This window comes from Abrus precatorius, unplaced genomic scaffold, assembly GCF_003935025.1.
Source record: "Abrus precatorius isolate BTA unplaced genomic scaffold, Abrus_2018 Scaffold3, whole genome shotgun sequence".
Taxonomy (NCBI): Eukaryota; Viridiplantae; Streptophyta; class Magnoliopsida; order Fabales; family Fabaceae; genus Abrus; species Abrus precatorius.
This window is the reverse complement of record NW_020874373.1, coordinates 24,035,468-24,107,556: the sequence shown is the minus strand read 5'-3', so window position 1 is coordinate 24,107,556 and position 72,089 is coordinate 24,035,468. Positions and strand designations below refer to the sequence as shown.

At 32.7% G+C, this 72,089-nt stretch overlaps 4 protein-coding genes across 6 annotated transcripts; 2 read left to right on the top strand and 2 right to left on the bottom strand.

The window, feature by feature from the left end:
• The first annotated feature begins 33,336 nt into the window (after positions 1 to 33,336).
• Positions 33,337 to 33,994, top strand: LOC113862361 (P24 oleosin-like). The gene has a single exon (XM_027495452.1). It carries the CDS (start codon positions 33,395 to 33,397, stop codon positions 33,992 to 33,994), a length of 600 nt encoding a protein of 199 aa, XP_027351253.1. The 5' UTR covers positions 33,337 to 33,394.
• Positions 33,995 to 34,691: 697 nt separating this feature from the next.
• On the bottom strand, positions 34,692 to 47,066 carry LOC113861798 (protein ANTHESIS POMOTING FACTOR 1). Its single transcript, XM_027494827.1, has 10 exons — positions 46,857 to 47,066; positions 46,172 to 46,272; positions 45,362 to 45,471; positions 45,195 to 45,261; positions 44,554 to 44,653; positions 43,936 to 44,052; positions 43,718 to 43,855; positions 43,538 to 43,619; positions 35,715 to 35,764; positions 34,692 to 35,192 (listed from the first exon to the last, which is right to left on the bottom strand). Exons 1-10 carry the CDS (start codon positions 46,929 to 46,931, stop codon positions 35,034 to 35,036), a joined length of 999 nt encoding a protein of 332 aa, XP_027350628.1. The 5' UTR covers positions 46,932 to 47,066; the 3' UTR covers positions 34,692 to 35,033.
• Positions 45,409 to 54,428, bottom strand: LOC113861797 (shewanella-like protein phosphatase 2). Of its 3 annotated transcripts, none has more exons than XR_003504341.1 (2): positions 52,962 to 54,254; positions 45,409 to 45,471 (listed from the first exon to the last, which is right to left on the bottom strand). XR_003504341.1 is itself a non-coding variant. In XM_027494826.1 (1 exon), the coding sequence occupies exon 1, from the start codon at positions 54,314 to 54,316 to the stop codon at positions 53,021 to 53,023; it is 1,296 nt and encodes a 431-aa protein (XP_027350627.1). In that variant the 5' UTR covers positions 54,317 to 54,428; the 3' UTR covers positions 52,044 to 53,020. The 3 variants fall into 3 exon arrangements, 1 of the variants encoding a protein (XP_027350627.1); XR_003504342.1 differs by lacking the exon at positions 45,409 to 45,471 and adding an exon at positions 52,039 to 52,608 and having other exon boundaries at positions 52,962 to 54,292; XM_027494826.1 differs by lacking the exon at positions 45,409 to 45,471 and having other exon boundaries at positions 52,044 to 54,428.
• Positions 54,429 to 62,095: 7,667 nt separating this feature from the next.
• Positions 62,096 to 70,943, top strand: LOC113861137 (DExH-box ATP-dependent RNA helicase DExH17). The gene is given in 26 exon segments (XM_027493753.1): positions 62,096 to 62,192; positions 63,002 to 63,079; positions 63,411 to 63,594; positions 63,846 to 64,007; positions 64,367 to 64,604; positions 64,708 to 64,744; positions 64,847 to 64,893; positions 65,391 to 65,603; positions 65,740 to 65,896; positions 65,992 to 66,043; positions 66,474 to 66,545; positions 66,723 to 66,772; positions 66,888 to 67,147; positions 67,281 to 67,364; positions 67,450 to 67,575; positions 67,657 to 67,853; positions 67,930 to 68,118; positions 68,227 to 68,478; positions 68,558 to 68,607; positions 68,779 to 68,796; positions 69,309 to 69,388; positions 69,472 to 69,673; positions 69,781 to 69,818; positions 69,899 to 70,258; positions 70,338 to 70,661; positions 70,664 to 70,943. Coding segments are annotated over 25 exon segments (3,675 nt in total). The 5' UTR covers positions 62,096 to 62,192; positions 63,002 to 63,011; the 3' UTR covers positions 70,879 to 70,943.
• Positions 70,944 to 72,089: the final 1,146 nt, after the last annotated feature.

Sequence of the window (72,089 nt, the reverse complement as noted above, 5' to 3'; positions counted from 1 at the left end):
TAGAGAGCGGTGTCTCCCTTAGACATCTACGTGATCACTTTTATCAAGAAAAGTGATTGTTTTAGAGAGGTACACCAAACTGCAACTTCTGCGTGGCTCTTTTCCTGATAAATAGTGATTCCTCTCATCAATCAAAGCCTTTTAAGAACTTAGATAGCTCACTTACTCAACTCTAATCATTTCAATACACACACACAAAATGAAACCTCAATTCATTCAACAGATTAATTCCAAAATGCAGATGCAACAAAATCACAGAAGTTGAAGTTGCAGAAAATGAATAACAAAATTCAAATATAATGCAAATAGAGTAAAATGGTTCAGAAATGTGAGTTGCCTCTCACAAAGCGCTCTTTTAACATCACTAGCTTGACGTTAAATGTTCCTCACTGCTGAGGAACCAAGTTAATGCAAAAAATATTTTGGTTACTTCTCCTCCATGGTATATCTTTAACCTTTGGCCATTTACTTTAAATTCTCTCCCTTCTTTCTGATCTTTAAGTAATAAAGCACCAAAAGGAGAAACTTCCTTCACTATAATGGGTCATGACCATCTTAACTTGAGCTTTCCTGGAAATAACTTCAATCTTGCTTGAATTGAATAGCAAAACTAGCTGCCCTGGTCTGAATTCTCTCTACACAATAAATTTATCATGTATTCTTTTAGTCCTCTCCTTATACAGCTTTGCATTTTCATACGCAAACTGTCTGAACTCTTCCAGGTCATGTAGTTGAAACACTTTTTTCTCCAGCATTGGTTAAATCAAAATTTAACCATTTAGTAGTCCAGTATGCTTTATGTTCAAGTTCCACAAGGAGATGACAAGCTTTTCCAAACACTAATTGATATGGTGACATACCAATTGGTGTTTTGAATGCTGTTCTGTATGCCCATACTATGTCATCCAGCTTCCTTGACCAATCTTTCCTTGAATTGTTCACCACTTTCTCTAAGATTTTCTTGATTTCTCTGTTGGAGATTTCAACTTGCCCACTGATGGATGAATAATTTTCACATTTTGCATAAAGATTTATCGTCAACCTTCATCAAAATATGCAAAAAAATTTATGTAGTCGAGGATGCAAGCCTAGGTTGTCTCCAATGACTTTGGTTTGTAACATACATTGAACATGTTGTAAACATTTACTATGAAAGCAATTAAAACAAGGGGGTTTTGTGTGATTCCAATTTTAATGTAAAGGCAAGTGATGAAATTAATGAATTCAATCAATGAAATGTGCAATCCTTAGTTTGTTCATGTAATTCTATCCCTATCTCTCTCAAGATTCAATACTTTTCCTCTTCCTCTAAATTAGGATAACTCAAAAAGCAAGAATTAACCTCAAAGTCCCATATGAATTAAGCAATTTACACGGGCTCCAACCCTTTTCCCTAAGATTACGCAACCTTAGAAACTAACTTAGGATTAAGCAAACCAAGTTAAGAATTTCATTAAAACGAATTAGGGTTAATTAAGCAATGTTCCCTTTTTCAAACATTAATTGAATTCAAAGAGTTGGGAAATATAAATTCATAAAGGAAAAGGAATTATATTGACATTCATACCCAAGAATTCAAGAATCCATGAACTCACTAAGGATTACAAGAAAGTTTAGCCCTCCATGAGGATGGGTCTTACAAATTTAAGATGAAAGCAAAAGGAATTCAATGACATTAATGCAAGAATTAAAGGAAAGTGAAGAGAATTGTAAATCAAACCCTAAGATTGGCCTTGGCTGTCACCCAAGGATCCTAAGCTCTACAAAATGCTCCCAAAGTGGCAAAAGAATCTAAAATTATGCAAAGATCCGTACCCTAATTTCTAAAAATCTATATATACTAAATCTGACATGGCCCCATAGTGATTACTCTGTAAACAAGAGTGTTTATGCGCAGCAACTTCAGATTTTTTCCTTTCTGGAGTGATCACTCTCACTTCTGAGAGTGTTTACACGCAGGGCTCTTCATCCTGAAGCTCTCTGGAGTGATCACTCTCACTTTTGAGAGTGTTTACGCGCAAGTACTTTTAATCTGGAGCTTTTTGGAGTGATCACTCTCACTTCTAAGAGTGTTTACGCGCAGGTACTTTGAATCTAGAGCTTTCTGGAGTGATCACTCTCACTTCTGAGAGTGATTACGCGCAGGCCTGGTGGTTCTCTCTAGCTCTGGAGTAATCACTGCTGCTTCTGAAAGTGGTTACTCTGGCCTACCTCTTGGAATCATCTCCCTGGAGTGATCACTATGGTACTTGAAGTGATTACTCTCAGTTCATATTTTCCCTAGAGCCAAAAATTCATGAAATTTGTGTAGAATTTCCTGCACAATTATTCAAATGATCAAAATTGCAAAATATATTCACAAAAATTAGTGGAAATAAGACAAAAATTAAGAAAGCTATAATATTTGACCTAAATGAGGTTTTTATGTTATTTACAATCTCTAAGTCTATTTTCCATATTAAAGTTCTATAAAAATCTAGACAAAATATCTATAAATTGTGGATTCATCACAACTCCAAACTTAAACTTTTGCTTGTCCTCAAGCAAATCAAAACTCAAGAAATTTGAAGGTAAAAGGTTGGATTTATCCAAAAAAATTTCTCAAAATTTTCATTCCAATATTAGACCCTAATTGGCACTTCCAATATTTCCAAAATCATGGATTCATTCAACAAAGCAATCACACTTATATCAATTATTTTCATGCAAAGTCCCACTAAACTGAAACAAAAATCCAGCAAGGTTTCATGCAATTCACACAATGCAAAGAAATCATCCAACTCACAGTATAGTGTTTCACTCTTCACTCATTAATGTTTCAGGCTAAGTGTTTTCTCTCAATTCATGCATTTTGCCTCATCCTACCATATGCTTGCCCATATTCTAAATCTCCTTCGCTTAGATACAATGAACCACCTATCATAAGGGCTTTGTTAGTCATAAATGGGGTTAAGTTAGGTTCAATTTTGATCAAGGAAGGACAAAAGCTTAAGTGGGTTTATAAGAGGAGGGAATTCCTTTAAGTGAATGAGTACAACAACTAGAATGGAATGCATTAAATGATGTAGCAAGTGAGATTCAAGCACTCTTTCACCATGTTTTTCATTATTTTGCCTTATGTGGAAATTTCTTTTTATATCAAAATGCCTTGCTGTATTTCTATTTGTTTTTCTTTTTCTTCCATTCATTCATTTTTGTAATTTATTGGACTTTGGCAATCATTCTTTTCTTCAAATTCAAGCATTTTTTTTACATGTATAATGCTCACCACCCCAAACTTAAGATCTTGCTTGTCCTCAAGCAACTACAGTCATAATTAGCACCCCCCAAACTTAGTTTCATGCAATCACTCTTGATGCAACTCAAAAGAAATACCTCTTTTAAGGGAAGAAAATTATGTTTGCAGACTAAGTTGGGCAAAAAAAGAGAATGTAGAACAAGGGAAATTAGGTGCAAGGGTGTTCTAGAGTGGGTGGGTATGTGCAAAGAAGGCCTCAATCATCTAGATGAAAAATTGCACAATGCATATTCAATTAAGAAACAGGTCAAGTTCTAGAAGATAGATACAAAAATACATGTAATGTGCACACAAAAAAGAAATTTAAGGCTCAATTCTCTACCATGGTAAAAGATGATAATTACTTAGCAACATATGAGTATAGTTCACCTTACAAGAAAATATGCTCAGTATGGTAGGAATGGTGATTATTTACAAAACAAAGAATGATTGAGAGTTGAATGGGAAGTAAAATCAGAATATAAAATCAGAATTACAAAACTAAACTTCATTAAAAATAAAGAAATAATGACAATGTTTTTTGTATTTTATCTATGAACTATGCAGGAAAAATAGACTAAGACAATGTGAAACAGAGGCAAAGAGATCACCCTCTTTTAGAGTCACACTCAGAGATCAAATTAATGCTCCTCTTGATAGGATTGAGGGCATTCTCTGAAGCCTTGGAAATAGTTGCTACCCTGATGCATCTAAATTTCCTTGACTTTGCGCAGTACTTAGCCCCCATAATTACAATCTCACCTTGCAAAAATGGGAATTATACAGAAAAAACACTATCAATTTTTGAGGCAAAATGTAGAGAGAAATGCTTAAACATCAAGATAATGAAATACAAGAAAAGAGAAACTCAAATGCAAGACCATCATTTATTACAGAAAAATAACTAAAATTCTTAAGAACATTGTGAGTTGCCTCTCACACAGCGCTTCTTTAACGTCACTAGCTTGACGTATAAAGTGAGTTATATAGGCCAAAGGTTGTGGTTGAGGGTTGTGCATGGGATGTGCAGATCAATCTCCTTAACTTCCTCCAAGGGGACTAAATATTGTAGGAAATGCTTCAAACGGTGTCCATTCACCACAAAGCTTTTGCTAATGGAGTCACTCTTGATGTCCACTGCACTATTAGGAAATACTTGTGTAATTGTGAATGGACCAATCCACCTGGAATGCAACTTTTCAGGTATGAACTTGAGGCGTGAGTTGAATAGAATCATCTTTTGATCTACAAAGAACTCTCTTCTATCTACCAATTTATCATGACACTGCTTGGTTCTCTCATTGTAGATTCTTGAGTTTTCATATGCTCCTAAATGCAGCTCTTCCAGTTCTTGGAGTTGTGGCTTCCTCTTCCTCTTTCCCTTTCTCTGAAGCTGCCTCACTAGTTTAGACCCCTCTTAGAATAGAATTTTGTGCATGCATAGGGAAGGGCTAATACTAAGAATGTCAGCTAAAGTCCATCTAATAACTCTCTTGTGCCTTTTAATTACTTCCAACAATATCTCCTCTTGTTCGCCTTCAAGGTTGGTAAAGATAATGACCGGGAGCTTCTCATTGGCTTCTAAGTGAAGTGATCACTATGGTACCTGAGAGTGATTACTCTCACTTCATATTTTCCCCAGAGCCAAAAATTCATGAAATTTGTCTAGAATTTCCTACACAATTATTCAAATAATCAAAATTGCAAAATATATTCACAAAAATTAGTGGAAATAAGACAAAAATTAAGAAAGCTATAATATTTGACCTAAATGAGGTTTTTATGTTATTTACAATCTCTAAGTCTATTTTCCATATTAAAGTTCTATAAAAAGCTAGACAAAATATCTATAAATTGTGAATTCATCACCCACTTGTCTGAGGATGGTATGGTATTGCTATTCTGTGTTTTACTCCATACTTTTCCAGAATAGATTCAATGTATTTGTTGCAGAAGTGTCTCCATAACTTATCAGAATTCTTGGTACTCCAAATCTTGCAAAAATGCTCTTCTTTATGATTGAAATCACCATTTAGCTTTATTTGTTCTGATTGGTATAGCTTCCACCCATTTAGATACATAATCCACTGCCACCAATATATATTCATGAGCAAAAGAGGTTGGAAAAGGTCCCATAAAGTCTATTCCCCACACATCAAACAGTTTCACCTCCAAGATGTTGTTCAAAGGCATTTCATGTCTTTTAGAAATGTTGCCCACTCTTTGGCATTTGTCACAATTCTCTACATAGACTTTTGCATCTTTGAATAATGTAGGCCAGAAAAAACTAGCTTGTAGAACTTTGGCAGTTGTCCTAGATCCTCTATGATGGCCTGCATAATCTTAATTATGGCAATGCCATAGGATATCGGTTTGCTCTTTTTGTGGAATGCATCTTCTCAATATACCATCTACTCCAATTTTGAATAGATGAGGATATTCCCAAATGTAGAACTTACTGTCATGAATGAACTTCTTTCTCTGCTGCCAACTCAATCTCTTTGAAATATGCTGAGTAGCTTTAAAGTTTGCTATATCTGCAAACCAAGGTAGGTCTTCTACAACCAACAACTTTTCATCAGGAAATTCATCATTAATGTCATAGTAATCTAATTGCAATTCTTCCAAGGGTATTCGAGATAGATTATCTGCTATTCAATTCAAGATTGAAGTTATTTCCTGGAAAACTCAAGTCAAGATGGTCAGGACCCTTTATGGTGAAAGAAGTTTCTCCCTTTAGTGCTGTATTACTTGAAGATCAGAAAGAAGGGAGAGAATTTAAAGTAAATGGCCAAAGGTTAAAAATCTACCATAGAGGAGAAGTCATCAGGAATACTTTCTGCATTAACTTGGTTCCTCAGAAGTGAGGAACATTTAACATCAAGCTAGTGACATTAAAAGAGCGCTTTGTGAGAGGCAACTCACATTTCTGAACCATTTTACTCTATTTGCATTATATTTGAATTTTTGTTATTCATTTTCTGCAATTTCACTTTCTGTTATGTTGTTTCATCTATATTTTGGAGATAATTTGTTGAATGAATTGAGGTTTCATGTTATGAGTGTGTAGTGAAAGGATTAAAGTTGAATGAGTAAGGTATTTGAGTTCCTGAAGAGTTTTGATTGATGAAAGGAGTTACTATTTTTTAGGAAAGGAGTCACACAGAAGCTGTAGTTTAATGCTCCACATTGGAACAATCACTTTTCCTGATAAAAGTGATCACACAAAGGCACGAAGGTTAACACACCCCTCTAGAACAATCACTTTTACTGACAAAAGTGATCATGCAGATGTCTAAGGAAGACACCTTGATGAAACGAGTTTTTACTACTCGTTATGCACAAAGATTGTCGTTAATCCTCACCAAATATGCAAAGAAATGAATGCAATACTAGTGTGTTGTCCTAGGTCGTCTCCAAGGAATTTTTAGTTAGGAACATACATCGAACAAGTGTAAACATAGAATTTAAAACAAGTAAATTGGGGGGAGGTTTGTCAATTTCTAGATTTTAATCAAGAGCAAAATGTAAACTAGTGAAATTCAATCAATTAAGAAGAGTAATCCCTAGTCAATCAATAAGTTCTATCCCTATTCTTTCAAATGATTCAATAATCCCCTTTTCTTCCCTTGAATTAAGTTAATCTAATAAGCGAAAATTAACCTTAGCATCCCAATTAAAATTAAGCATCTTAATGGGCTCCAATCTCTATCCCTAAGATTAAGCAATCTCAAAGATTAATCAAAATTAAGCAATTTTGGATTAGAATTTCGTTTGGGTAATTTAGGGTTCATTAAGCAATGTTCCCCTCATGTAAATTTCATTTCATTCAGAGATTGAGGTTAATAAATCCAAGGAAAGAAAGAGTAATATTGCCATTAAACCCAAGAATTCAAGAACCATGTGAGTTGACTAGGAAATACAAGAAAATTTAGCCCTCCATATGGATGGGCTTCACAAATGAAAGAAGGGAATGCAGAAATGTAAACAACATTAATGTAAAATCAATGAGAATCAAAGGGAAATTGAAAATTAAAACCTATAATGGACCCCTGGCTGTCACCCAAGGCTCCAAAGCTCTGGAAAGAAAAATGTCCTAATTTGGTAAAGAGAATGAAAGGAAAATAAAATTTCAAGCTCTCGTACCCTAATTCCTAAAATCTATTTATAGTGGAGGACATGTCAGCAAAGTGCCCACTTTTGCCTTTGAAAGTGTCTACTTTGGCTCTTGAGAGTGTCCACGCGTATCTACGTTGGCTTGCAAATTCTCTGGAGTTGCCACTTTTCATGCTGAAAGTAGCTACTTTGGATGCGCGTAGCCACTATGAAAGGCAATAGTGTCCACGCGCATATTGCTTCCCAAGTGGCGTCCCTGAAGCTTTCTGGAGTTGCTACTATGAAGGGTGAAAGTAGCTACTTTGGACGCGTGTAGCCACTATGAAAGGCAATAGTGTCCACGCGCATATTGCTTCCCAAGTGGCGTCCCTGGAGCTTTCTGGAGTTGCTACTATGAAGGTTGAAAGTAGCTACTTTGGACGCGCGTAGCCACTATGAAAGGCAATAGTGTCCACGCGCATATTGCTTCCCAAGTGGTGTCCCTAGAGCTTTCTGGTGTTGCTACTATGAAGGTTGAAAGTAGCTACTTTAGACCCTTTAATGCCCAGACTTGCTGTAGTTGCTACTTTTGCTCTTGAAAGTGGCTACTTTGGGGTCAACTTTCATCCAAGGGCCAAGATTTCTCAAAATTAGCTTGGGGACTCTGCAAAATTATCAAGATAATTAAAATTGTAATCTATATCTATGTAATTAAAATCAAATTAACTAAAAATTAATAAACCTATGATATTTACTCAAAATGTGATTTCTGTATTATTTACACTATCTAAGTCCATTTTTTCTATCAAAGAGCACCAAAAAGGCTAGTAAAAATATAATAAAAAGTGGATTCATCACACCTCTCTCTAGAATGACCACTTTTCTTAAGAAAAGTGACCACGCACAGGTAAGTATGAGATATTAGTTTGTGCGTTACTCCTATTCTTGAAAATAGTAATCACCCTCAGAGAGTAAGCTTGCACGTTATCACTTTTCCCAGAAATAGTGATAACGCCCAATTCATTCCAAAAATTTGAAAAGTACATAGCTCTCTGAAATGCTTTCTTTCACCAAGAAAAGTAACCACATACAAAAAGTAAGCTTGCACGTTATCACTTTTCTCAGAAATAGTGATAACGCGCATTTCATTCATAAAAATTAAACTCTCTGGAACGTTCCCTTTCACCAGAAATAGTGAACACGCTCACCATATAAAGTCTGAAATGTTCACTTTTTCCAAAAATAGTGAACACGCTCGCTGCTTTCATCCTTGTAACGTTCACTTTTCCTTTTAAAAGAAGTCACGTGCATCTACGTGACTATATATTCAAAAAAGAGTGAACACGCAAACACACTCCCAAAACCTAAAATCACATTTCTCCCCAAAAAAAAGTTTCTGAGGTTCTTACTTTCTAAGAGTTGTTTGTAAAGCAATCTGTCCTTTCTAGAACATTTGAGTCTACACTTCTGTACTTCTATTCCAGGTAAGTTCCTTTTCGTTTCTGTAACTGAGGTTAGGGTTCTTCATAGTTAAAATTCTGGGAAAAATTTTGAAAATGAAAACTGAGAAATTTTTTGATATTGATTGTTTTGAACATGGAATTAAAGGATAATCTAGCTCTGTTCTTACTTCATTTGACAACTTCATTAGATGAAACATAGCTACATTGTAATATTTGAGTGAGTTGACTTAAAGGACCTTATTGAAAAATGTTTAAATTAGAACTTTTGAATGTGTTTGTCTGTATTAATTTGATGTTATATATTAAGACTGAATGCTTAAAATGTTCCAAGAAAAATCTTTCTGCTGAGAATGAATGAACTGAAGAACTTTGTTGAAAATTTTATTCATTTTCTAGATGTATTGTTTGCATTATTCTGTTATTCTATGATAGAACTGAAAGTTAGGGAACAGTCAATATACATTATGGATTTGCCATTGGGCATAAAAGTTATAATCTCTCTGATTTTGATTGCTAATGTTGTGCATTTTCATTTTGCAATTCATTATGAGTATGAATAATAGCATTTTTCATTACAGCAAATTGTACTTTAACTTGTTTAAAACTGATTTCTGAGCAGATATCTGAGAAATGGCAAGAACATTTGACAACATTCTAGTTGAATCTTCAAAGGGAACCCCAAGAACAAAGAGGGGTAGACTAGCAGGATCTTCTTCCTCAAGACCAATTCCTTAACATGACCTAAGATTCAGAAGCATAGCTCATGAAAACTACATTAGAGCTAATATTCTAAGGAGGAAAATAGTCCAAGACAGAGCATTCAAAATTGCTGAAAACCATTACCTAGAATACAAAGAAGAGATTCAGAAAAGAGAGTGAGAATCCTTCTGCTTAATAGCTGGCATAGGTTGGAGGGAAATTACACAAGAATTTTATGTCAATGCAATGAGATTCAAGGGCGAACAGATACCAAAATACCACACCATGGTCAAAGTACATAGCTCATGCATAAGCATTTTTTTATGTGTGAAATTTAATCTTATTTGTTGCTTCACCTCTAAAACTTGCTTTGTTTCTTAATTGAATATGTAATTTGCATATCTCACATATATGATGGAGGCCTTCTTTGATCATGCTTAGTTAGCCTAAATAAACCTCCCTTTATGTTGAGAATCCTAGTTCACCGCTCTTGTGCCTTTACCCTTTTTCTTCAAAAAAACCTCAATTTACGCCTTGCTAAAAAATCATGAATCCTATCCAAATTAGAAACAGGCAATTTGAGTTTAATCAAAGATAAATTTTTTAAACTAAGTTTGGGGTGGCTTCTTATTTTGCATTGCTTGAGGACAAGCAAAGTTCTAAGTTTGGGGTGGGTAGCAGCAAAGCTCTGAGTTATTTGAAAAGAAAAATGAAAAGCAAAATATTGAAAAGAAGAAATAATAAGTGTGAAAAACAGAAAATAATTGAAAAAGAAATTCTCTACATAATTGATGCAATGATAGTTGTTAAATGCCGCAAAAATTCTGTAAATTCTGTGTAGATTTGGATGAAAGAGACAGATGAGGTAACCTTAAATTAAGTTTTGAACATTCATCTACTTGAATTCCACCTTTTCTGTTTAGAAATAACCACATTGTTTCCCTAATTGATTGAACACCTACCTGTCCTATCCTTTAACCTCAATTTCACCTGAAAAAGTCCTCTTGATATGTAACTTGTTGTATATTTGCAAAGGAGATTAAGAATATTTGCAAGCCTATGGTAGAGTGTAGTAAAAATGACAATTTTGAGAGCAAACATTAAGCCTAAAAACTGCTGAATGATGAGGGAAATACTACTTGTGAGCTGTGAATCATGTTTTTCAATTTTGCTCACATGAAACTTTGCTGAATTACTTGAACTCAGATAACAAGTTTTTATTGGTTATGTGGTTAATTCAGTGTGATTGTCATGATGATTGAATGGATTAATAACTTGATTGAGAATGAGAAATCAAAAAACATAGAACTAGAAAATAGATATTTTTTGAAAAAAGTTAGTTTTGTTACTTGATTTCAATTAGTGGATGAATTTTTCCCCTTTATGTGATTTGATTTGCTTGAGGACAAGCAAAATTTTAAGTTTGGGATGGTTATAAATCCATATTTTACTATATTTTTAGCCTAGTTTTTGTTAGTAAATAAGGAGTTAAATAGTAAATAAACTTGAAAATACCATAAAAATTGTATTAATATTCATAATTGTGTAAATAGTTTAGAATTTTAGATTTTATTCCAATTCTGGACAATTTTGCTTAAAAAAACTTAACTTTGTGCAAAAGCTTGAGTTGAAGATGTTTGAGTTAAAGATTAAACTGAAGGAAGTAGAGGAAGTGAGCTTAAAAGATGTTTGGCCGTAGCCATTTTGGGAGCATAGAGTTAACACTTTGAAGAGGAAAATCCATGAAGATCAAAGAGAGTGTCCACTCCACTCTAAGTGCTGAGAGTAGCCACGTGCAGAATTGAGTGTCCACTCTAAGTGCTGAGAGTAGCCATGCGCAGAAAGCGTCTACTCTAAGTGCTGAGAGTAGCCACGCGCAAAGAGCGTCTACTCTCTAAGTGTTGGGAGTAGCCATGCGCAGAAAAGAGTGTCCACTCTAAGTGCTGAAAGTAGCCACTCAAAGCTGCACGTGAACACTCTGGTCACTTAAAGTAGCCATGCATAAGGATTATTTCCATAGAACACATGAGCATGGACACTCTAAGTCCTGAGAGTGTCTACGCAAAATAACAAAATTTTGAAAATCACTTCTAATTGTCAACTTTAGATGATTTGACTTCCTATTTCAGTTGTAGAAGCTTCTAGAAGACCTTTCATGCTATAATCTTCAGAGATTAAAGTGTGGAAGTGGAAAAGGCGAAAAAAAACATTATAAATAGAAGTTAAAAGTTCAGAGTTAGGAGTCTTTTGGCCATTTTTTTTATTTTCTTTTCATTTCTACATCTTAGAAGAGTTAGAGAGGGAGATTGGGGGCGACTTCCAAGCTCTGGACCTTGAGGAATCAGGCCGATTAGATTTATGAAGAAATTCTGCAACTCCTCTTCTTATACTCTTTCTCTCTCTTTTTCTTTTAGGAACATGTTCTGATTTCTTTTATTAGGGATCCAAGGATCCAGATTTGATATTGTGATGTAATTTTGGATCTAGACCTTGAGGTTTTAATTGAATTGAGTATGTGATTATGTTCTTAATGCAGTTGTGAACTAATCCTTCATTCAATTGAATTTAGAGGAATCTTCATCAATGGAAATTTGGTTTATTTATCATATCTGAATCATATGCCTAGGTTATTGAGATCTTAGGAATAAGTATCATAATCTAGTAATCCTATAATTTCCTGAACTTAATGTAATATTTGGTTGAATTTCACCTAAGGAATTACGAAGGTTTAATTAGATATTAGGATCAATGAGGCAAGGAATTATCCTTTGGTTAAAGAAGTAAAATTGATTATCAATTAATTAGAATTCTTAAGAGTCTAGAACCTTATTGCATTGCAATAGAAAACCTGGTGAAGTGATTCCTAACTATTTTCCATATAGTATTTTAATACAAAATTCATATTCTATTTTGCTGTATTTTTTAGATTTTTACACTTTATTGTTTTCGTTTATTAAATGATTCAAAATCTCCACAAATTCGTTTAGCTCAACTACTTATTGATTTGTGAAGTGGTAATTGATAGACCTAATCCCTGAGGACGATACTTGTGACTCACATTTGATTTCTAAAATTTTATTACTTGTTACAACTACCTAGTACACTTGCTAGTTAGTATTCTAATTTTGTGTGACAGTGATCTCTTTGCCTCTATTTCATGAGTGTTTAGTCTAAATTCCTTGCACAGTAATAGACAAAAACATACAAAAATATATTTTCCCTTCGATCTCTCATTTTAAGATTAGTCCAGTTTTATAGTTTCAATTTTATATTCTGATTGCACTTTCCATTCAACTCACACTCTCTGTTTTGTACATATTTACCATTCCTACCATACTGAATTTATTTTCTTGTAAGGTGAACTGTACTCACATGTTTCTAAGTAATTATCACTTTTTGCCTTGGTAGAGAATTGGACCTTAAATTTTTTTTCTATGTGCACTTTACATGTATTTTTGTACTCATCTTCTAGAACTTGCCATGTTTCTTACTTGAATATGCATTGTGCAATTTTTCATCTAGATGATTGAGGCCTTCTTTGCACACACTCACACACACCCTTGCACCTAATTTTCCTTGTTCCACATTTCTCTTTTTGCCAAACTTAGTCTGCAAAAATATTTCCTTACCTTAAGAGAGGTATTTCTTTTGAGTTGCATCAAGAGTGAATGCAAGAAACTACTTTTGAGGTGCTGTTCATAATTGCAATTGCTTGAGGATAAGCAAGCTCTTAAGTTTGAGGTGGTGAGCATCACACATGTCAATATTACATGTCAAAAAAAAAAAAAGGAATGCTTGAATTTGAAGAAAAGAATGATTGCCAAAGTCCAATAAGTCAAAAAAATGATGATGAATGAAAGAAAAAGAAAAAGAAAAATAAAGCAAGCTATTTTTGGTAGAAAAAGAATTTTCACACAAGGCATAGTAATGAAAAATATGGTGAAAGAATGCTTGAATCTCTTGAGCTGCATCATTTAATGTATTCCATTCTAGTTGTTGCGTTCATTCACTCAAAGGAAATCCCTTTTCTTGAAATACCCACTTGAGCCTTTATCCCTCCTTGATCAAAATTTAACCTAACTCCATTTGTGGCCAATAAAGTCCTCTTGATAGGTGAGTCATTATATCTAGGCAAAGGAAATTGAGAATATGGGCAAGCATATGGTAGGATGAGGCAAAATGCATGAATTGAGGGAAAACACTTAACCTGAAACACTAATGAGTGAAGAATGAAACACCATCTTGTGAGTTAGATAATTTCTTTGCATTATATGAATTGCATGAAACCTTGCTGGATTTTTATTTCAGTTTAGTGGGACTTTGTATGAAATAATTGATCTGAGTGTGATTTCTTTGTTGAATGAATCCATGACATTGGAAATATTGGAAGTGCCAATTAGGGTCTAATATTGGAATGAAAATTTTTGTAAAAAAATTTTGGATAAATTCAATCCTTTACATGTAATTTTCTTGAGTTATGATTTGTTTGAGGACAAGCAAAAGTTAAAGTTTAGGGTTGTGATGAATCCACATTTTATTAGATTTTTACTTGTCTTTTTAGTGTTCCTTAATAGAAAAAATAGACTTAGGAAGTGTAAATAACATAGAAACATCATTTTGGTCAAATATCATAGGTTTCTTAATTTTTGGTTAATTTACATTGATTTACATAGATATAATTTGCAATTTTGATCATTTAAATAATTGTGCAGGAATTTCTAGGCTTGTTTCATGGATTTCTAGCCTTTGAAAAAGTTTGAGTTGAAAGTGACCCAATTGGATTCCATAGTGGACACTACAGTAAGCTAGATCCAGAGGGCAGACCAAAGTGGTCACTTTGGTTTCATAGTAGACACTACAGAGACCTAGTCTGATGAGGCGCTGCGCGTAGCCACTTTGAGTCCATAGTGGACACTCTAGAGAAGGCCAAGAATGACCCAGTCTCCCATTTCATAGTAGCTACACGCATTGCGCATAACCACTTTGGTTTCATAGTAGACACTCCAGATAGGGCTAACAGGATGGGATTCTACGCATAGCTACTATGACTTTCAAAGTAACTACTATAGGCGACAACTATTTTAGAAATTAAGGTTAGGAGCTTTTTCACACTTTTAGATTTTTGCCATTTTGGGAACACTTGCAGAGCTTAAGTCAGCCTTGGGTGACAGCCAAGGCCTCAACGTAGGGTTTGATTCATATTTCTCTTTATTTTCCTTTTATTTTACATCCATGTCATTGAATTCTCTCTATCTCCATCTTGTATTTGTGAGACCCATCCTCATGGAGGGCTAGATCTTTTGTAATCCTTAGTGAATTCACTGAGATTCTTGAATTCCTGGGTTATTAATATTAATACAACTCATTTTCCTTTATGAATTTCTATTTTCCAATCCTTTGAATTGAATTAATGGTTGAATGAGGGGAACATTGCTTAATTAACCCTAATTCATTTTAATGAGATTCTTAACTTGGTTTCCTTAATTCTAAGTTAATTTCTAAGGTTACATAATCTTGGGAAAAGGGGTTGGAGTCCATTGAATTTGATTAAATTCATATGGAAATATAAGGTTGATTTTCGCTTGTTAAATTAACCTAATTCAAGGGGAGAGGAAGAGTGTTAAATGTTGACAGAAATAGAAATAGAATCATGTGAATGAACTAAGGATTACTACATCTTATTGATTGAATTTGACAATTTCATTGAATTCTTTATTTTTTTTAAATATGGAAATCAAACAAACCCCCCTTTTTTAATTGTTGTCATAGTGAATGTTAGTGACATGTTTAATGCATATTCCCAACTAAATTCATTGAAGACAACCTAGGCTTTCATCCTAGACTACATAAAATTTCTATATACTTTGATGAGGATTGGCGACAAATCTTTATGCAAACCTTTGCGATCATCACACCCACCCACCCTAGAACACCCTTACACCTAATTTTCCTTATTTGTATTTCATTCTTTTGCCTAACTTGGTCTACAAAAATAATTTCCTTACTTTAAGAAAGGTATTTCTTTTGAGTTGTATCAAGAGTAAATGCAAGGAACTAAGTTTGGGGTGCTAATTGTGACTGTAGTTGCTTGAGGACAAGCAAGATCTTAAGTTTAGGGTGGGGGATATTATATATGTTAATAATACATGTCAAAAATTTTGCTTGAATTTGAAGAAGAGAATGATTGTCGAAGTCCATAAAAAAAATGATGATGAATGAATGAAAAAGAAAGAAAAGAAAAAAATACAGCAAGGGCCATAAGTTAAAAAAAATTGCCACATAAGGCAAATAAAAAATAGTTTTTGGTGAAAGAATGCTTGAACCTCTTAAGCTGTGTAACACCTTAATTTAATTTCCAAATAATAATTTCGCAAATGGAAGTAATAAAATTTTCATTTAAATAGAAAGATTCCATCATAGAATTTCATAAAACTGTTAAAAACAATAAAGGATTACAAATTTATATCAAAGACTGCTACAAGACTAATTCAATTACATCATGATTTCAAAAATACAATCTAAGTCCTATAGCAGTTCATCCTTCCTTCACTAAGCCCGGTGTTAATCGTCTTGGTCACCTGAAAAATAAATGTAAGGATGAGTACTCTACACTATCCAACACACACAAGCATAGAGACTCACCTCAAATGCTACACATTTACTAACATATTTATATCATGCATTCACAAGACAAGCATCTCAATCTCCATCACAATCATCATTCATCATCTATTCAAATTTACAACACAACCGGTACATTCATTACATCAACATTTCACACACGTGCCCTTACCGCACCCAGCCACACTCACTATGGCACTGTGATCACAGCTTCACACCATGAATGATTGTCTGTTACCCCCACCTCACGAATATCGCATGGGCAGTCACGGGTCACTCAGCAAAGGTAGTGGTCAGAGGTCTAGTCAGAAGGAGAGTGTGTGACCTATGGTGCACCCACGCTCACTATTGGTGTCACCACCACTCTCTCTTCCCCAAGGTATTTCTACCGTCCCCATCTTCCACACCTCCAGTGTATCAGTGTATCGCTGAACCATTCATACCATCATTACAACGGCATTTTCATGCTTATTCCCACATTCCAATTTTAGACAATATCCATAGTCATTAACATTACACGGCACATAGGCCCATAGTCGTTCGCACACACGGCACAAGTGCCCCCATTCATTCACAGTATACGGCCCACTGGCCCACATTCCTTTACCACACATGCCCATTCCATGCACACAACATTCTGACACGTCATCCATATTCGGTTATCAATTCTTCATAAAAAAAACTCACTCAAAATCAACTTTTAAATCATCACTATCATACCTATCACACATTATCTATCAAAATACATTAGCCTACATATCCTATCTCAATCACATTACAAAGCATAGTAAATAAATAGGTTTTCAAGCAAAATGAGATAGGGTAGAGTCCCCCTTACCTCAAATGAACACCCACACTCTAAATTAACAAAATAGGCGCTTCTCTACACGATCTTCGTCCTAAATACATGGAAGAATCTCATAAAAACCTAAGAAAACTGAGAAATCAGAGGATAGGGATGAGAAACTGAAACCCTAACCATTAAAACTCACCTCCAAGCGTTCCCTACACAAATCCAACCTTCAATCTTGCTCCCAAGGGGCTTGGAGGCAATCTAATCGGTGAAATAGGGTTTGGAGTGAGAAAATTGAAGAAATCTCGAAGGAAAAGTGAGAAATAATCCTTCCCCAAACCCTAACACCTATAAATCCTCTTCTGATCACGACACTCTGGCTACAGCGAGATACTCTCGCTGCAACGAGGGGACTTCCCTCCAGTGACACCCTCTATCGCTACAGCGAAAATATCAGAGAAAACTGTATAGTAGTTTCTACTGAATCTCGCTACAGTGAGACCCTCTCGCTACAACGAGACTACAACCAGAAATGCACCCCAAATTGTTGCTTTGTCGCTACAGCGAGACACTCTCACTACAGCGACAAGGCGACAAGTTCACGCCTTTCTCTCAGGGCCCTCTCGCTATAGCGAGACATCTCTCGTTACAGCGAGAACACCCTACACTAGAACACTTAGCCAAATTTCAGTCTGATTCCAGCATACACATGTATTCTCATCACCCTATATATATATATATATATATATATATATATATATATAATAATTAATAATAACATATGAAAGTCCACGTAAACACTTATATTAATAATTAGACTATATTACAAAATTCGGGGCGTTACAAGTTGCATCATTTAATGCATTCAATTCTAAGTTGTTGTACTCACTCACTCAAAAGAACTCCCTTCTCTTGAAAACCCACTTGAGCTTTTGTCCCTCCTTGATCTATGTTGAACCTAACCTAACCTCATTTGTGACCAACAAAGCCTTCATGATAAATGGTTCATTGTATCTAGGCAAAAGAGATTGAGAATATATGCAAGCATATGGTGGGGTGAGGCAAAATGCATGAATTAAGGGGAAACATTGAGCTTGAAACATTGATGAATGAAGTGAAACACTATCCTGTGAGCTAGATAACTTCTCTGCATTATGTAAATTGCATGAAACCTTGTTGGATCTCTGTTTCAATTTAGTGGGACTTTGCATGAAAATAATTGATGTGAGTGTGATTTCTTTGTTCAATGAATCCATGATTTTGGAAATATTGTAAGTACCAATTAGAGTCTAATATTGGAATGAAAATTTTGAGAAAAATTTTTGAAAAAATCCAACCCTTTACATACAAATTTTCTTGAGTTTTGATTTGCTTAAGGACAACCAAAAGTTTAAGTTTGAGATTATGATGAATCCATATTTTATTGAATTTTTACTTGCCTTTTTAGTGTTCTTTAATAGAAAAAGTAGACTTAGAAAGTGTAAATAAGATGAAAATCCCATTTAGGTTAAATATCATAGCTTTCTCAATTTTTAGCTAACTTACATTGATTTACATAGATATAATTTGCAATTTTGATCATTTCAATAATTGTACAGGAATTTCTAGACTTATTCCATGGATTTTTAGCCTTTGAGAAAATTTGAGGTGAAAGTGGCCATTTTCAGAAGTGATAGTGGACACTATAACAAGCTAGATCTAGAGGGCAGACCAAAGTGATCACTTTTAGAGGTGATAGTGGACACTGTCTCAAAATTTGAGAACTAACTAGCAAGTGTACTAAGTAGTTGTAGCAAGTAATAAAATTTAGAAATCAATGTGAGTCCCAAGTATCGTCCTTAGGGATTAGGTCTATCAATTACCACTTCACAAATCAATAACTAGTTGAGCCAAACGAATTTGGAATGTTTTGAATCATTTAACAAACAAAAGCAATAAAGTGCAGAAATCTGAAAAATACAGCAAAAATAGAAATACGAATTTTGTATTAAAATGCTATATGAAAAATTGTTAGGAATCACTTCACCAGATTTTCTATTGCAATGTAATAATGTTCTGGACTCTTAAGAATTCTAATTGATTGATAATCAATTTCACTTCTTTAACCAAAGGATAATTCCTTGCCTCATTGATCCTAATACCTAATTAAACCTCCCTAATTCCTTAGGTGAAATTCAATCAAATATTGCATTAAGTTCTGGAAATTATAGGATTAGTAGATTATGATACTTATTCCTAAGATCTCAATAACCTAGGCATACGATTCAGATCTGAGAAATAAACTCAATTTCAATTGATGAAGATTCCTCTAGGTTCAATTGAATGAAGGATTAGTTCACAACTGCATTAAGAACAGAATCACATACTCAATTCAATCAAAACCTCAAAGTACAGATCCAAAATTACATCACAATATCAAATCTGGATCCATGAATCCCTAACAAAAAGAAATCAGAACATGTTCCTAAAAGAAAAAGAGAGAGAAAGAGAGAAGAAGAGGAGCTGCAAAATTTCTTTATAAATCCAATCCCCAGCCTAATTCCTCAAGGTCCAGAGCTTGAAAGTCACCCCCAATCTCCCTCTCTAACTCCCCTAAGGTGTAGAAGTGAAAAGAAAACAAAAAATGGCAAAAGACTCCCAATTTTGAACTCTTAACTTCTATTTATAATGTTTTCCCGCCTTTTCCACTTCCACACTTTAATCCTTAAGGATTATAGCATGAAAGGTCTTCTAGAAGCTTCTATAACTGAATTAGGAACTCAAATCATCCAAAGTTGACACCTAGAATGATATTTAAAATTTTGTTACTTTTGCATAGACACTCTCAGCACTTAGAGTGTCTACACGCAGCTTTGCGTAGTTACTCTCAGCGCCTGGAGTGGCTACGCGCTTACTGCGTAGCTACTCTGAGCACTTGAAGTGGCTACGCGCTCAATTGCGTAGCTACTCTGAGCACTTGAAGTAGCTACGTGCACTGTGCAATTCTAAATTGGCCTTGGGCGTAGCTACTCTCAGCACCTGGAGTGGCTACGTGCTTATTGCGTAGCTACTCTCTTGGTCTTCATGTATTTTCTTCTTCAAAGTGTTAACTCTATGCACTCAAAGTGGCTACGCCTAACACATAACACTTGATTCTTCATCTTTTAAGCTCAATTCCTCTACTTTCTTCACTTCAATCTTCAACTCAAACATCTTCAGCTCAAGCTTCTACACAAAATTAAGTCTTTTTAAGCAAAATTGTCCGGAATTGGAATAAAATCTAAATTTCTAAACTATTTATACAAATATGAATATCCTAATGACAGCAAACTATCTTTTGACTATATGAACAATGTGGCAAGATATGAAGTATAGAAATTCAAGCAGCTATAGAATCAAAGACTAAGATTCTTGAAGTATACAGTGACTCAGCCTCCCTCATAAAAGTTTGATAAGGGATTAGCTTGGCATCTCTAGTCTCTCATTCACCTTGTAATTCGAGAAAATCACCTTTCATCGTATCCCAGGAAAAAATAATCAGTTGACAAATGCACTAGCTACCCTAGCGTCCATGTTTGAATTTAGCAATGAAAGAGATGTGCCACTTACAAAAATTCAACGCCGTGATCAACTAGCCTATTACAAACTAATAGAAGAAGAGTCAGATGGATGACCATGGTACCACGACATCAAGCAATATATCCAAAATAAAGAGTATCCACTAGGAGCTTCAGCCAATTTGACATAAAATATAATAGTGCGGTTTATCAAAAAGGAATTAATATGTGGTTACAGCCTACCAAATAAGTTGACCACAGATAATGCCACCAATCTAAATAATAAAATAATGACAGTTATGTACTAACTTTAAGATTCAGCATCATAACACTTCTCCATACCGGCCAAAAATGAATGGAGCAGTCGAAGCGGCTAACAAGAATATTAAAAAGATTATTTAGAAAATTGTGGTGACATATAATGATTGGCACAAAATGCTTCCCTTTGTCCTACATGGATATTGTACATTTGTCTGCACATCAACTAAGGCAACTCCATTCTCCTTGGTATATGGGATAGAAGCAGTTCTTCTAATTGAAGTTGAAATCCCTTCATTAAGGGTGTTGATGGAGACTGAATTAGAAGAAGCAAAATGGGTCCAAACTCCTTTTGACCAATTAAACCTCATTGAAGGAAAAAGATTAAATGCAATGTGTCATGGTCAATTGTACTAGAAGAGATTAAAGAGAACGTTCAAGAGGAAAGTACACCCTCATGAGTTTCAAGAAGGGGATTTGGTAGTCATAACGATACTCCCTATTCAAAAGAGTCGTATTGGTAAGTAGGCTCCGAATTATGAAGGACTTTATGTCGTAAAAAAGACATTCTTAGGAAAAGCCTTGATTCTCTTGAACATGGATGACAAAGACTTATCATATCCTGTGAATTCTGATGCAGACAAAAAATATTACCCTTGACAAAAATAACACAAAAAAACAAAAAGCTAAGAAAAAAACAAAAGAAAAAGTGAAAGCTCGCTAGGTTGAAAACTTGAAAGGGAGATCTAGGTAAAAATTAGAGCAACTCATTGTATTGAAAACTTGAAAGATTGATCCAAGCAAAATTAGTGCCAAATAACTTACCATTAGGCTAAAACCCAAAAGGCGGCCTAAATGGGCATTTGAGGCATCATCCAAATCTTTGAAACTCTAAGTTGGAGAAATTCATACCTTAAAATTAGGGCATCAAAATCGGTTGAAGTTGCAAATTAAGACAATCAAGTGCTTGCAGCTTCAGAAGAAGCATATATCTAAAGTTGTAAACTGGGTCAATTTGTGGTTTGCTAAAGGGTGGTCAAAGCAATTTGTGGTTTGTTCAAAAGACAGTCGAGGTTATTCTTGTATGGTATTAGCATTGTTCATCTAGAAAGTGCTTATCAAGCAGGTATATACTCCTACCCTCTCCAAAATTTTCACTTATCCAACAAAGTTTATTCATGTAAATACATTCTCCTTCTTGAATAAATAAAGTTATCTTTTTTAACCTAACCATGGTTAATTCATTATGCATTTTGTTAAATACATATCAAAAGGCAACCAAAAAGAAAGAGAGAAAGGAGCATCACAAGTGTCTAAATGGATTTAACGATTGTAGTAAGCTCATTGAAATCCCGTAGCTTTAATCTGAAAATCCAAGCAAACTATTATATCAAATCGATAATAGCAATCAAATTGGAATACACCTTGATAAGAATTCCAATCGCAAGCTAAATAGAAGAATGAAAAGAGTTAAAAGGTCTAATCCCGTTTCGAACCAAAGGACACACAATTCTATAAGGGTGACAGATCCCAAATTCCAAATGAAGATATTACTTTAATTTTGAAAAGACTCGCATCATCATTGCTCTGGAAAGTCTTGCATCAAGCATCATCATTGTTGTATAAAATTTTGCATTATGCGCCATTATTACACCATTTCCACATTATGCATCATTATGTGCTTATAGGCTTTTACGTTACATAGACTCTATACTTGTGAAAAGTATCATGCCTCATCAATGTCAAAATTGACCCTCGTGATAAAGTCCAGAACTTGACTGGCACTCTTTTGCTAAAGTCCAAAACCTGACTAGCACTCTTACCCTTTTGCTAAAGTCCAGAACCTAGCTGGTACATCTACCTTCTGCTAAAGTCTTTAGGAGAAGTGGATGAGACAATTGAGGAAAAACTGATGGGTGGCCATCGAGGAATGAGGGTTCATGAGAAGTTGAAACCTTTTATTGAAATAAAATAAATAATTGTATATTGAATAGGATCTAGAGTTTAGGGAAGTAGCTATAAATAGGAAGCTTATGTCCTCAGTAAAAGAAACTTTTTGAAGACGGTGAAACAAAAGAAGAGAGAATTGAACTCTTTTAGAGAACATAGGAAACAAAAGATAGGAGAAAAAGATAGAAAGAGAACTGAACTCTTTTGAAGAACACAAAAAGAGAGAAAATTCAAGCGAGAAAGTCCATAGAACAAAGAGAGAGAGGAAGACAATGAATTAGAAGAAGCCAAAGTTCTAAGATTACTTGATACCGAGAGAAAGGAGAGATTCAGAAAGAAATCAACATTCTGAGAGCCTAAAGCACCTTCCTAAAGGTTAATTAGAAAGAATAGATCTAGAGAATTGACAGAGAAATCTAATCAAGAACTCTGAATCATCACAAAAGAGTCAACAAAAAATAGAATCAATTTATCTTGATCATTCGATAAGAGCTATTATATTTTTTGTTGTTCCTTTATACTTTTGGTCCTCTTTATTTATTCTTTATGTGTTTTTCTCTTTTTTGCAAACCCAACTTTTTTCTAACCTAAACATACTTTCTTTTCTTGTAAAATTTAGAACCCTAATATTCTTTTTAACTCTAATATCTCACTGTAGCAAAATATTTCTTGTTGTAGTGAGACAAGTCATCCAAAATCAGGCTCTCTGAAGCTCTTAGTGAGAGAGTCTCGCTGTAACGAGAAGTTGATAAGGATGACCCAATAGCATTCTCGCTGTAGCTAGAATTTCTCGTTGTAGCGAGGATTCTCTTGTTGCAGCTAGAATGACAGACAACAAAGAAAAAATATTGTCTGGTCTTTTTGCTGTAACGGGAAAGTCGCAAGTTTGAAGGGTATTTAAAGAACTTTCATCCTAGAATCTTTATTTTTAACCAAATTGTAATGCCCCAAATATCGGTAATATTAATTATTGTTATTTATATAAATCTAAATGCATATCAGATAGCTTTGCCTCCAAATCTTGCAAATCTTCATCTGGTGTTTCATATGTCACAGTTTAGGCAATATGTGTCAGATCCTTCCCATGTGATTGATCATGACCCGGTTCAAGTGAAAGAGGACTTGTCGTATGACGTATATCCGGTGAGGATCGCGGATTATCGTGTTAAACAGCTAAGGAGTAAAGAGATATCATTGGTGAAGGTAATATGGAGCTCAAGTGATGAGGGAGATGCCACATAGGAAACGAAGAGTAGAATGAGAGAATTGTATCCGGGATTGTTCTTGTAACTGTATATGTTTGGGTGAATTTCGGGGACGAAATTCCTTAAAGGTGGGGAGAGTTGTAACGCCCCAAATTTTGGTAATATTAATTATTGTTATTTATATAAATCTAAATGCATATATATGTGTATAAGCGTAGAAGGGATGTTGAAAATTTGCATTGGATGTGTGATGATGGTGTTTTGTGTGTAATGAGTATGAATATATGTACATATATGTATGTTGTGGATGAGTGTATATATATAAATATATATATATATATATATATGTGTGTGTGTGTGTGTGTATGCATGACTGGATATGGCTAAAATGGGCTAAGTGCCTAAATGTAGGGCATGATACTAGGTTGTTCTCGCTGCAGCGAGAGGATTCTTGCTGTAACGAGAGGGCCCTAGGAGGAAGGACCAAAACTATCGCCTTTTCACTGTAGCGAGAGACATCTCGTTATAGCGACAGTTTGGAGTGCATTTTTGGGTACAGTCTCGCTATAGCGAGAGGGCCTCGCTGTAGCAAAATTCTGCATAAACCAGAGTGCAATTTTCTCTAGTTTTTTCGCTGTAGCGAGAAGCGAGTGTCGCGACCAGAAAAAGATTTAAAAGGGGTTAGGGTTCGGGGAGAGTTATTTCTCCCTCTCTCTTCGATCCTCTCATTCCCCAAAGCCCTATTCCACCGATTAATTGCCTCCAAAGCCGTTCGAGAGCTTGATTGAAGGTTAAATCCGTGTGGAGAATGCTTGGAGGTGGGTTTTAATAGTTAGGATTCTGTTTCTCTTTCCCAATTCTCTGTTTCTCGATTTCTTGGGGTTCTCATGGAGTTCTTCCATGTGTTTTAGGCCGCAATCTGTGTAGGGAACACGTCCGTGGTCGAATCTGAGTGTGGGCCTTCAATCTAAGGTAAGGGGGACTCTATCCTACTCTTTTGTGTATGAATTGTTGTTGTTTTACTGAATATTGTGTTGTGGCTGAGTTAGTGGGTAGGAAATTGCTGAGAAATGTAATGTGGGTCAAGTGCCGGGATGTGTGAACATTATGTGTGTTGACCCAAAATTGATGGATTGTATGTAAATGTTGTGTGATAGAATGAGGGCATGTATGCCAAGTGTTGTGAATGGGTATGGGCACTTATGCCGTGTATTTGAATGAATATTGTGGAAATGTGGGCCCAAGGGCCGTGTAATATAAACGATAATTATAGGCTATGTGCCGTGTGCTGTGAAATGGAATGTGGGTTGTGTGCCTTGTGTAAGCATGATTACTGCATGCGTGAATGGAATATGTGTGATTGAGTGTATTAGCGCTGTTGTAATGTACTGTGAATGGTTCAGCGATACACTGGGGAAGTGGAAGATGAGGACGGTAGAAATACCTTAGGGAAGAGGGAGTGGTGGTGACACCGACTGTGGAACGGGTGCACCATGGGCCACACACTCTCTTCCTTACTAGATCTCTTACTACTATCTTTGTTGAGCGACCCGTGATTGCCACGTGGTATCCGTGAGCCGGGGTAACCGGCGACCATTCATGGTGTAAATTTGTGATCACAGTGCTATAGTGAGTGTGGCTGTTGTGCGTATGCATGAGTTTGTGTATTGTGCTTGTGGGTGTGATAATGCTGCTTGTACTTACATCTGTATAAATGTATTGGAAATGAGTTAGAGGTGAGACTCTATGCTTGATTGTGGTTTGGTAGTGTAGGGTACTCACCCTTACATTCATTTTTCAGGTAATCAAGACGATTAACACCGGACTCAGTAAAGGGGTGGATGGAACTGCTATAGGACTTAGGATATTATTTTGGAAAACTGTTGTATTTGAATAAGTCCTGTAGCAACTGTTTGATATAATTTGTAACCCCTTTTTCTATTTGAAATGGTTATTGAAACTTGAATTAAAAATGAAAATTTTATAATTTCAAAAATTTGCAAAATTTCTTATTTATTGAAATTAAATTTAAGGTGTTACACAAATCATCTTTCCCTCTCCATCCTCGTCGTTCTCTCCCTCTCCTTTCCCAGAGAAAACCTCTAATAACTCTTGACCTCTCTCGGATTTGAGCTCAAACGTCCATTCTACTCAAATCTAAGTTTTCGGAGCTCATCCCTTGAATCTCGTTCTGACTTTTTTGTTCTCTCTTTTCATAATAGTAATCTACCCTATGATGTTAGGAAGAACTCTAGTTCTTGGGTAGTATTTTAGGTCGAGACGTGGAGTTTCTCTCTAGAGTCCAAGAAGAACTTAGTTCTTAATATCCATTTCGATGTAAGTGGAGTTACTCCTTAACCTTAGATTTTATCTAAATATGTCTATTAATCTTGAAAGAATGGGGTTGCCTTATTCTAAATAGCAAATCTATAGAGTTTTCTTGAAATTATATGATGAAAAGAGATTTTTTTTTTTTTAATGAAAAAGGGGTTTTTGATCTATTTAAAATTATTTGAGACAAAGTTACTATCTTTTAAATAATATATGTGTTGGATGATAAAAAGTTGAAGATGTGAAACTTTAGGCTAGAAAACTTTATTAAGACTGAGTGTGGTCTTCGGCAATATGTTCCTGGACTATATGAGTTGGGCTGAGTTTGAGGGTGTCCGACTCTTGGCGTATTTTTTTGATTGATATGATATTTTGTTTTTGTTATATGAATAAGTGTTAAAATGAAGAATGTGATTCTATATGAGATCGACAAAATTCATTTAGCTATTTGAATAAAGAAATGTGTTTCATTATAAATATGTGAACTAGAGTGAGTTTGGATGCATGAAATATTAGATATGTTTTACTTAATAAAATGACGAGAGATGATAGAAAGTGTAATACTGGATATGAATATATGAAAGTGTCGAGAAAATGTTAATAAAAAGGGAGTAACTAATATATGTGTCACAAAAGCATCGATTGGTATGATTATGATATATGTGTTGTAATACATCGACGGGTGAGATTATAACACATGTTTTGTAGTACATCGATTAGTGTGATTGTAACACATGTATTAGGATAATATGATTTGATGTGCCACTGTTGAGATATTGTATAGATAGTTCAGGGATACACTGGGGGTCTAAGATCTGGAGTTGATTGTGTAAATCTAGGGAAAATGAGAGTGGTAAATGCGATTCACTGATGTGTACACGATGTAAAAGTGGGATGCATTTATAGGCCTCACACTCATTTCTTAACCGAACTCCTAACTATACCTTTGCTTGGAAGATTGTGAACACACATGTTGTATCACTGTGTGGTTTAGCTGACCATTGACTATCCATGTTGCATAAGCCTTCGTAACTAAGGAGAATGCGTTAGAAGCGATTTAGGGACCCCGAGAGTACTGTTAATTGATGAGATGTTTAGACTTGAGATGGATAAAATGGCACGAAGATATGGATTGGATAATGATATTTGGTTAAATATGGAGCAATATTCATGGATAACTTTGTTTGATTAAAATTGTATGAATAAGTAAAGTGGTATAAGTTGTCAGGCTTGTAATCTCTTATTAGGCACTCTATAATATTTTATACTTGTTAAATGTTAATTGAAGGATTATTTGCTATTGGAATAGATTTAGATGGAGTTTGAAATTTTTTTTTTAAAAAAAAAAGTGAACAGTGTCAGTGAACAGTGACGTACCGTGACGTCACATACGCGTGCACAATATTTGCGGCATGAATAGTATCCTAAATAGTTTTTTGGCATGAACAATAAGGCGGTGAACAGTAATTTTTTGAGGTGAATAGTAAATTCCAAAAAATTTCTGGAAAAAGGGGCTTCACACGAAATTTTCATTTCTTCACTCCTATCCAAGGTCCTCAAAGGTTCCAAGGTCATATACCACCATTTTCTTTCATATTAAACCCTCCTAAACTTAGATTTCTCTCCAGTTCTATGATTTTGCGTCTGTTCTAAGGGATTTGAAGTAAGTTTCTTTAAGTTTAAAGTTAGATTCACCGTTCATTTCTCTTCTCCTTCTCTTTCTCATAAAAGTTCATGGTGTTCTTAGGAGAAACTCCGCTCTAAAGCCAACTCTTCGGTGAATCTTGCGATAAAATAAGTAATATTCGGTAGATCTAGAGTAAATCACCATTCCAAGGTAAGGGGAGCTTACTTTAGTCTATGAACTAAATTTTGAATGGTTTGATATGCTATTTAAGAAAGGTTTGAGTCAGTTTTGTTAGATCTCTTTGGTAAAAGCTGAGATATAAAGGATTTAATACTTGAAAGTTATTTTTCTATGTTGTAGCTGCTGATAACTGATTTAATAACACTAAGATTTGGCTGATTTATTATAAACTTGCCTTAGCTGGGCTGTTGAAATGATTTTAGCCGTGTTGCATCATGTTGAGATATATGTCTTGCATCATTATAGAGTCGAGTTATACATTTCGGTGGGTAGACATGTAACGGTAGAGCATGCTGAGTTGTGCTATCTACATCCAGATACCAGAATGGGTCGCTCCCGGATCAGCTCGGTTCCTTTTGGATTACTTAGGCTGTGAAACCAGTTGAAAATTGTTTTTCATGTTGTGGATTAGATGGGCTTGTAATGCATGGAGCTGTTGCTGTGAGTAATATTTTGCTCTATATGTATGATTTCTTTTTTTTTTTTTGTAAGCTCACCCTTGCATTTTTGTCTATGTCGTTGTGTGTGTGTACTGCGATAATCGTACAGTAGTACGTGAGCAAATGTAGCAAGTGTTGCATCTACTTCACAGATTGAGGGGCCAGTGTAGAACTGTTAGAAGCTAGAGTCGAGTAATTTTGCATCAAAGTCCTTTATCCTTATATTTTGAGACCTCATGTAGAGGGAGCTACATAGTATAATTTTGTGTATTTTGAATATTATGAACTAAATGTAATATTATGTTGTTCTATTGGATATTTGTTGTAAGAAACTTTATTTTATTTTGAATGAAAAGCGAATCTTATACTTATATTATTTATTATTTATCTATCTTAAATAAGTATGTGGTGTAGAAATAATATTCTCGGTTCCTTATAAAAGGAGTCGTGACATAAGTATAGGCATTGAATTTGATTAGGTTAATTAAATAAGAAATGGAATACGTATGAGTAAATGACAAAAGATGTATATGAATAATTTTGTCTATTTAAATTTGTTAAGTATAGAATATTTCTATTCTATTATATATTGTATTAGAAAGTGTTTATGCATTATTATTTATTATTCTATAAAATAAAAAATTTGGTGGAGCAAGGGATGCTCACCTTTAAAAAGGGGGATTGATCTATTTTAAAATTATACTCGCAAGGAATGGTAGGAGAAGAACTGTTGTACGGGATTTTGTTTATTAAAAAAAATTGTAATAATACTATTAATTGAGTTTTCATTCAAAGTTATTTATAATATGTAATTATTTTAAATAATAATTCAAAGAACAAGTGCAATATTTAGTAATTAATCATTAATATAGAATTTTAGCTTTCCTTTTACCGCGAACTTATAATCTTGAAATTATATCTCAATTCTTTTACAAATGACTTTTATATTTTTAAATTTTTTTCATTTTCATTGATTCAAATTTTACATACATAAAAAATAAAAAAATTATATTTATTTATCTTTTACTCATTTTAATCACATCATATTGATATTTATATATTTAAAAGAAAAAATTATTTAAATAAATAAGGGATATTACATTGCTTAAATAAAAACTTTTAAATTCTAAAATTTTTTTTCATAATTTAAGTTTAACGTTAACATCTTATTTTAAATTCTCAATTAATACTCTATTATCTAAAAAGAAAATGAACTTCAAAATAATTTTTAGAAATAGTTAATAATTCTGAAAATTAATTTTTAAAAATATGAATAATAAATTTTGAAAACTAATTTTTATAAGCGTAAAATTTTAATTCTGAAATTTTATTTCTAAAAATAGCGAATAATTTTATAAATTAATTTCTAAAAATATGAAAATATAATTTTGGAAAGTAATTTCCAGAAGTGTAAAATTTTAATTCTACAAACTTATTTTTGAAAATATAAAATCTTAACCCCGGAAATTAATTTCTAAAAGTTTAAAATCTCAATTTCAAAATTTTATTTCTAGAAGCTTATTTACGAAAATAGTCAATAATTCTAGAGAATAATTTCTAAAAGTGTAAAAACATAAATTTATAATTACTTTAATTTTAAAAAATTATTTTTGAAAGTGTAGAATCTTCAAAACTTATTTGTAAAAAAGATTAATAATTTCAAAATTAATTTCTAAAAGTATGAAAGTTTAATTTCAAAAATTAATTTTTAAAGTATAAAATCTTTAAAAAGTTTCATTTCATAAAGATTGATAGGTGAATGAAGATGTTATTTTTTACTATAAATTAGGTTTTCGTTGATAGGTCGATAAAGATTTTGTTTTTAATGATAAATTACGTTTTTTATATAATATAAAATGTAACGATGCTTAAGAATACAATTAAAAAATGGTGATAAAAAAATAAAAACTTAAAATAGTAAAGAAAAAATGTAATATAATAGAAACGATAAGTGAAAATAAAATAAAAAATCAAAATTTTGAAAAAAAAAAAGAAATTTATAAATTGTTTAATGTTAGAAAGTATTCTTTTTATCTAATAATTTAAATTTTAAAAGGATATTTTTTAAAAAGTATAGAAATATAAAAAGAAAAAAAGACGGGAAAAAACAACGCGTAAGATTTTTATTTTTATTTTTATTTTATCTACAGAACTAAAACTACTTCCCCAGTGCATAACCAGACCACATGGGTTACCCACATCGCACCTGTTCTCATGCAACGCACACAACACATCAACTCTGCAGACCAGAAGACTTAGGTGGCAAACACTTTCCTATTTTCCTGTGCCCAGAAAGTGCCGTACACAATTACACCCGGAACTATGTACATCCTTAGATATATTTTGAACAATTAACGGTTAAACAATATTAAAAGTAATTTAAAAATATAATTTTTACTTTAAATGAATAAATATTAGTTTAAGTAAAATTGATATAGTTGAAGTTAAATATATAAATAAAAAATTTTATATTTTTAACTTAAAGTAAAAAAAATAACTTAAGTAAAAATAGACAAAATTTGTATGATCATTGTTATATAAATTTAATTTAAATAAATATTGTATCACTTAAATAAATATTGTATCACTTAAATAAATTTTGTATAGAATAGTTTTTTTACATTTTCTAACATTCAATCATATTTCTTTAACTACTATCCCATGTTTAAGTTTAATTTGTAAAACAAATATTCATTAAGTTTAATTCATTTATTTCAACAATTAATTTTAAATTTTAAATTTAGTTTAACTGAATAATTTAAAACTCACATTTAACTCATTCATTTGTTAATAAATTTTAAATTAAAAAATATTTATTTCTTTAATATTTAATGTTAAATAATAAAGTAAAATAATAATAAAATTTAATTTATCCATTTAAATTACCTTAAAATGAGTAAACATATTTAGTTATAAAAATAGTAATTTTTTAGAATATATATAAATTAATAATTAAAAATTATTATTTTTGAATAATCATTTTAAATAATAATTTTTTAAAAATTATTTTGACAACTTTATAATTATCAATAATATGAATCAAAATGATAAAAATTTAATAAAATTAAATAATTTTAAAATATAATTTATTTTAAAATAATAAGTGTCAATTTATTTTAATTAAATATTAATAATTAATTCATATTAATTTCATAAATTTAAGAGATAAGACTTTTTAAAAGTAAATTAAAAAATAATATATATAATTAAGATAAATTTTATAAATAAATATAATTTATATAAATAAAAATAAATTTAAGTAACAACTTTAAAATTTAAAACAGAATTAACAAAAATGTAAGAAAAATAAAATTATTATAATAAAAATAATATAAATTACATATTATTTGTAATTAATTTAATTTTAAAATTTATTGATAATAAACTATGAAAAAGAGTAATTCTAAGTTAATATAGTTCCAGTAATATTTTATTTGTCAAATAATAAACTTTTATTTATATAATAAGGATGAGTAAAGTTGAAGAGCTGATTAATAATAAGTTTATAAAATATAAAATTAACTCATTTAAATAGTTTAATTTAATTTAATTTTTTAAAATAAAAAAAATTTAAATAAATATTTAATAAATTAAATTAATTTAATTTACAAATAGTTGAAATTACGGTCTCCACTCCAAATTTTATAAAAAATGTTTTCTTAGAACATATGGACCTTCAAGCATAATTTAAATACACAAAATTAAATTCATATAAAAAATAAGTTATTTATGTAATACCTTATAAATTAAGAAAATATTTTATATTTTTTTTCATATATAGAATTATTAATTATTATTACAGTTATTTTTACGTTAAATATGTATGATATATATATATATATATATATATTAAAGTTAAAAATTTATTTTTAAAAAATATAAAAAATTTAATCTTTAAAATATTAAAATATTTATAATTATCAACTTAAAAGAATATATAATATTCTCTTGAGTATCGTATTAAGTAATTTAAAATTATTCTTATTTTTTAAAATAATATAAATATATAAATAAATAATATTATATTTAATATTATTTAAATAATTATCTTTTCAAAATAAAATATACATTTAAAAATATTTAAAATTGTTTTATAAATAATTAAATTAAATTAAATTATGTGATTACAAATTATATTTAATAATTTTATATAAAAAGATAGAATATTTTTATATTAGTGGAAGTTTAACTTTTCATTTAATTTATATGAAATAAGTTATAATTTTTTAATTTTATATCAGGTGTATGTTAAATGAAAAGTTCAAATCGAGTGTAAAAATATTTAGATTTATATTAGCGTGAAAAATTTCTTTTCTTTTATAAAATATAATTTTTATTAATTTAATTATTTATAAAATATTATATATATATATATAAACATTAAATAATTTTGAATTAATCTAAATTTATATAAACGTAATACATTATAAAAAATTTAATTTAAAAACTAATTATTTAATAAAAATTAAATATTTAAAAATTAATATTATTTATATTATTATAATTTAATTGTTGTACAATAATATTTTTAAAAATATTAAATTAATAAAATTAAACTCTATGATTTCCATAACTTTGCTTAAAAAAACATTTATTCATATATTTCTTTTATGTGTGTGTGACCCCACTTCAATTTTTCTGATGTATAACCGAGGGGAAGCTGAAACATGTTCCTCATGCAAAGCCCTTACTCATCATGTAAAATGCACGTGTCATCATTGAGCAACTCCACTTTGCTATAAAATACCACCTTCACACACACACACACCCACACACACCCCTACTTCTTACTACTCTGCTGTGTCATTTATTATCGCAAGGATCTTTGCATCTCCGAAACCCGAAATTCGCCCTCAACCATGACTACACAAGCGCAAGCACAAGCACAGGCACAACCACACCAGATCCAAGTCCACACAACAACACACCGTTACGAAACTGGCGTTACCCCACCGCGATATGAAGGCGGCGTCGCCCTACCGCGATATGAAGGTGGCGTCAACACTACCCTTTACCCTGAAGGTAAGGGTCCATCAACCTCTCAAGTCCTCGCCGTTATCGCCGGCCTTCCACTCGGCGGCACGCTCCTTATTCTGGCGGGACTTACTCTCGCTGGAACCCTCACTGGGCTGGCGGTGACCACCCCGCTTTTCATCCTCTGCAGCCCAGTTCTGGTTCCGGCCACTATCGTCATCGGTCTCGCCGTGGCGGGGTTTCTGACGTCGGGAGCTTGCGGGCTGACGGCGCTGTCCTCCTTCTCCTGGGTCTTGAATTACATAAGGCAGACGCAGGGGACGGTGCCTGAGCAATTGGAAGCGGCGAAGCAGAAGATGGCGGATGCAGCCGGTTACGTGGGGCAGAAGACAAAGGAGGTGGGGCAGAAGACCAAAGAGGTTGGGCAAGATATACAGAATAAGGCTCAGGATACAAAGAGAACAACAACAACGACGACAATATGAGTTTCGTATGTTATTTGTTGGATAATAAATCATGTACCTCTTGGCTTTGGACTTGTCAACATTTGTGTCTTCTGGTATTGTATGTAGGTTTGTGTAGTCGTGCGTTTTAGTCTGGCATCGTTTAAGTTGAGGGGACGTTGGCTCATGTCATCAAAAGGGGTACTACCACTGTTTTGTTGTAGATGGATGCTGGGAATGTGTTCTGTATTTGTTCACTTTCATTGTTGAATTCAATGTGAAAAATGTTTTAAGTTGGTTTTATGTAATCACTTTTTCATACACGGATCAAAATTTCATACGACACTTTAAGAACGAGTTTAAATACAAAACTTAATATTTTGTCAACTGGGAAGCAAAAATATCAAATATTGCAATTTACGTCAGTGAATAATATTTTTTGGTTTTAGCAAAAAGTATCCAAGAGATAGAATGGCATTTACATCAGAGAATAATACTCTCTGCTTTTCAAAAAGTTTTGAGAAAGTTATTTTATAAGTTATTTTATACTTTTTATTAAGTATTTATTATTGTTTGTATTTTGATAATGGATCTTTTTTATTTTTTTTTATTTGATATTATAAGAGATATTTGATATCGAGATTAAGTAAAAGTTTAGTATTTTTTCAGCGTAATTAAACATCGAATGGCAAAAACAACTTTCAATAGAAAAACACCTATAAGAAGCAATTATCTTTGAAGCACCTCACGTAAAAGAAGTGACATAAGAACACAATGGTTACGTTAGCTGGTTAAAACGTCTTCAACCCGTTTGAGGCCCGACGGGACTATTATATACAAAAAATATATCGGTTGAGCAAAAATATAGAAAAGAAAATTATGAAACCAATAAAGAACATTCAAGGTAGCTAAAACTTTAATTAAATTGCATTCAACGATGGAATTTACAATTGACAAGATCCTCCGTCCTCAATTTTTCATGAGATATAACCAAACTAGGAACCTTGACAAATTCACAACAAAATTGTAGCTGGGCTGTGGTAAAGGAAGAGCACATTGAGTTCAATGGATAGAGTTGAGCTCAAGCTTCAGCTTCAGTGCCACCATACTCGGTTCTCTGCTTTGAACTATTGTTTGGTATCCAAAACGTGAGAACACTTGAGGCTGCAGCGAACATGGCCCTGTGGGGGGCCCACTTCAAGCACGAAGGCACGCCAATATGGCTGCTCCAAGATGCCACCTGCAACAAGAAAACAGTCATATTTTTGGCTCATAAATTGATATATAGACAAGTTTTTATGATCGTGCGTTATTATTTTATAATGTTTTGAATGTATAAGACAAACACATCATGCAAGTAACTGTACACTAAAAGAAAGTAGGGAAGGGTTGCATGAACCCATTGTCAACAGCAAACACAATATAGGGAATTAATAAAACCTAATCTTTGTATTCAATGGTACGTATTCTTCACCAATGCCTAAACAAAACCCTAGATATGTGGCAAAAGAAAAACCTATAAAATAATTCGTTTGTATGGATCCAGATTGGCCTATAACGCAATCCGAATAAAAATGGGGTTTCACAAACTCAACGATGCATAAAGTGCACGTTAAATTATTCCAGTAAGACATCCATTAAAATGCCTACATCTATGAACTACAAATGAAAGTTCAGACATCTTTCTAATTTATGAGTATCTTTTTAGAATTAAATAAAAATTTATGGATAGCAGAATCATATAGTAGAAAATAGGGAATACCTCATTTTTCATCTCAATACTCCAAGCATGCAAGGTTCCGCCTCCTGAGCCTACATAAAATAATTAATATTTCATACTCATTATTACATGTAGGCCATGAAAAATGTTTGAGGGTAGAATAGAAGTAACTTTTCTTTCTTAGTGCAGGTGCGCAGTATCCATATCCAGAATCTACACTGCCTACATCTCATTTCATTATGGACAGTCCAATTGAGCTGAACAAATTTAATCAGCAAGAAAGGACATGACATTTGATAGTAACATGACATTCTCAATTTCAGATCTAATGTCCTATAGCTTGGCCAGTCATCTAGTGAGTATAATTATCAACTTGTGAATTGCATAATTTTATCAGCAGCATATTGCAGTCATGACAAAAAGCCAAAAGGCTGCTAGCCATATGGCAGAAAGCAAAGAAAACAAAAAGAGAGCTAATAGGTAAAGCACAACATTCACAATCACTGCTGTCAAATAGCAGCTATGGTGGTGCCCATGTGAACCGGATTAAGGTAGAACTGCAATTCACCATCAATGGCATTGTGATTTGACTGTTTGCAGTTAAAACTGCCATAACGTCACGGCAATTAATGGCAGTCTAGGCCTGTCCCAGACATTTCAAAATTTACTTTTTGGGTCTTTTTCTTAAAGGATTAAGTGGCTCTAGATCATGAATATAAATCACAGAAGCCTGTTCAAAAAATCCCATCATACCTCCTTTGCTCAAAACATGACAACGGCCAATCTTTCTTCCAACGTTACTCTGACTCTTTCTCTTACTGTTCCCTGTTCTCTATCTGTCTTCTATTTCAATTGTTTAAAATTTTTCAATTTCAATTTTCTGGCTGTTTCCCTTTTCTATTATCTAATTCGTTCAATTGTATTATTTCAAGGGATCGCATTGTTTTGTTTCAGTTTGACGTTTCAGTTTCAATTTAATTGCATATTCCACTTAAGTCCACCTTATATCCCATTTCCCACTTCAGTCAGCCCTTCCCTTTGTAAGCATTAATATAGAAAGTAAAATTTTGTTATTTTATATTGTGCAACACAAGTTAGTATTACAAAAACACAGTTATTTTTAAAAAATTACTTTAAATTAAAAGAACTTTTTGAATTTATACTTATTTTTACTTATAGGACTAAATATCAAAATGACAAGTGAAGCATCTTCAAATCCTTCTAGAGTTGATGCTAGGAATGACCACAGATGTAAATATTACCATCTAGCACAAGGGAATAACATCAATTGTTGTTTGCACAATTTCTAATAAGATCATGAACGGCAGAATTGACAGAGCAAAAGAACACTTGATGGGAAAGAAAGGCAGCATTGTAGCTTGTCCAACAACTTGCAAAGAGGTCAAAAGATGAACTGTGGGTATATTTGGAGGAAAGAAGAAGCAACTAAGCATTTCAACCTAACACCGCTAGTTGAAGGAAGTATGACTGAAAGAGCCCAATTGATCTCCTTTATGAGAAGACTTGAAACTACGATCGAAAAATAGGAAAAAGAGAAAATGAAGTATATCAAGCATTAGGAAGGCATGTAAAAAGGAGGCGACAAGAAAAGTTTATTAATAATTAATACATAGCACAATTTTGGTACCAAGCCAAGTTGTCTTTTAATATGGTGAAGTTGCAAAGCTTTCACGTCATGCTTTCAACCTTGTTGGAAGATTTGGACAAAATTTAAAACCTCCAACTTACCATGATATAATAGTTCCATTCCTTAATGAAGTGGAGAACACCTAAGTTAAGTTGAAGTGCCAAAAGGATCAATGGAGAATATTTGGATGCTCTCTTGTAAGGTCCCAAGAGTCAGGGAAGCCAGTCCAACTCAGTCATGGGCCCTGGGTGTGGAAGTCATATAGCTAAAAGAATAAAAGAGGGGCTGGAGCATCAGGGCAGAATGGGAAATACAAAAAAACAGTTACACCACATGTACTTTCTTTTTAGAGATGGGTCGAGGGAGAAGTCAGTTTTTAACTTTTTTGTATGTACAGGAATAAGATCCTAGCTCAGTGGATATTGCAGAATTCATGTCTATAGATTCTTCTTTCCTAATTCAGTTTCTTCCATTTACGTGGTTTCTGACATTTGGTCTGACCAGCCAGATCCGATTGTTGGAGTGTATGCCCAAGCACAAAACTGCTGATAGCACTGAAGGAGTTAGCTGATGGGCAAGTTAAAACACAAGCAGAAATACAATACTCTTTCCAACAATTTTTGGAGGAGATGCAACAGATGCATTTGTCACAAGGAACACCTCAAACTCTACATCATTTGAGTGGGTCAGCAAGAGTGGAAGTTAATAGAAAGGACTGCACCATTTGTGTTACAGGAAGTTAATGGAAAAGAAATAAAATGGATTGTGCCTGTCAACTCTTTCACCCAATGCATCAATGCCCTAAACGCCAACTAAAATTAATTAATCATTCTCGATGATAAGCAATTGGAAGGTGAAAATGAAGTGTTGGCAGTGGAAATGGGGGATAACAACCAAGTGAACTTGAGTTGTAACGTGAAAATGAAAGTCCCAAAACCATAAAGAAAAGAAGACATATCAAGGGAATACCTGTGGTAGTTTCCATTGACAGTGGGACCTCCCATAATTTTATTTCCATGAGTGGTGGATTTTTTAGGTTTAGTTATGGTCATTCAGCAACTACAAAAGTGAAATTGAGAGATGGAAATAGTAAATTAGTGCAGCATATTGCAAAGGAGTGTCGGTAGAGTTAAAGTTGAAATTAATCATTGACACCTATGTGTTTTTGACGTAGGGGCAGTGGATTTGATTTTGGGGATTGAGTAGCTAGCACCTTCAGAGTTACAACTTATTGGAAGAAATGCAAAGTTTGATTGTGACAGTAGAACGATTAAGTTGAAAAATGAGGGAAATCACAGTAGGAAGCAAGATTCCTAATTATGTTTTCTCAACCAGGAAATGAAAAAAGTAAATGGGATATGTGGCCTGGCATCCAAAAGGTTCATTGAAATAGAGACAGGAAGAATTGACCAAGGAGCAGGAAGCAACTTTGCAGTATGTCTTGCAGAAATTTTCAGAGGTATTCCTTGATCCTAAAGGCTTACCTCCTAAAAGACCTAAGGAGCATGTTATCAACTTGAGGCAAAAAGCAACCCCAGGGAATGTTAAACCATATCAATACCCACATTATCAAAAGGAAGAAATAGAGAAACAAGTGGATGAATTGCTGCAAACAGAAGTGATTAGGCCAAGCTCAAGTGCTTATACCAGCCCTTTGAGGAGGATGTGTGTTGATTATAGGGCACTTCATAAAGCTACAATACCTAACAAGTATCCCATACTGATTATAGATGAGTTACTTGATGAATTGAATGGATCTCCTTATTTTTCTAAGTTAAATTTAAAATCTGGATTCCAAATTCAAGAGAAAAAAATCATTCCTGAAACAGCCTAACACATAATGGCCACTTTGAATATCTTGTGATGCCTCTGGGTTTAATGAATGCACCAGCAACATTTCAATATTTGATGAATGATGTGTTTCGACATTGTTTAAGGTAAGTATGTGTTAGTATCATTTGATGACAGTTTGGTATGTAGCAGAGATTGGAAAATCTCATATACAGCACTTAGAGCATGTGCAGAATTGTTTGAAGAAATATAGGCTAATGACTAAAAAGAAATGTCATTTTGGCAAGAGTCCAATGGAGTATTTAGGACATGTAATTTCTGGAAAAGAAGTGGCTATGGATGCTGAAAAAGTAAGAGGAGTTCTGGAATGACCAATCCTCAAAACCAGAAAAGGGGTGAGAAGTTTTCTTGGGTTAATATATTATTAGAGAAAATTCATTAAAGATTATGACAAAATTGCAAAACCCTTAATAGATTATACAAAGAAGGGAGGATTTCATTGGGGTAAACAAGCCCAAGAAACTTTTGATATACTAAGGCTTTGTTTGGGAGTTTGGGGTTAGAGGGAAGAGAACAGTTTGAGAGGTAATGGAGAAGGGAAGAGAGAGAGAGAAGGAGGATTAACAGAAATCCCCTAATTTAGGAGAACATAAAAAAATAAGCTTATGGGAGATTTGAAGGGTTTATAAAAAATTCCTCTTCACATTTTAAAACTTTCAAACAAGGGTTACCATAAAATAAATTTTCCCCTTCCATCCCTTCCCCTCCTAAAATAAACTCTCAAACAAAGTTTAAAGAAAATTATATTAGAGGCTTCGGTTTGGAGGTTACCAGATTCTACCAAAGAATTTGTGATTGAATGTGATGCTGGTAAGGGGTTGGGGACTATTTTGTTGCCAGAAGGCCAACCTCTGAACTACTTTGGTAAAGCTCTTTCGAAAAGGAATTTGGCAAAATCCGCCTACCACAAAGAACTTATGGCATTAGCAATGTCAATTCAGCATTGGAGGCCTTATCTTTTGGGGAGGCATTTTAAAGTGTTCTCTGATCAAAGGAGTTTAAAGCAATTGTTGGAGCAAATAATTTCTTCCCCTGATCAACAATGTTGGTTCACTAAGTTATTGGAGTTTGACTGTGAGGTTATCTTTAAGCCCAGCCCTCAAAATAAAATGATAAGAACCTTGGGAAAACCACATCACAAAAGTTAGCCGATGTAGTTGGAGAGCTCAAGGCTTTACAAACCCCACATTAGAATCTCATACTTCCAATGTGAGACTGAAGTCTCATACATTGCAATTAGAATCCTAACATCTGAGCATGCTCTGCAGCCCTGCTGCTCATGCAGGCTGACTATGAACTAGCCCAGGTGAACATTGTAATACCAATGTCACCACCCATGCTGCTCGTTTGCAGCTAAGAGACAAAACGGAAGGCTTTGATTCCAATTGATAAGAACCTTGGGAGAACTATATCACAAAAGTTAGCCATTGTAGTTGGGGAGCCCAAGACATTAGAAACCCCACATTAGAATCTCATTCTTCCAATGTGGTGCTCAAGTCCCATACATTGCAATTAGGATCATATCCAGTGTTGTTAAATGGCAGCCATGGCGACACCATAGCAGAATTCAGTGGCAGTTTTTAGCCCCGCCGTTACCGCGTTAAGAGTTTTTTGGCATTTTTCCATGGCGGCCGTTACTGCATTTTTGCAGTAAAGTTTGAGTTGGGCCACAGACTCGACCCAGTCCAAAGAGAAAATCTGAGCCCAAACCCTAAATCACATATTTTCTTCCTTTATTTTCTTCATCACTATTGTACCGTTGTGGAGTGGCATTGGCCACGGGATGCTTGCTGTGGTGAAGTATTTCTTTATTCGCAGAGGTTAAGCCCTATTTGTAGACAATGTCTTGGTGTGGGTGTGCACTTTTAAAGTGTGATGGAGAAAGAGAGCGAAAGTCCAATCTTGCCCTTGCTATAGTGTTGTTTAGGGTTTTTTTTAAGGGCAAAATGGACTTTTTCCACTTAATATTTTTTCCTTCTCTTCCTACGCGGTAAATTTTTTAAAGGGTAAAAATTTGATTCTCTCTGCTGTTTTTCTTCCTTCTTCTCTAAACCCAACTTCTCCTTCATCTCCTTCACCATTTTTGCCAGAGAAGACATCCTTTCTGGCTGTTTTCCGGCAACTGTGAGTGGAAGGCCCTATTTTTCAACATCCATTTTCCATTTTGCTTCTCTGGGCTCTATCCTCTTTCTTAGTTTTTGCCTCTCCCATTCTGTTTTACTCCCCCATTTTTTTCGTTTTTCCTTATTATTTTGTTTTGGATTCTATTTTTCTGTTTTCACTTTCAAGTTTCCTTCTCCATGTTTATTTTTAATTCTCTACTTTTCTGTTATAACTTCAGCTTTTTTCACTATTTTACAACCATTTTATTCTTTTTTTCTCAAAACCTTCCGTCTTTTATATGTAGTTAGTTTTCTAATTTCATATCACATTTTAATATATATATATATATATATAAAAAAAAAATTTATTATGACTGCCATACTTCCACCATGGCATCCACCATAATTTTATGTCATTTTTTTTGCTTTCCGCCATGACCCACCATCCTCCATTGATAACATTGATCATAACATAAAACTGCCGATGCTTTGTCTAAATGCAATGAAGAAGTGGAGTTACAAGTTCTGGTTTCTACACCAAAATGTTTAGATCAAGTATGGTGCAGGAAGAAATTCAACATGATTCTTACCTACAAGGAATTATTTTACATTTACTGCAGGACACTTCTTCCAGATCTGGTTTCTCTTTACTGCATGTTGTTCTTTTTTATTATGACAGATTAATTATTTCTGCAAATTCTAAATGGATTCCAATTCTACTCCAAGAATTTCACTGTATGCTTACAGGAAGACATTCAGAATATTATAGGACTTAGAGTGTTGGCTGAAAATCTTTATTGGTGTGGCAAGAAGAGAAGAGAGTGGGATTTTGAACAGGAATGTGATGTTTGTCAGAGGCAAAAGTACCAGACAAAATCTGCAGCTGGGTTGTTGCAGCTGTTAGTTATTCCGAAGCATGTTAGGGAACACTTAAGCACTGATTTTGTTTCTGCACTTCCAAAATCAAAAGGGTATGGGTATATGATATTGTCTTGGTAGTAGTTGATAGACTTTTTCTACATATACCCATTTTCTTCCACTCAGACATCCATTTACAGCTAAAGCAGTTAAAAATTTATCTACTAAGGAGATTGTTAAGTTACATGGTATTCTTAAATCAATTATTAATGACCGAGATCCCCTTTTTCTCAGTCATTTTTGGACCCAACTTTTCAAATTACAGGGTACCAAACTCAGAATGAGTTATTCTTATCATCCCGAAATTGATGGGCAGACCAAAATTGTAAAGAAGTGTTTGGAGGTATTTCTGTTTGGAGCAGCCTAAGAATTGATGTAATTGGTTATATTAGGCAGAGTGATGGTATAATACCACTTTTCATGTCACTACAAGATTAACTTCTTTTCAAGTAGTGTATGGAAGGAAACCTCCCATACTTGTGCAATACATGAGTGGCAAAGCTAAAGTGGAGTCTGTGGAACAGGAGCTTTGTCATAGGGATGAAGCAATTTGACAGCTGAGGTATCATTTACAAAGAGCTTAAGGACACATTAAAAGGTTTGCAGATAGGAAGTGGATTGTTTTCAATCTTTTGAAGGAGATTGGGACTTTCTCAAATTATGACCCTATAGGGACCACTTACTTCCAAGAACCTTATCCAAATTTCAAGCTTGAGGACAAGCTCAAAGCCGGGTGGGGTAGAGATGATGTGGACACATTTGTGGATCAGCAATATCAAAAAGGAAGACAGCACAGCAGATGCAGCACCACTTTCCTTTATTTACAAAATATCCTTACTTTATTTAGTATTTGTTTTCATTTAATTGATAATCATTTAGGGTTTGTTTGCTTTATTAGATACAATCATTTATTATCATGATTTAGGATTTATTTCTTTTTTAATTGCTACAGAACCATATCAGCTAGAGATTTCTCCATTGTATTAACAGTCTATAAAAAACTGACAATATTCAATAAAGGACATACAAATATATTCAGAATTCATTACCTCCAAAGAGGCTCTATCAAGGACGAGTCTATTCTCTAAATTCCATACAAACTATACGTCACAAGTTTCTTCCACATCTAGGCCTGTGACTAGGTCCTACGTGATGGTTCATAACACTCAAGCCCACAAACACTAAGTCTAATAATCCTAATAATTTAACCAAAATGTATAATAGAAATTAAACACACTTCCAGCCTATTTTTGGGCATATTTGCTGGTAAATATAACCAGGAAGTGAGATGCAACGTAAAGAAAACTTTTAAAATGCTAAATGTAAAGAGATTAAATGTGTGATACCTGCCACCACATACTTCCCATCTGGGGTAAATGTAGCCTCTATTGTCATACCAGGAGATGGTTCCAAACTAAACCCACAACGCTGCACAAGTTAGAGAACTATCAGCTTCTGCATACTTCGAACAAATTAATTGCATAAGGAAATGTAAAGCAAAAGTTTCAATTATCAATGAAATTAACCTTCTCTCCTCCATATGCATCAAGAACATAGATATTGTTATTTGTAGTAGTCAGAAGCATTGATTTGCCATCATTGCTGAATTTGATATCACAAACTTCAGCTGTGTCACCACCAACTAGAAAGGTGTCAAATGGACCCTACACCAGCATGGGCAATGTGAAAGTTGTGAAATTATGAAAAGCATAGCAAAGGCTACAGACTGGTTACAAATACAAACCTTGTCATAAGAACGAGAATCAAATAATTTAATAGCTCCCCCTTCCATTGCTACAGCAAAAACAAGGCCTTGTTGGTCATAGGCAACAGCAGGTCTACCACGTAAACGTAAGATGCCCTGAAAACTATAATAGTAAGCATAAATCATACTTGTCTCTTCCTTAACTTATCCTAGATGCATTCTGCAAATATAAATCTTTTGAAGTTCAACCATGGGTTTAATTGCAGTTGGAGTCACGGTTGCACTGTGGCTGTTGCAGGCAACAGCAGTAGATGCAATTAACAATCACAACCTGACATGTGATTGTAGCACATGCTTCAACCAAGCTACTGTAACTGCATCACGTGATGTAGTATGCAGTTTAAAACCTTGAGTTCAACTATAATAAAATGTTATTGTAGTAATTTAGTTCCAAAAGAAGCAGATGTAGAAATAGTCGTGTGTTATGCATATATTGTACTTAGTAATCCTAGTGCTAGACTGTATGATATAGTCTCTCCACCAATATTATCAAGAATCTAAACATCCTTTTAATTGGCCTTCAGAAGTTACATAAATACATTAAATAACCTTCCACCCTCCCCCAAAAATTAAAAAAGAAAACTGAAAATTACCAACCTGGCAAGCATTTACTCGAAGATCCCATATCCTGACACTGTGATCTAGAGAACCAGACATGAAGCTATCATTGATTGGAGACATGCAGAGAGAAACAACTCTATAAAACAAGTCAGAGAAAAGAAATCAGCAATACAATCATGTATAGCAAAGGAATTGCCATGCTCAGAATCACTGACAAATTATTATTCTAATCGCATATATGAAAATAATCTATCAAGTAGCTCTTAATAGGGTTTAAGAAAGGGTGCAGCAAAGGAGTTTACTATACAAACATCAATTAACTGTAGAAAAGGAGATGCACAAGAAAGTAGAAAAGATAAACAAATAACAAAGTAAGTATTCACCCAAAAGTTGAAATAAGACTTAATAGTCCTCTTTAATGTAGGGAAAATTATTATAATCTTAGGAGGAAGAAATACTTATAACCAAGTCAAATTTTACAGTAACAGTTAATTATAAATAGTGATCTTAGTCCTACTATCAGAGACCAAAGATGCCTCAAAAAAAAAAACAAGGAAATGATACAATAATAAGAAATAAGAATTGTTTGTTGAGTATACAATAACTAAGCAAAAGCACCTAGTTTTTCCTTCGGTAAGGTCAAAAAATTCATTAATAAAAAAAAGTTCAAACCTAACCTCTGTTTATGCCCTTTGAAGTATCGGAGGCAGCGGTTATCATACATTGATAAATACCGTAATGATTCTGGGACACAAGGAATAAGAAGTCAATAATTGTAATCATAATTTATAGCCACAGACTCCTGTAAATTACATCATATCAAATTGCATAAAGAGAAGCTCACCTCCAGTAGACTCCAAATTGTACCTTGAAGAGCATATAACAGAGCTTGGATGATGAGTAAAACATATACAATCAGTACCATGTTTTTTATGATAAGTGGTCTTCAACAACCTGGTATTCATGGCAAAAATGCATAAAAAAATTATTTATCTATGAAGCAGTAAGTAAATCTTATAAAATTTATTGTTTATTTGACAAACCATTCCCAACCAAAAAAAAGATCTTGGTTTAATTAATGGTGGACAAAAATTTGTTATAATCAACCAAATAGGCTTCTGCAGTAAAATAAATTTCCTCTCTGGATATAGGAAAACAAACTTAAGAACTTAAATGACAGTTTAGTATTTGGAGTTCATAATTTGAGTTTTTAGAGCTTTTACTTTCTTTCTAATTTCTTAATCTCAGGAATTTTCATCATAATAAGGTATGCAACTCTCAAGCTAGAAGTGATGAATGAGATTGATCTTGAAAGAGTTTGAGGTTCATCAGACATCTAGAATCATCCAGGCTAACATCCTAACTCTGATCTATAGAACACATCAGTTAATAAAACATGACAAACACAAATATAAATTATCAAACAGTAACTTAACACAAAATCAAGGGCAGAAAGCACCCACCATAATTTAAGGCATATGCACAATCACACTACACATAAGCATATTATGAAGCTAAGGGCTCTCAAACGACTCAAATATCAAAACAAAGACAAATATAAGCATTTAGTTTCCACAACTTATCACAAACAACTTCATTACGGATAAATATTTCAAAGCAGAAATTCACTTCTTTCTTGTAACAGTAAACTCACTTAGCATTAGCAATGTCATAGAGTCGCACTGAATCATCCTCACTAGCCGTGACAAGCAAATCATCCTTACGATGGAAATCGAGTGAATGTATCTTCCCACTCTGAAAATTCCAAAGTAATTAAATCACACATTTGCAATGAATGAAGCCATCATTCCAATGCCAAGAACAAGATCAAAGGCAAAATAACTTCCCCCAAAATAGAAGAAACCGATCTAAGGCGACGAAGGTATTGTTTGTCCTATTCTAAAGGACAAAACTTAGGCACAGTATCATAAGTGCTTTGGATGTTGTTCTCCAATAAAGATTGAAGTTGCAGCTCAATAATGAATGTTTATCTTTAATGCTTACTCTTATTGCATAGATTACCGAGATAAAACCCCAATTTTGAGCAGAGAATAGCATGAAAATACAAATAGTACTGTGCTTAAGGTTTCTCCTATTCCAAATCGCTTGCACTTCAAAATAATAAAAAATACAATACTGATTTTCTTTTTTGAAAAAGAAAAAGGAGCAAAAGAATCACAATAATTTGGTCGGAAAGGGCAACTGCAACAGGTTCAAATAAAATATTTTCTGATATTAATGCTCTTAGAAGTGATTGTTTGTGTGTGATGGATGTTTGTAAAAAAAAGTAGTGAAATAAAAGGAAAAAGATGAAATTGAAGGGCTTCAAGAAGAGTTACGAAATCCGAGAAAACTGCTCCTATGGACATGCTGCGAACCAAATCGTCATCAAGCTCTGAAAACGACGTCGTCATCTTCGGCGACCAAAGAGAGGGGATTGAATGGAGGGAGTAGCAGAAGGAGAAGCAGCAAACAAGACAATGGTTTCCGTTTTCCTTTCACTGCTCTTTTTATTCACCTGTGGGACAGGTTCGAATATTCATCTCTTTATTTATTATTTGGTATTTATCTATTTTATTCCCCATTCGATTTTTGAAATTTATCCATGATTGGTTGACAAATTTTTACCTTTTTTTATTTTATGTTTTTATTTAAAAATAAATAAATCTCATATTTGTTATCCAGTATCCACAGTCTATTCTCTATTGCATGCCTTGTAAAAACAGTACCCATGTAAATATTAAGAATATGCATGTATCTTTGTAAACATAATTTTTTAAAATGTTTTTTCTATTAACTATTTGTATTTGAATAGTTTAAATATATCTTTTTGACAAAGATATTGTTCAAATTTTTTAATAAAATTTTCATCTTTATCTATGAATATTAATTACTATTACAATTACTTTTATTATTCAGAATCACTTTAATATTTTTAAACTCTCCTTTTATTTAGATATGGCGCTTTAAGCTGTCTTTTAATTGTATTTTATTTTTTAATGTTTCTGCCATTTAACATAGTATCTTGATTTATACATTAATTCTTTCATTTTTATTTTCTTTCTAGTGTTAAATATTAATATGTAAAATTTTATAGAACCAATCATATTTTTTCCTTTTTCATTATCTTTAAATAAGATTTTGATTTTTTTATACATATATTTTCTCCAAACAAATTAATCATTTTGTATTTTATTATTTTTAGCTTTTTAATACAATCACTTTTTCAAATGAACTAATTAAATTTTTTTTTTGTCTTTCTTATTTCATTTTCTCTATCATTACTTACCTTTCAACCTTTTAAATTTGCCTCACATAAAATAGTTTAAATAAAATACATGGACAAGAAACAATAAATTTAAAATAGATAAATTTTACGATGCATCTGTATTTAAAGAGATATTGATGTACTGCTTATAAGAATTAATAAATAATAAATATATGTATTTATAAAACATAATTTATGAGTGATACAGAATTAATGATATAATTTATTATTTAAGATTTTTTTTAAGTTTTAATTGTTTGTGCACTTAAAAAAGTAAAAATAAGTTATTTTTTAAAAAAGTATTTAACGTTATATTTTTCTTCAATATCAATCATTAATAATTATATTTATATATACAATAACAATATATTTACTATATTTAAACGATTAAAAAAATATTTAAGATATTTAACTTACATTAATTTTAGTAAATATATATGTGCATGTACAAGTATATTTATATATTTTTATTAGTTAATTTAATAAAATATTGTAATTTAGATAAAAATATTTATTAATTAAATAAATATCAAAAAATTATTTTTAATACATTAAAAATAAAAAATATTTGATTAAAAAGTATATATATATATATATATATATATATATATATATATATATGTTTCAATGTGAAAGAAAAATTTTAAAAAAAAGTAAGAAACTCATATTAACTTTTAAAACAAATAATATATATATATATATATTAAAATTAAATATAATAGTCTAAATTAATTTAGATTTAAAATATTTTATTTTATTTACGTATTTAATTATTATGATATAAATATTAAATATATAAATCAAACAGATGCGACAAGATTTTAATAATAAATCATATTTATTTTTTAAATAAATTATCATTTTATTGTTATGATGTTTAATAATATTTAATTTATTTTAATTAATTTTTTAATTTAAAAATTTGAATTTATAATCATCACTATAACAATTAATAATAAAGAAAATGTTACAACAAAACCATCAAACATTAACTATTATTAATTTTTTAAATTTTAAAAATTTAAATTTATCATCATAATTATAAAATAAAACATTGTCTACATTATTAGTTATACATAATTATGATATATTAATTTTTATTTATTTTTTTTTAAAATATTAAAATTATAGAAGAAGAGGGAAAAAAATAAAGTAGTTAATAAAAATTTCAATTAAGAATTAGATAAAAACTATATAAGATTCCACTACATTATTTATCTTTTTGGAGAATATCAGTGGGTGTCATCAAGGAAGTAGTGAAAATTCAACGTTGGTTTCTTTAGAATGGCGTGAAGGAATCATCAAAAATAGCTTGGATTAAATGGAAAAAAATATGCATGACAAAGAATGAAGGCGGTTTAGGGGTGAGAAATGTAGAATGGTTTAATTGAAACTTGTTGGGTAAATGGGTTTAGAGAAGATTGGAGTTTCCAAACTTATTGTGCTTTAATGTGCTACGAGCATGGTATGGATTATGTAATGATATATTGGCTTCTTTAGAGTAACTTACAATGCTTCAAATTTGTGGAAGGATGTGGTATGGATTTCTAAGTAAGCCAATAGGTGAATAAATTCTAACGTCACACGAGTTCTTAATGATGGTTGTTTCTTTAGTTTTTGAAGTGATAAATGGGTGAAAAATATTACGTTGACGAGGTCATACCTAATGTTATTTTCTACAGCAATTAATAAGGAAGCACAAGTGGTGGATAATGGATGATTTGAGATGGGCCAATGGGTATGGAAAATTACATGAAGAAGACAATTGTTTGCATGGGAAAAGGATTTACAACAGTAGTTGTAGGAGACTATGGAAGGTAAGAGACCGAAAAAAAATGTGAATGACATGTTAATGTAGAAGTGTGATGGTAATAAAGACTATAATGTTCAATTTGTTTATCGCTACATTCATAATTACTTCATTGCACATAACAGTTTGGAGTTGTGTCTAGTGCAGGCATTACAAAATTTGAAAGGTCAATACACCAAGAAAAGTAGTGGTATTCATATGGCGTCTGATACTTAATGCAATTCCACTACGAAAAAAATTTAACCAAACACGAATTGACAATTTCTTCAGAAACTTATGGGTTTTGTGATATCAAAGATGATGAGGTACTACACTTTTTTTGGCATGGCAATATGAGATTGTGGTACATAATGTTCGAATAATTTGGTGTCAATATATGCTTACCTAAAAATTTGTATGAAACATTACTGAGTATATATGGAATTTGATGTGGGAAAAAGAAATAGAAGAAAGTTGTAATGATGTATTTTGCAGTAGTATAGATAATTTGGCTTCAAAGTAATAATATTATCTTCGATAACGGTGCTAAATATTAGTAAAATGTTTGATTATATTAAATATCATTCTTAGAAGTGGCTTATGGTAAGACTTTGAGAAGTTCAATTGTGTATATGAATTAGATTAATAATCCTTTGACATATATTATTAATTCTCTTTAAAGATGTAATGACTTAGTGTATCCCTTATACGCATATTTTACCTTTAATAAAATGTTTATGTTTAAAAAAAATTATAAAAGAAGAATGATTTTATTTAATATAAAAAATTATTCTTTATATCAATTAAAATGATAACATGTTGATATAATATAAAATTTATAAGCGACATATAAAATATAGACAAATATTATATTAAAAAAGTAAATACTAAAATGATAATATATATAAAGTAATAATAATATATATAATAAAATAATTAAATATTTTGATAAAAAAATAGAGATATTTGTCACATTTTATTTTTTAAATTCTATAAAATTTTAAAAGTATTAGTATAATAATATAATAAAAATGGTTTAATTTTTTAAATTTTTTACTATTGTCTTTTATTTAGCATTGTTTGCTTTATTTTTTTCAAGTTATAAAGTAAAAAAATATAAAATATAAATTATTGTATGATTAAAAATTTTAAAAATATATTATAAATTTATATACATTAATTTCTTCAATTTTTTTTTGAAAATTTTAGTGTTTCTACCGTTATTATATATTCTTAAAATTATCGAGAGAAAACGAACACTGTTTATCAATAAAATAATCAGTCCATGGTTTTTATTTTGCATTATCAACAAGATATAAACACTTCCACTGTATCTAATGTTTGGTAATCACACAGTATATTCTAATCAATTTATAGCCAACATGTATTTGTACTTTTATCGATCCTCTACCTCTTTTCAGTTAGATGGGCTCTTCAATTAAAATTTTTCAAACTGCTAAACTGATAAAAAAATTGAAAACCAATCAAACTAAAAATAAAGTCATATTTTATATTATAGTTCAGTTTTCAGATCCCATTCTTAAAATTGATATGAACTGCATTTAAGATAAATTTATATTATTTTTACTGTATTTTCATATAAAAATTATTTTTTCACTCAATTTTATCATAACATTATATAAATATATAGGGCTTTACTTTTATTCACTTTAGATTTTTATTTTTCTCTATTAAATATATTTTCTCTTTTTCTCTGTCAATAATGTTATCTTTTTAATCATTATTTTTTTTCTTCATTTTTTTATTTCTTTAACAAACTCATTTCAATTATTTTAGCTATTACTAACTCTAAAGTAAAAAATAAATTAAAAATTATATAATAATAAATAAAATTTTGAAAAATAAAATAATTTAATAATAAATGAAAATCAATTCAATCAGAACCAATATTTTGCAGTTCAATTTGATTGAATTTTCAAATCATATTTAATCTAAACCAAAAACTACATGTTAATTTTTATATGTGATTCAAATGAATTTTTTAGTATAATCGGAATCAAACAGAACCACAAACACTCCTGTACAAAGTGACAACCGGGCCAAGCAACTACTAAGGATTGGGGAAAGAATGAGAAGAAAATTTATCAGAAACTATAAAATGGTAGAAGGATAACAAGCAAATAATAAATAACAAAAACCAAACCTTAGCCAAGCGACATAGATGCTAAAACAAAAGAACAACAGCGCATGGCCATGGAAAATTATACAAGCAACCATGCTAAATCAAAATTACACCAATATAAATTGGTCCAGTAGATGTTTTGGAGTGAACCGGTGGGTGGTTTTGGGGGAGAGAGGGGGGGGGGGTGTTACGAAATTCTCCCCAACAATATATTGATTTATACTAGTTCAAGGGAACTTTTAGTTTAAATTCCCAGTAAGATGTTAAGAAGTAAAAACCTAGCTTAAAACGTCTTAATAAATTCCAACCACACACTTTTCGCAGAAATACAAGTTTCTATCCATCATCATTTATAAAATGTCACAAAATACAACTAACCGTATAGGTTCAGGGCTATCAAACTATTATTCTGGAATTCTTAAAATCTGCACGTACCCACTTCTTAAAATCTTAACAGTCCATTTTATTAAAATGCATCCATTGTTTATAAACTGCAAGTGCTTTCAAGCAAACAAACCCCCATTTCTGAGTGTGCTCCAGGCCTTGATGGAAGTGAGAGATCTCAGCAGCTTATGCTGTCAGCAGGTGGGTTGGATAACTAGAAGAGTGCCTCTACGAGTTTCCTTCTTTGGAAGAAACCATATTTTCAATTCTACCTAACATTTTCTTTTTGAAAAAAATAGACAACCAAAAGGTAAAAGAAGAAGAAATTGTATGTATGGACTACAGGAGAATGGGTGGAAGCTGGAAACCACACTGACAAAAGTTCCGTGAAAGCCTAATGCTGCCAATACATCAACTAGGCAATGGAAATGAAAAACAAAAGAATGCGGCGACTGCCTATCCATTTTCATTGCGTATCAATTTTCTTTCACCATCCACGAGGCTTATCTGAAAAATAACCAAAAGAAAAAAAGTGAACTATTTGATGCAGGAGCTGCTTTCTCTACAATTTTTAAAACACCAGATGCACCCTATCCTTTCCCACACAAAACAGATGTTTATGGGTCACTATAAATCTTGTGATATATGATAAAGGTCATCCAATCTTTTGGGTGCACACTCATCTTCAGGGAGAACAAGCACATCATGAAACAATGTGGGAGTTAAAATAATCATTCACCAGATCAATCATTTACAATCCACCCGAATTTAATAACCATAAAGTTCGAAGCTAAATAAATGAGCAACATGTGACAGCTCCAAACCCCATCACCAAACAAAAGGTCAAAGTGAAGAAATACCTTCTGAGCTTAGGCTCCAGAAAAATCAAAGTTGTTCCATGAGCTATCCCAGTTCTCAGTTAAGCCTTAACTTCCACTTGCCTAGGTCCACTGCGTTCTGCAACCATAAAGTCAATTCCTTGTTCCGTCCCAACATCTGACCTAGACACATTGCCCTTATTCAGATACAACGGGTTTGACGTCAATATCCGCAACCCAGAAGCGCCGTTAATCTCCAATACCTCAGGTAAACCACCACCACACCCTTTAGACATGCCCACGTCGATCCGAATCGCCCTATCATCACAAACGCCGTTAATCCCAGTGGTCTGAATGGTGTGCCCCATCACCATCCTCTTCACCCCAGGAACCGTTGACAAAACATGCTCCAGCGCCGAACAATCACAATTCTGCTCAACCTCATGCGAGAATTTCCTCAACCAAACGACAGCGTCTCGTCCCTGACAATAAGACGGCGAAAACCGACCCATCGAACCGTTAATCCAATCCCTAACTTCCTTGTTAATCTTTTCTAAACCATACGAAACGTGGTGCGGCAACAACCCACCGTGGACGAAAAGCGAGTCGCCAACGACCAAAACGGTGACGTTCTGCGTCAGGAACCTCCTCGAAATTGGGCCGTTGGGCCGCAACGCTGCTACCCGGGCCCTAAGCCCGTCAAGAAACTCTTTCCTCACGCCGCGAAAGGACATGGGAACCCCTTCCAAAGGATCTTTCGGCGTTTCCAAACCGTGGCAGAGACTCCTCATTTTGTTCCCAATTCGGAACCATTCACCCCAAACCCTAAATTCCTCGACACCGGATTCCGTCGCGTACCGGAAATCGCCCTCAACGTTCATGATCTCATGGTTTCCGTTCATAGTAATGATTCTGCCACCGCTACGCGCCGCCTCGCGCTTAAGCTTCTCGAGGAAGTAGAGTATTTTCAGCTCTTCGCCGCCGCGGTCGAGGACGTCGCCGATCTGCACCACGGTGGCGGAGCCTCCAACGTAGCGGTCGGCGGCGTCGATCAGGCCAGCAATGCGCAGAGCCTCCTTGGATTTCTCGAGATCGCCGTGTAGGTCACCGACGGCGACCAAGCGGCGAGGCGAGGGAAGCCGCGTAGGAAGAGGCGGCGGTGACGGCGGCGGCGGGAGGAGGAAGAGACCGCTGACTGAGAAGTCAACGAAGGTTTCAACGAAAGATGATAGGAGACTGGGAACATTTTTGCAGAATGAGGTTGAGGTCTCTTCACGTTCCATTACGATTCGGTTTAATGCACCCTTACAAACTTTTGCTTTGCTAACAGATGATTGCGTTTGCGTGTGTGTTTTTGTCACTCTGCAATTGCTAGCAGCAATGCCTAACGCCGTCATAAATTATTTTATGCCATAGGGAATCAATGGTTAAAGTGTGAGGAGAGAAATTGCTCCCGCTTACGTCATTTCCTTCCTTCCATGGCTAGCGTACGGAAATCTTTTCGCATTTTTGTCTCTCTCTCCTTCTCGCTTGGAAAGATTAAATGAACCAAACTTTTGGGTCATTTTTGTTCTTCGTAAATTATTATATAAATAAAATTAGTCTTTTATTTTTATTCTTTTTGTAAAATACGTATGGAATTATTTACGCTAGCCTGACTTTCTCAATAAAAATATTGTATTTTTAAATTGTTTACAATTGTTTTTTAAATGTACATGTTTAGCGAGTAATATTTGATGTGGACTCTGAATCGCATTCTGCAATTTGGAATGCTACCATGAATCACATTGGAAAAAGAGTCATGCATTCATTATATTAGTAAATGATACTGAAATGAATAATAATCCTTAATTAACTAGTCGTATAAGCATCACATGCAAATTTTTTTAATGATTGTTATATTGATTTATTTTATTTATAAATTTAATAATTTTGATGGTAAATTAGTTGTCTATTACATTCTTTTAACTTATTATAAATATGTCCAGCTCCTCTATTTTTATTTGAAACTTGTATATCTTGATGTCAAAATAATTAATCATGGCAAACATTATAATTTTACTGAGAGTGACTAAAATATTTGTCCCAAAGGACAGTTGGGATATGATGACAATTCTCACGCCACTACTATTTAAGGTATAAATGTTAGAAATAGGCTTTAACTGTAGCATACGGTCTAACTTTTTAAATCTTAGCTTAATTTATTTAGATAATAGATTTAATTTAAATTTTTTAAAATGTTTAATTAATTAAATAGGTTAAATTTAAATTTGAGAAAAAGTCTATTAGGCTTTATAGAATAACTTATTTAAGATTTATAAAATTTATAATAATATATTAAATAAATAAAATTTTAAAATAAATAAAATCTTGAATTAAAATTCTAATTACTTTTAAGTATCCCTACTACATACCTTTTGAGAGAAAACGCGCTGTTTGATGAAATTTTTTGCATTATTATTGTATTTGTTTAATAACTTACTTGTTTAAATCAAATATGTAGTTGTGAAAGTGATTTATGGGAATATGTAAATTTATTATAAAATTTAAAGTGTTGAACTTTTTTTTATAACTTATTTAGATATAAATTTTATGACTTTTATAGAAACATACTTATTTATATGTTTTGATAACCTATTTATAAAGAGACTTAATAACCTATTAAAAAATCTCAATACAAATTAAGTCATTAAAAATGTTAATATGTCAAATCAAGCTTTTAAAATTATTAAATTGATAAAGTCTACTTATAAAAAGCCTAACTTAGTCTAACCTATTCTCATCCTTAAATGTACATCATATTGTTTGATCCAAACTAAAGGTTAAATGTATTAGCATACTCATTTAGAGTGTCACTTCATTACATTTTTATAGTATTGTTAAGATTCATGAGAGACCATAACAACCACATATACCTCTAAAGTCTTGACATTTGTGCACGTTAGTAAAAATTTTTGAAGAAGTTGATTAGGTGATGACTGATTGTGGGGTTGGGCCATCATGCGTCGTAGGTAGCCGTCATATTTAGAGTTCTAGTTTCAAGGACAATTCTTCCAAAAGATCCAAAGACATCTTTTTTGGATTCTAAGGACAACAATTAAGACATATATTATTAATTAAAGGTGTCAATGTTTTCTTTTATATATTTGCATATTCTTAACTCTAATAATGACCTTGTCTATTGTATTTAGGAAAAGTAGGTTTATTCTTGATTCTAGGTTTATTCTTGATTCTTTTGTAGACATGTATATAGTTGACCTTGTCTATTGTATTTAGGGATATATATATATATATATATATATATATATATATGTGTGTGTGTGTGTGTGTGTGTGTATTATAATGATGTTTTATCTTGTGTAGTTTCTTTCACGTAAAGATTTAACTTGTAAACAACTTATATTATTTCTTTAAAGTTTAAAACTATTTTAAAAGTTCATATTTTAAGCATGATTAAATAAATGTATGTGATTAATTCTTTTATATATTAAGGTTAGAGGTAGGAAATGATTTATATAGGTTATTCTTGGTTCTTCTTATACTTATTTTTTTGTAGATATCATGGCATGTACATGGTTGATCTTATTGAGGGGATCATATAATTCTAAACGATGTATATCATTGTTATACATACTATAACATCCTGATGTTTGTCCCTCCATGTTCATGTGTGCAACGCAATTCTCTTTCTTTCTTTTTTTAAAGGTAATTCAATGTATTTTACAAAATTTCATGATTTTGGTTAAAGAAATTTTGAGATAAAAGTATTTATTTTTATTTTATTAAAATTATTTTCTCTCTAAATGCATGTTTGGTTTTTAAGAAAAAGAAAGTTTCAAATGCTTTAAAGTATTTAAAAATTCTTTAGCAAGTTGTCTCAAAAAGTTGACTCTAACCATGAGGAAACTCTTTAATTGAATTTGATTTGCAAATGTAACATACATCGGTGAAGGTAGTGTATTGCTGGAATTGTTGGCTCCTTGGTTTGAAGCCTCAAGTAGGCCCCATTTGGATACCTTACAACATAAAAATGCATAAGTGGTGAAAAATTGTGAAGTTTGTGTGAACAAGAAGTACGATTTTTCTGCACTTATTTATGCATAAAAAAACACATGAATTATGAGACATGTGGTGTTTGAATTACATGTTGACATTCTTGAACCTTTACTTGAGACTTTCTATGTTTTAAAATGTATTTCTAAGTGAATATTTTTTTTTTGTGATGACTCTTAATCTTTGGTTGAGAATTATTTTGCACTTGATGTTTGAATAGATATTATTTCATGAAAGTTATAAATTTTAAGCGAGTTGTCTACTCAAAAGTTTGTTGAGAACTAAAAGTTGATTTGATAGAATGCCTAATATGAGTATGTATGTTTGATGTATCTGAACAAAGTCACATTGTGTGTTGTACTCTTTGGAAATGTATAGTTTGGTACATGTGTTGGTTGTATGAAACACTAAGGATGTGCATATTGGCATATGCAAGTTGAGTGGACATCATTTGTGAATTGAGCCTTTTTTGGGTAAGAAATGTGTAATGATATGGTAAGAGTAAATTGATATGTAAGTATATATGCTCTAAGGAATTTGGCTATGATTTCTACTTAGACCTTAAGTTTATAATTGAATCTAATGGCTAAAATGTAAACTTATGTGAAAACTTGTTTTCTTTCTTTTTGAAAATAAATGAATAGTATAACTCTAGTTGGATAATGGTTAAAACTCAAGAAAAGAGATGAGGCTAGTGAGTTTGGAACTCTTAGAGAAAGTGCATTGAGGCACATGTATAGTTACTTGCCAATTCTCTAATATGGTTCTAAATAATTGGTGAAAGGATATGGGATCCTAAGTTGGTCGACGCATGTTTGTGTGATTAAGGGAAGGAAACTCCAAAATATACATGACTATTCAGAAGGAAAATAAGTGTGAAACATCTGCTCGCTTGTGAGGGGAGTCACGAAGTCATTTTATAATTGTTGTTGGTGAAAGATAGGGAGGACCTCAACATCTAGGGGATTTAATGGAGTTAGGTGACTTACCAATAGTCTTATGAGTGATCCTAGGCCCTAGAACTTTGGCTACGATTCTCCATGTGATGCTCTTTATATCCTGACTTTCTCCTAAAACTTATCATGTTGGTCAAGGTAAATTAGTTGGTAGAGGTTCTAGTACGCACCATACATGCGAAATATAAGTTAACTTGTGAAACTTCTAACAACTTCTGAACAATAAGATTGTTATGGATCCAGAGTCGCATAAGCATAAAAATGATATTTTTGCTAAAGCTAGAGTTATCATTTGCATTGATTATACAATTGTTTTAATGTAATAATTGTAAAAATGTAATTAGACTTGCATTTTATTAAATTATAAAAGTTACAATTGTTTTAATGTAATAAAACAATTGTAATATATGCTCGTATTTACTTTATTTTATTTCTTTTTTCTTAATATTACTTACTTGAAAACATATCTCACTCCTTTTCTTTGTTGACATATATTGTGGTGTTGGATATTTTCTTCTAGTTGTTGTAGATTTTGAAGATAACTTTATTTCATCTTTTTCTCCACGTTGAGCTATAATTTCAAGAAGACCCCCTGAACATCAAGGAGATAGAGGAGGACCCTCCAGAAGAGTCATAACTTGTTGTTTAGTTTATTCTATTTGATTGATCCGCTGCTAGTAGAGTCCGTCGACAATGTGGTGGAGGGTTAGACATTTTATGTCTTATTTAACTTGGGTGTAATGTACTCTTTTTTTTTTTTTGTAATTTCAATGGTTTTGTATTGTATCTTTAAGTTTCTTGGATTCCAATGTTCTTTCTTCTTCTCATATTTCAATATTTTTGCAAACTAATAAAGGATTTTTACATTTTCAATTCGTCTTATTTCTTAGCTCAAACTAAAATTATTGAAGATGTTTTTCAACATTATTTTTTATTTTTCTTATAACTAAATTCAATACATCTTCTCTTATTTTCTATCTATAACTAAAAAAAATTTAGAGTATTTTCTATTCTAAACTCTAGTGTCAAAATTTTGAGTGACAACTATTGAAACTCTTGTAAACTTTTCCGTTTGATTATAACAAAACATATTTATATAAACTTTGGGTGGTAATTGTTTTAAATCTAATATTTGAAAGAAACCATAAAAGAAGTAAAAGGCAAAGGATATAAGTTTGTACTATTCACATGTATAAATATAAAAATTGATGATCAACAATACTATAAAAGATTACTTAAATATACAAGTTGATGATTAATTGTCTATATTTGGGATATTTTTATAGTTTATTTTTATATGTTTGACCCTTATTTGATAAGGATTTTAGACTAATTTTATTATTAATTATTGCAGTTTAGCATAAATTGATAACTAGAAAATTGTAGAAGTATTATAGTTATGATTGAAAAAAAAATTGATAAAAAAAAATAGTGTCATGCACAACAAGAACTACGACCATGTTAGAGGTACATTTACAAATTTTCTAGGAATGAAGAACTCAATTTAAGGACAATTAGTGCCTGTGACTGAAACAATATTTTCAGAAATGACTTTTGATGGCTTTTGGAGTCATTTGAAAGTGGAGATCATAGGTGAAAATGAAGAATATATTTCTATAGTTTGAGCAAGTGATTGAGAATGCATTTTGGGAATAAGAACTTTTCTCATCTCTTTTCCCTTAAGATCCCTTTAGTTTGCATTACTTTTCAAATGAATAGTGAATTTCTTTACAATAGTTTTCTCTTCTTATTTGATTATGAGTAGTTAAATTTATAACTAGAATTATGATGTATCCTTTGCATAGTTATGTAATCTTTATTTTAATGACAATTGCGGTTTCTTTCTTATATTAGTTTTTGCCCTAGTATGTTTATATTTGTATGTTTAGAATTAGTCACTCTTAATATATTATAATTGATTGCATTGTAAGTAATTGTACTAAATGTAGTTAATGAAACTATTTATGTAATCAACTGGACCATAGAAGAGATATCTTTTAAAGTAGAGCTTCTAGTTTATCCCAAACTAGCTCTTTTAGTTGGTAAGGACTAACCATTTTTGGGGTACGGAAACAAGCTTCCTTGACTCAAGCATTGGATTAGTTTCACAGGCGATCCAAAATATCATTGGGGGTTGGTAAAGAGAATTAGATTGTAAAACTGGAAAGATTGAAAAACTATGGTAGAAGCTACGAGACTGGCCATGGAGCACCTTTTGTTCCAGCCATGTACTACGGTGGCTTCCCTTATACTTCAGTAACCGGGGAGATTGTACTCTCGATAAATGCTCAATGGTAAGTGTTTAGGACTCCTTGGAGTTGCTAAGGTCTGGACCAATTCATTGCTTCTAAAGTTGGTTTTGAAGCTTATAACCTGCTAAAGTTGCCGAGGATAAAATGGGACAAAGAATCAAGTGAACCAAACTTAATTTTTCTCTATTAATCGATTATTAAATTAACAAACTCATAGACTCTTTATGTTTTCTCTATCTTGCCTTGCATAACCATTGAGGATAATAGTTTAGAAAAAAAGTATTATTGTATAACTATTAGGTGTTAGTAGTTTTAGTATTAATAATTGACAATCATAGAAAAATCATAATCAGAGTTAAACTAAAAGTGGATATAAAAAGTGTAAAAGTAAAATTATAAACTCTAGATTTATCTTAAATAATTTTGTGTTAAAAGTTATGCTATATTTTTTTCTCTTTTAATATTATATCTTTTATAAATTTCTTTTATCTTCATACGCATTATTTAAGTTTAAATAATGAAATACGACACTTTTAATAATTAAAAATAATATTATAAGATGATATTTTAAGAACTTAATTAAAATTTTTTTTTTATTACTTTTCAATTGATATACTTGCTAATAAATAACTATATTTATATATAAATTGATGACTAACTTACTTGATGCTTAATGAATATTAGTTTTGAAAAGAATAAATTGATAAATATACAAATTGATGCCTAACTTGTTTGCATTGATCGTTTCTACGTGGTTATGTTTTCTTTTCATGTTATTAACACTAAATGTTGGGAAACATGAAAGACCAGGTGTAAAACAAAAATTATTAAATAATAAATTGTTTTACGCTTGTGGAAAATTCCACTCTTGGAATTGCAATCCTAAATCTCTGAATTCTATGACAACAGGAATTAATAAAAAACCTAGTAACTTTATTTTTCTCCTATTGAGTTAAGTTATATATTTTAACCCATATTTATTATAATTAGGTATTCAAGTTCAAATAAGTAGATATTTCATTCAAATTATATATTAACCTGGTTTTTAAAAGGTATCACTAATTATAATAATAATAATAATTAGATAATTCTAATAATAATAGCACAGTTTCTAATAGAGATGATAACAAAGGAAGAGATTAATATTGCTAGTTGCCCAACTATTACTGCTTCACATTTTTCAATTGCGGTGTTGCAAGGAGGAGCTCAAATCTGTGGGAACATGGATGTTAAGTTAATAATAAGAATGTCATTTTCTAATAATAAAATAGTTTTTTTAATCAAATCAACTTGTTTTTTTCCTTGAGTGACTTGAATGTTTTCTAATCCTCAAATCTGACCGATTTTCAAAATGAAAAAGATAGTAAAAAAGGTTACTATATAATATTTCTTCAACATAAATAAATGCTAAGCAATATTTTCTTATTCTTTCAAATTTTTCTAATGAATATCGTCATGCAAATTGTTAAGGATAATTCTTAACAACATTAAATTAGAGTGGTTAAGCATCATTATTGCTCATTAAATTCAATCTTTATTTTTCTTTTTTTTTATAATATTTTTGTCTTAATTTCTAGTTTAAGTAAAATTTTTCATTTTTGCTCAAGTGAATTTTACATACTTAAAACTAAAATTACTTTTTTGGCTTAAGCAATTTTTTGTACTTAGATTAAAATTATTATTATTTTTTTTTGCCAAAATTTACTTAAGTGAATTTTGTTTGCTTAAGCCAAGATGCAGGGCAGTTCCGCCAAAACCGATGAAGAAAGAGACCGTTAATAGCAAGCCAGAGCATCCGAGTTGGAATCCGAAGATACTGCCAGGACAAGAGGACTACATCCATCAATAAATACAACGCAATTCAATTTTCATTCGCTCGTTTTAAAGTTCCCTCGCTGCTACTCAGGACTGCATTTTCTTCTCTCTCTCTCACACACACACACACCCTTCTTCCCATAACTAAAACGCGTGAAGAATTTGAGGAATTCTTCTTTATCTTCTTCCTCCTTCAGGTCTTTCTCTCCCTCTCAAATATCTACGCATGAAAGCACGCGTCAGAAACTCGACCTGCCTCTGAATTTGAGGAATTCAAACAAAACTAGTTTTGTTTGTTTTTTTTTTTCTTTGAAGTTGTTTCAGATGTGTTTTAATATTTTTCATGAATGCATTGGTTTGTATAAATGCCTGTTTGTTGATGCATTTTTTAACCCTGTAAAATCTCAGGTTCGCTGAATCCATCATTTTTGGTACTTATGATTACAACTTCGAGGGGGGAGAAATGGTTTTATTATTTAATTTTTGTCAAATTAGGATTAGGATCCACTTTATTATCTGATCTAAATATTAAACAGGGACACGTTAGAGTTAGAACTTAGAAGCTGATATTTGAGAGTTGGTGATATACTTGCTTTGAGAGACAGAGAGAGAGCGAGAGAGAGAGAGAGAGAGAAATTGACTTACGTGTTTAGAAGTTTTGGTTTGCTGATATTTGCGTATAGTATTCGACGAACCTCTGTTTCATCCTCTTTTTTAGATATTCTTGGAATTTTTTTTATGTTTTCAATTATGAAACATAAACAGACTCTCATTTCATCGTTTTTTCTTCTCAAGATTACCGTCATGCTTATTAATGTTGACATTTTATGTGTATTATTACTATTATCTGAAAATTAGTTGAAATAACCACCGTTAATATGCAATATTATATCTCAATTCTTATCATATGTGCCTGATTATGATACCTTAGTTACGTAATTACTCTCATTTCTGCTCATTAGAACTAATCTTCTGTTTTCTGCTCATTTTTGTTCGGGTAATCCAGCGTACTGATTATGGATTCATATTCCTTAAAGTCTGTGTTCAATTTGCCTGCGCCGTTTCGCTCATGTTTTAGTTTCAGGTACTATATTATTCATTTACGTGAATAATATATTTTGTTGCTGCAGATAAGTTTAGCTGCCCTGAAGTTAATCCTATTAACTTCTATAATTTGTTTAATCGACGAGGTCTTAAATAAGAGATGATTGTCTTTCACTTTTATTTGTGACATAACATAAAAATTGGTAGTTGCCTTTCAAACCTGTGATTGTCCAGATTTAGAAAATACTCTGCACCTTAATTATCTCACAAGGGTTCTTGATTAGCATAACGAGCTTTTCTATTATGTGGCTTAATTATCTCGCAAGGGTTCTCGATTAGCATAATGAGCTTTTCTATTATGTGGCTAGCAGATATTTTAATTCACTTCAGAGTGAATGCTTTCCTATCTGTTTTCACTCTGATGTAAACATGATCATCTCTGCACCAACTGGGAGTGGTAAAACTGTTCTCTTTGAGCTTTGCACTTTGAGGCTACTATCCAGGTTCATCTCTGCAGAGGGAAGATTCATAAATGTAAAGGGGTCTCTTAAAACAGTAAGTCCTTTCCCGAAAGATTCCAAAAGTGAAAACATTTCTCATGGCCTTCCTTCCAAAGAGTTTAATTTTTTCGTGCTCAAGGCAAGAAAATGCCTACAATCAGGTTTTCTTTATTCCCGTGTCCAATGTTATAAATCCAATAATTTTTACCAGCCCAAGCTTTTGCACATTTTGAGTCATATGAAGCACAGTTTGATGAGTATTTGTAACTAACTGTTGGTACAATGGTCTTCTCGCATGGTGTGAAGATCTACATAGCCCCATCTAAGGCTTTAGTACAGGAGAAGCTCCGTGATTGGAATAAGAAGTTTGGGCCTTGGGGGATAAATTGCCTGGAGCTGACAGGAGACAATGAATCTTACACTCCAAGGAATATACAAGAAGCAGATATTATTCTGACAACTCCCGAGGTCAGTGTGCAAATGGAATAACATAAGTAGATCTAGGCCACTTACTCTTTATTCTTTATCATACTCTCCTTTTTCCTTTGAAATGTTAAATGAATGCAGTTTATTATCTTCATGAGTTAATAAGTTTATGCATATGTTCCCTAATCCCCGCAGCCTCTAAAAGCAAATCTTATTTAATAAGAAATTAAGGTACACTTGTAATTTTTGTGTGATAAATCAGCATTCCGTCTTTTGTTTAAAAAATGTGTGCTTTTTTGATGGTCTTCTCCTTGTCCATGTATTCATGCACAATAATTAGGCTGAGTGAGTTGTTTACACTATGAGAGATAGCTGAACTTGATTTTTTGTCCAATGAGTAGAAATTTGATGCAGTATCACGATATGGTATAGAAGGTGGTGGCTTGAGCTTTTTCAGTGATATTGCACTTTTACTGATTGATGAAGTTCATCTATTGAATGATCCACGTGGAGCTGCTCTGGAAGCAATTGTTAGCAGAATAAAAATTGTTGCTTGCAATCCAAAAATGAAATCAAATCCACTGGCTCAGGTCCGCTTCCTAGCTGTTTCAGCCACAATTCCAAATATTGAGGATCTAGGTAATTTTTTGTATATTGATGTTGTCAAAAGAGTTATGTAAAATAAAATAACATGTCAACAACGACGGGAAGAATATTATGCAATATATATGCACTATTGCAGCTAAATGGCTCAAAGTTCCGGACCAAGGGATTAAAAGGTACATAAACATTTCCATCTCCACCTCCTTTATATGACTTTGTAATATAATGCTGAAAGTCAATATCCAGAAAAAAATTGCTTTGCTTTTGAATGTTCACAGGTTTGGAGAAGAAATGAGGCCGGTAAAGCTAACAACCAAGGTTTTTGGTATGCATATAAAATTAACACAACTGTCGTTAATTTAATTTCTTTTCTATTATTATTGCATCGTATTATAAAATCTTTACAACCAAGTTGGATTGGATTTTTTTGGTAACAGAGAAACACCAGCAACAGATTCCTAATTTGAATTTTTATTATACATTAGTCAGTGTCTTCGTCTGTAGTCTGACAGAAATTTAGAAATGTTATATTATTATGCTACTACCAAATTTATGCAGGTTATGCCCCAGCCAAGAACGATTTTCTCTTTGAAAAGGTTGCTCTAGGTTATGTTACTTCTAAATAATCCGTTTTACCAATTAAATTTATCATAATTTCTGATTTATGGTACTACCATGCAGCGCCTTCAAAATTATATTTTCGGTAAGCAGAGATAATTCAACCTTTCAATTGACAGCTCTACACTTTGTAACTTCTCTCTGATATTAAAATTTGTACATAAGGTGAAAAATTATTATTCTACAATTTACAAATGATTTCAGATATTCTCATGCAATACTCAAGAGGGAAATCTGCACTTATATTTTGTTCAACAAGAAAAGGAGCACAAGAAGCAGCTCAGCGACTCTCTCACATAGTCATGACTTTTGGTCAATCAAATCCATTCATTAAGAACAGAGAACAACAAGATCGGCTGAGGGAGGCTTCTCTTTCATGCAGTGACAAGCAAATGCAGTCATATATTCTTTATGGTGGTATACAAGAATCCTGTATATTGCTTTGAGCTTTGGCTAAATTATAATGCTTTCTGAAAGTGATTGCAAACCCATGCACGTGAATTAGAATTTCAAATAGGTAAGTGTGTGACTGTCGAAAATGCTTTGCTGGCAGTTGGTTATCACAATGGTGGCCTTTGCCTTAAAGATCGCAATATTGTGGAGGGCCTTTTTCTCAAGGGTGACCTTGAAGTACTTTGCACTACAAATACACTAGCCCACGGAATCAACCTCCCAGCACACACAGTGGTTATTAAATCAACACAGCACTTGTATGTTATATCTGATAATTTTTGTGCACATCATTGTACCATATGGAAAAATATGCTTCAGCAAATTGATTTATTGAAATATATTAATGGGCCAGCAACAAGGAAAAAGGTCTCTACATGGAATATGACCGCTCCACCATATTGCAGGTTTGCTTCTTTAGATACCTTATGATAAGCGTATATTAATATTGCAAAATGGCTGATGATATAAGTAATTATGAATTTCAACAGTTAGGTACTCCTCAGTTTTAATATAGAGTCATTACGCGTATCATCTGCATAAATGGCCTTTACAATTGACGTAGCAATAGAAAATTAGTTTTGTAATTTTAAAAACAATTCTTTGATTACTATTTATACTGGATAGCCGATGATTTAGAAGTCCATTTTGTGTTAGTTACTCCTTTTCTCTTAGAACACTAGCATGTGCAATCATATGATATGTTTACTTTGCTCTATTCCTTCAGTCACACTAAATGGTAGGAGGAGGGAGAATCAATGCTTGGCTTTTCCATGGTATTTAGTTGCACTATTGGATTGTCGATATATGATTTGGGGTAAAAATTTTGTGGTACAGATGTGTGGAAGGGCAGGCCGACCACCATTTGATGATACAGGCATGGTTATAATCATGACAAGGAGAGAAACGGTGAACTATGCTACTTGCAAATACATTTCCTTCTCGTGTCTCTCTCTCATACCTATTGTTTGGAATTGACCTGCATAATGATTTTTACTTTTACGTGAAGTTCTTTAATTTTGACTACGAGATTTATTGTTTCAAAATACGTGCTCTCATGTTCTCTTTCATACCGTCACACCACAGGTTCACTTGTATGAGAATCTCTTAAATGGGTGTGAAGTGGTGGAATCGCAGTAAGACTGCTTCTTTCTAAGTTGCAGAATACATATGACTTCTTTGAATGTTGCTCACATTCTGCAAACATTGTGCATTTATCCTGTTCAGCTAATTAATATTTATTTAGCATAGATTGCTCTCATGTGTGACGGAGCATTTACTTGCGGAAATAGTTCAACTGACAGTATCTGATATTACAAAAGCAATTGAATGGCTGAAATGCTCCTACTTGTATGTTAGAATGCAAAAGGTAAGTGATTCAGGGAACCTGTTAGTTTCGTTGATTAGTTTCCCATCCCATCTGATGCAAACTCTTATACATGAGCAGAACCCTGTGAACTACACAATTAAGAAAGGGATTTCTGGTGACCGTTTAGAGAAGCATGTACAAGGTACAATAGTCATTGTTTGGTTGTCTTTATAGCTTTCTACATTTTACCATCCCCTTTTCTCTTCGTCTTAAATATTCCCTTTCCTCTCCCCTCTTGTTTGCCTCCATAAATTATTAAAGCGATGTTATCTCAGAGATTTGTGTGCAGAAAGTCAATGAGTTATCACAGTATCAAATGGTCTGGGTTGATGAAGATGGCTTCCTCTTGAGACCATTAGGTACTGATATCTATAAATAATATTCGTGATGTATTTATCAAAGATTATAATACAAACTGGTAGCTGATATTTTCTGTTTTCTTAGATCCTGGAAGGTTAATGACAAAGTACTATTTGAGATTTGACACTATGAAACAGATAATGCGGACTCCTGAAAATTTCAGTTTAGAAGCTGCACTTCATGTTGTGTGCTGTGCAGAAGAAATTGCATGTGCGGATATATTTGTGAAATCTTTTCATACCCAGTGTATCTACATTAAATATTGACACAATTCTGCACTAAAAAATGAAGGGATACAGCTCAGACGCAATGAGAAGAAACTCCTAAATGATATAAATACTGATAGAGATGGCCGACTTCGATTTCACATTCTTGGAGAAAAAGGGAAAAGGAAAAAGCGCATTCAAACAAGAGAAGAAAAGATATTTATTTTAGCAAATGATTGCCTAACTGGCGATCCTTCAGTCCATGATCTATCTCTGATTCAGGTGTAGCAACTGTAACTTCAGTATTTTGTGTAGATCAACATTTTTAAATCTTACTGATTAAGTTGATATGCTATAGGACATGAATTCTATATGTTCAAATGGATGTCGAATTGCAAAATGCATGAAAGACTATTTTGTTTATAGAAGGAATTACAAAGGAGCAGTGAAATCAGCCCTTCTAGCCAAATCACTAGACCAGAAACTTTGGGATGACAGTCCATACCTTTTGAAACAGTTACCAGGAATTGGGATGGTTACAGCAAAGGTAATGGTTTATTAATTCATTGATGTTATTAATATTTATAAAATAGTTGCCGACACTTATGCACTATCCTATAATTGTGTGATATTCTTATTTTGATGTTCTAACCAGGCGCTTCATTCAATGGGAATTAAAACGTTTGAGGCACTTGCTGTTGCTGATCCAAGGAGAATAGAAATAGTGACTGGTCGAAAATACCCATTTGGTAACCATATTAAAGATTCTCTACTATCACTACCTCCAAAAGTTGATGTGAAGCTTGCAGAAATCGAAAGCAACATACAAGGAAAGTCCAAGCTAGTAGTAACATTAACTAAGATATCAGAATCAGGCCAATCCGTTAAACGGCATTACGCTGATATGGTGTGTTATCCAAATGTCTTCTGCGGAGATTTTTATTCATTTAACAATTAATAAGTTACAATTACTTTTTATCACACAGATCATTGGTTCAGAGGAAGACAACACTATTCTCTTTCATGAAAAAATCAGGTGATGATGAGTTGCTAAGTATGAATCTATGACTTGATAGTGTACACCAATTAAAAAGTTTCTATTAAACATGTCTTATTGATGGTATTGACTCCTTGGTTTGTAGAGAACTGTGTAATTGTTCTTCTTTCATCTTATCAAGGTTTAATGTTCTCCATTTCATTGCTGCAGGGTTGACCAGTTCTCCAGGTACGTAAATTGGCTTTACTTTTACAGTAAAAGCTTATTATAGGGCAATACAGATTCAAAGTGTTTAAGAATTTTAATTTGGATGATTTTCCATTCAATATTTAAACAAAAGGTCACTGTAAACAAAAGGCATCATATGCAAGCAAATTGTAATAATTTGTGGTATCTAGTCTAAAGAGAGTATTCTCTGTCCATATAACTAGAAAAAACAACAAAAAGAAAATAACTAATTGCAGTTCTGTATTAAAAGTATATATCTATCTCGTAGTAGGGTGAAAAAGGAGGGAGTTGTTTCTGTAGTTTATGGACAGAGAATACTCTGTAGGGAGACTTTTGTCTCTAGGACAGCAAGCATATTGCTTTACTATTTTGTGTTCAGTTATATATTTCATCAATTAATCTCCAATGATCTATCACTCTCACTGTCAGATAGTCAACTGCTCTTATGCTACCTATTTTTTTAAGTTTGACACATTTTGGCTTAAATACGTGTTTTTTTACTCATATTGCAGCCCATACAGTGTAACAATTCTTGTCCCCATCCTACAAGGAAAGCAGACTATCAAGGCTGATTTTATATTTGAGGAATATAGTAAGATGCGGTTAATATATGTTGTCTAATATAGTTTGCTAAATTGTGGTATGATAACTCAATTCTTCAGTTTTTCCATTCAGTTGGTATTGATGTCCACCAAAAGCTTTCCTTTATGAAGGAGAGTAATTCAAATTTGGTTCTAAAATGGGGGAAACAGGCTTCTTATCCTCCACTTGAAGAGGTATATATCATAGAAGATGACAATATAGATGCACCTCTTTTACCATTGAAAGAGAAAGAGAGATGCTCTTTGAGCAAGGACAAGCCGGAAAGGGATTCCATGTTAGTCATTTTCCTTTGAAATGTATGATATATATGTTTATCTTCTTGTCCATGTAAGTATAGAGTTTTCTGAAGTCCTAAATTTTAAATTTGTTCTTCTGTTGCAGTCCAAGTTTCAACCTCTTGGATGAAAGGTTAGAGGAAGGTAATTCCAGAATTGATTTTATTAGCTTTTATGATGTTTGAAAACATTCTTCCTTTCATCTCTGTTAGTTTTGTTGGAAGGTGAACATGCTCTTGGAGTTGAAGAGGACAAATACAAAGTCATCACTGAGAAAACAGTATTTGACCACATACGGGAAAAGGCCAAAAACTTCTCTCTCCTGTCTGCATTTGATAATATTCGCTGTCCATCACTAGAGGTCCTTCTTGCAAGAAATCATGCGCGTGATATGAGGCCTGTCCATCTTCCTGAGATAGTTGTTCTTAATGATGACGAAAAAATCGAGGTTTCTATACAAAATGATGTTGATTTGCCTGCTGAGCTCATGAAGGCAGAACAATATGATATCAACCCCTATCTGACTTCAAATGATCGTAGTACAGCTGGAAGCCCAAATAACAAGAGCAGTATAGTTGATACAGGTAAACCTTTCTACAAGCATGCGATTCAGAATTCTGTTTTTGCTGTTTATGTCATCATTGTTTATTTTTATTGCCGAAGGTATTTTTCTCCCTGAACCTGAAGCAAGAACTTGTGAGAAATCAACTGAAGAAAATGTTTTTGATCACATACGAAGAAAATCTAAGGATTTTCCACTGAGTGCTGCTTTTGGTGTGGGAAGAGACACAAATTGCTCGGACGTCACTGATAGTATGCTTTCTTCATATATGGAAACTGCTGATGTAGAAAAATATTCATACAATATTCAAGTTGTTACTGAGGTAAAAAGTATGAAATTTTAAGGTTCTTTATTTAGCATTGATGGAGGACCAAATATTTCTCAAGGTGTTTCAGGCATCCATTTTACTCAGTCTTCCATTTACGTACTGTTAGTTTTTCAATGTAGGCGAAAAAGCGGTCGTCCGAACCCGGAAACCTTGCAGAGTGTAGTAAGAAGCAGTGTTGCTCTTCTAGAGAACCAAAAGAAGACAAGTCTAATTCTAGCGATATAAGAAGACATTGCTGCCCTTTGGAAACCACAGGCCAAACGAAGGATATAGCATCGTATCTTGGGTTTAAGAGTGTGTTTTCCTTTCTCTGATTTTCTTTGGCAAGGGTTCAGCTGATAACCTAACAGTATTAAACTTTTACTCATAGAACGAAATGCGGAGCTAAGTCCTTTACTGCTTCGTGCAGCAGTTAGCACTAGGTACCGCAGGTTGCAGTTAAAGACCTGCCTACGTGGTCCTCGTCTCAACTCACCCGAGGTGGTCCACTTGATGAGTTGGTTCATAGGTCGACTCACTACATAAAAAACATAAAATAATATAAAAAATTGAACAGTTTTTTTTAAAATTCAAAATTTTTCTACCCTTGTTCATTGGTATCTTTTAGTAACTTATACAACTATTTTAAAAAAATCTAAAAATTTTCTTTCATTATCTTAGTTTGGCTCACTTGAGTAAAGTTTTATTTTGCAGTGATTTCTTTTCTATTATTATAATGGGCTAGCCTGACTCATGGTGGGTTGAACCGTTAATACTGATGGGTTAGATAAGTTGGAATATGAAACTTGTAATGGTTGAGCCTAAATTTATAGAACTTGGCTTCGTAGTGACAAGTTGAGCTGAAGTGGTATCCGAATTTAAACTCATTTTAATGAACAGTTACAAGAGAGTTCTATTTCCATAATTTGAGCTTTGTCTTTGATTTGGCTATGAGACGTGATACCATTTTAAATATAAATACTAAAATCATTCTAACCAAAATTTTAGGACAAATGGTTGGTGCTTATTTCATTCGCACCTACAATTAAATCTTTTAGTCACCGATATGCTTATAAAAATCTAAATTCTTACTTTCCAAATAAAATGGAAAAGAAATACAAGGTTCCTAACTAAGAATTAGAACTCTGCTATTTCACTCAAAGACAAAAGACATTCTTCCACCTAATATATTCTTCAGGCTTCTTTCTAACTTATAATAGTCTCTCATTTATTTGTTCCTATGAATTTATACCATAAAATTATCGAAAATAGAAAGAGTAAGTATATACAACTCATAAACTGGTTCATAAAAAAATATACAATATTAATAAATAAAAGAAAATTATTTTCTAATCATCATACCATGATCTAAAGTCTTAAGTGTTTTCCTTTTATAGTTTAGAGTAATTAATTTTTCATCATTAATTGTTTCATAGTTGAACGATTGGGTGTTTCATGCTCACAATCTAGACAATGTTGCATGCTACATTAATTCCCTAAAACCACACAATTTACAATTTACATTAATTGTTAATTTGAGTGGTCA

Excerpts from the sequence above, each read along its gene's own strand:
- LOC113862361 (XM_027495452.1), top strand. The coding sequence starts at position 33,395 with ATGACTACACAAGCGCAAGCACAAGCACAGGCACAACCACACCAGATC.
- LOC113861797 (XM_027494826.1), bottom strand. The coding sequence starts at position 54,316 with ATGACGGCGTTAGGCATTGCTGCTAGCAATTGCAGAGTGACAAAAACA.
- LOC113861798 (XM_027494827.1), bottom strand. The coding sequence starts at position 46,931 with ATGACGACGTCGTTTTCAGAGCTTGATGACGATTTGGTTCGCAGCATG. Across the intron at positions 45,472-46,171 it reads TATGACATTGCTAATGCTAA|GTTGTTGAAGACCACTTATC; the intron begins GTGAGTTTACTG and ends CATGAATACCAG. Across the intron at positions 45,262-45,361 it reads CAATTTGGAGTCTACTGGAG|AATCATTACGGTATTTATCA; the intron begins GTGAGCTTCTCT and ends CTTGTGTCCCAG.